Source organism: Acanthopagrus latus, chromosome 8 (assembly GCF_904848185.1).
Source record: "Acanthopagrus latus isolate v.2019 chromosome 8, fAcaLat1.1, whole genome shotgun sequence".
In the NCBI taxonomy this organism is placed as follows: domain Eukaryota; kingdom Metazoa; phylum Chordata; class Actinopteri; order Spariformes; family Sparidae; genus Acanthopagrus; species Acanthopagrus latus.
In genome coordinates, this window is record NC_051046.1 from 30,449,513 (window position 1) to 30,521,601 (window position 72,089).

At 42.8% G+C, this 72,089-nt stretch overlaps 2 protein-coding genes, 1 long non-coding RNA gene and 1 pseudogene across 3 annotated transcripts in view; 2 read left to right on the forward strand and 2 right to left on the reverse strand.

Annotated features, from left to right (window-relative positions):
* The first annotated feature begins 17,400 nt into the window (after positions 1-17,400).
* LOC119024217 lies at positions 17,401-24,262 on the forward strand (annotated as a pseudogene).
* An 11,929-nt stretch (positions 24,263-36,191) lies between these two features.
* LOC119024218 (formin-like protein 7) lies at positions 36,192-44,383 on the reverse strand. The gene is made up of 11 exons (XM_037106756.1): positions 44,248-44,383; positions 44,016-44,048; positions 43,858-43,894; positions 43,769-43,813; positions 43,596-43,677; positions 43,352-43,471; positions 43,174-43,251; positions 43,010-43,093; positions 42,894-42,902; positions 42,715-42,795; positions 36,192-36,912 (listed from the first exon to the last, which is right to left on the reverse strand). Exons 1-11 carry the CDS (start codon positions 44,381-44,383, stop codon positions 36,670-36,672), a joined length of 948 nt encoding a protein of 315 aa, XP_036962651.1. The 3' UTR covers positions 36,192-36,669.
* Positions 44,384-55,469: 11,086 nt separating this feature from the next.
* Positions 55,470-57,024, reverse strand: LOC119024943. Its single transcript, XR_005076652.1, has 2 exons — positions 55,980-57,024; positions 55,470-55,891 (listed from the first exon to the last, which is right to left on the reverse strand). It is a non-coding gene; the product is annotated as an uncharacterized LOC119024943 (long non-coding RNA).
* The window catches only part of ripor1 (RHO family interacting cell polarization regulator 1), a 134,432-nt gene continuing 118,153 nt past the window's right edge, over positions 55,811-72,089 (forward strand). Inside the window, exon 1 of the mRNA XM_037108187.1 lies at positions 55,811-55,929. The gene's annotated coding sequence lies outside the window, so the exon portion shown is untranslated. The remainder of the gene's footprint in view (positions 55,930-72,089) is intronic.

The following is a 72,089-nucleotide window of genomic DNA, read 5'->3' on the forward strand; positions in this document are numbered from 1 at the left end:
CACCTCAAACACTGGGCTGTTGTCCCCTTTCTGACTCTTGATGACATAGATGTTGTCCTCCCAATAGGAACGGATTTTCCCTGGTCCTCCCCTCTCAACCACATTTCTCACCAAAACACGACTGCCTACTTGCAGAGTAGGACCATATACTCTCTTGTCATACTGTCTTTTACCTCTGTCTGCAGATTTGGAAGCATTTCTGGAAGCGATTTCATAAGCCTCAGCCATCCTCTCCCCCCATTTCTCTACATAGTTCTCATAGGAGCCCGAGCAGTCCTGACTTTCAAGTCCAAACAGCAGATCTACTGGCAGTCTGGGCGGCCTACCAAAAAGGAGAAAGAATGGAGAATAGCCAGTGGCCTCATTAGCTGTGCAGTTATAGGCATGTATGACTTTGGGAAGGTGATTTTTCCAGTCACTTTTCTGTTCTTCAGTGAGTGTTCTCAACATGGAGAGCAGAGTCCTGTTAAACCTCTCTGTCTGTCCGTTACCTTGGGGGTGGTAGGGACTAGTGTGTGATCCCTGGACACCTGAGAGTGTTTTTAGACGTTGCAGCAGTTTGTTCTCGAATTCCCTCCCCAAGTCGTGGTGCAGTCTTTCTGGGAAACCAAACTTGAGACAAAAATCATTAAACAGTTTCTCTGCCACAGTTTTAGCTGATTTGTTTGTAGTCGCATATGCTTGTGCGAAACGAGTATAATGGTCCATAACAACAAGTATATATTCATACCCCCCTCTGCACTCCTCCAAATGCAGGAAGTCAACTGAGACAAGCTGGAATGGGTGGGTGGTTTCAATACCCATCATAGGTGCAAGTGTACGTCTGTTAGGTTTTCTTTTCTTCAGGCACTCACACACATTTGTCACAAAATGCTCAATGTCTCTGTGCATTTTTGGCCAAAAGAAACGATCTCTTATCAGATTCAGTGTTCTTTCTGGTCCTGGGTGTCCCATATCCTTATGCAGCTCCTTCAAAACAAGAGGACGGTACACATCTGGGAGCACCAGTTGGCTTCTTGTTGGAGACTCGCGGTGCATAGTTCCATCTGCTCTGATTTTGAGTTTGCCCCACTCTCTGACCAAAGCCTTAAATTCTGGACATTCATGATTTAGTTCTTGTGCCGTGGGTCTCTTATTTCTCACTTTGTGGTCGTATATTTTACTGATTACTGGATCTTGTTGCTGAGCTGTTTTTATCTCTTCTCGTGTGAATGGCTGCACTGTGTTGAGCAGGTTTTCCACTTCTAACTGTTCTGTCTGCAGAGTGTTAAAGGAGACTGAGTTTAGGAGTGGATTGCTTTCCTCCTGATGCACTAGAACGCCCTGCTTTGTCGCGTGGACTTCTTCCTGGCAAACTGATCGTGTGCAGTGATTCATGTAGTTTTCAAAATCAACTGGCATTCTCGACAGGCCGTCTGCATCTGCATTTGATTTTCCTGGTCTGTATTTTATTGTGAAATTGAAATCGGCCAATTCAGCGACCCATCTTTGTCCCACTGCATTTAGTTTTGCTGTTGTCAGTATGTATGTGAGCGGGTTGTTATCAGTGTATACCACAAAAGAGGGGGCATGAAAGAGATAGTCCCTGAAGCGCTCACAGGTGGCCCACTTGAGGGCAAGGAATTCCAGCTTACCCGAGTGCAGGTGGTAGTTTTTCTCAGGAGGCGTGAGCGTTCTGGACCCGTAAGCTATCACCTTCAGCGTGCCTTGACTGCGCTGGTACAACACCGCTCCAAGCCCTGCCTGTGAAGCATCAGTGTGCAGGATAAATGGCTCATTTAGGTCTGGGTATCCTAGGATAGGGGGAGTAGAGAGTTGGTCAACAAGGTGGCTCAGAACCTGATGATGAGTGTCAGTCCAGGAAACTGGTGATGAGGAGGGCAATTGTCCTTGTTTTGCTGTTTTCTCTTTTCTCTTCTTGGACATCTTATGTTTTTGTGACAGAACTGGAACAGGGGATGGGGCTGACAACAATTCATATAGGGGTTTTGCAATGACAGAAAAATCTTTAATGTATGACCTGTAATATGAGAGGAAGCCTAAGATTTGTCTGACTTCTCCCACTGTAGTAGGGCATCTTTCTTTCAGGGCCTGTACCGGTGCCACCTCTGCCGGGTCCATGCTGTGCCCCTCCTTTGACACTATCCTGCCCAAAAACCTGACACTGGATTTAAACAGTTCACATTTTTTTGGTGTGAGTTTCACTCCATGTTGCTGGTATCGGTGCAGAACTGTTCTTACATGCTCTACATGGTCTTTGAAGGACTTACTGTGAACCAAATTATCATCAAGGTAAGGCAGGCAAATGTCATCACGCAGGCCCCACAAACACTCCTCCATGCTTCTTTGGAATTCAGCGGGTGCTATCAGGCCAAACGGGATTCTCACCCACTGATACAGACCCCATGGCGTGATGAAGGCGGTGAGGGGCTGGCTGTCCTCATACACGAAGCCTTGGTGGTATGCCTTGCCTTGATCTAAAACCGAAAACCATGAGCTCCCACTGAGACTGTCCAGCATGTCTTGTATACGGGGAATGGGGTGTCTATCTGACACTGACTTTCGATTAAGCTCACGATAGTCTATACATAGTCTCAGATCACCTGATTTTTTTCCTCACACACACGATGGGTGATGAGTAGGGGGATTTGGATTTTGTGATCCAGCCCTTGTTGATCAAGTCCTGCAGGTATTGCTTAACCTCCTGATGTAATGGTTTGGGCACACTGATGTAAGTCTTTTGAACTGGTGTCTGGTCTTTCAGGGTGATATGCATGCGGAGTGAGGGTATACAGCCTACATCATTTTCATCATGGGCAAAAGCTTTACATTCCTCCCTCAGCATTTCTCTTACCAGGGTCTGCTGCTCACTTGACAAGTGGTTCAGTGTCACTGGCGGATCCCAGGCCTCATCACAGTCAGTGGTGGGGGGGTTTATACCTGAGCAGTCTGTGTTCTTCTCAGCGGCTTCCTCAGGTGCTCCTGATGTCGGCTCATGTGCCACTGGTTCTACAGCTGCTGGGTACACGGCCTTCACACTCTCGATGTATCCCAGGCAAACACGGGGGCCTAGGGTAATACTGTGGGCTGAAGTGTTAATCACAGAGACAGGGACAATGGCAGAGTTGCCCCTTTTCACAGTAACCAGTGCTTCTCGGATGTGTAACCCTTCTGGTAAACTTGTGTTCATTTTGGGACTAAACAGCATGACAGTGTCTTTCTCAGTCTGTGTGTGTGTGCGACATCGCACTGGGGTGACTTCATTTGGGTGTAACACAACTTTGTCCTTGCCTGTTTTCACTATGGTTCCATCAGTGTTATCTTGGTGAGTATGCATTAGCTGTATGAAGGTTTCTGCAGCATTAGAGTCAATGTCAAAAGCACCACTCACAACTTCAGTGACATAACCACTTGCTGTCGAGCCCCGCTGTTGTCTCAGCTGTTCATTTATCACTTCCTCGATCACATTGAAACCAATAATCGGGTCTTCAGCTACATTTGGGTCACTAGAAACCAGTACTGGCACTAGCAGGCTAGCACTAAGAGTCTCCACCCCACTTAGTTGGAACTCTACTGGTATCCATCCCATGAATGGAATTTCTGTTTGATTTGCAGCAAGTCCACTCAGAGGTTCTGGCCCCAAAAGTTCATCTATACCCCTGATAATGGTGTTAGGCAGATGCTCAGCTCGCCATCTGTTGTTTATTACTGTTGCCTGAGCGCCCGTATCCCACAATGCTGTCACAGGTACCTTATCAAAAGTACATTTCACCATTTTCCGTCTGCCTATCAGTTTTATTAGCCCCATACCCTGTTTTACTGGGAGATAATCAACTTGGCCTGTATCTGGAAATTGGTTTCTGTGTGTCTCTACTTCTGCTATGTGTCCCTCTACTAGTTTTATTGCTCTACACAGGGGTTTGTGTTCCTGCCAGTGGCTCTTCTGGCATGCTCTGGAGCAATATGCTGTGGATGAACAACCTGCACAGGTGTGGAGTTTCATGTTGTAGGCCTGTAGGCAGTAGCTGCAGTGGCGGGACTCTGGAGGTGTTGGTTGGGTCACTGCTGGTTCCTCTGCAGCAACCCTCTGGCGTTTCCCTGCAGCTGGCGCGGAGCCCTGCATCCTCTGGAGATGTGGCCTGGCTGACCACACTTGAAGCAGTGGCTACAGGTTGATTCCTCTCCTTTGTCCTGGCAGCTTTTGCATGATCCTTTGCGTGTGCCGTTGTTCCTCATCACATGGCTGGGGTTCGGTGGTTTGTTGGCACTCATGGAAGCAAGCACCATGCGTTTGATTTCAGCAACCTCTGTTTTCAGTTCTCTTACCAAAGTTTGCATTTCTGGTTCTGGTGGAGGTTGGACTGTATCTGCCTTTTCTTTTGGGATCTCTGTGTTCTTCCTCTGATGTGAGCTCTGTGCAGGGGGGTTGGGAGAGTTGTCCCACTTGTTGCTGGTTGTCTGCAACTCATTCAGTCTAGGTGCTTTGGTACTGTTTCGTTTGAGCTTGTTGAGCCTCTCTGTCTCAAGGTTGGCCGCTTCATTTACTCTTTCAATCAAAGTTTCATCTGTCACATCCATGTCATCGAGGTATGGCTTAATCTGATATTTTATATTGTCACTGAGCAGCCCTGTGGCAACTGACCTCAAAAATTTTCTTTTGACAAGGTCTGCACTGTAGTGTTCCTCGGCTTCTCTTCCTTTGGATGCAAACAGCAGTCTGTCCTTTAATTCAATAGCTCTGAACAGGAAATCTTGTGCTGACTCTTTTTGCTCCTGAGAAATGTTAATCAGCTTTTGGTACAAGTCTGATGTGTCATCCTCTTTGTAATGTCCCTTTAGAATAGTCTTTAGCTGGGGCAGGGTCAATTCACTCTTTATTTCCAGCACGTCTCGCAGCTTCAAACCTGGGCTAATGGCCCTTATCACAGCCTCAATTATTTCAGACTCACCATGACCTTTGCGGAGCCCACTCTCGATCTGGTGCATAAGGTTTGTGAACGACAGCTTGTCTCGCTGCCCGCCTTCACCGATTTGGCCACAGATCCGAAACTCTCTGCGGATGGTCACTTCTGGCACCTTAGCTGGGAGTGAACTCTGGCCGGTGCTGATCTTGACATCCTCAGACATATTCAGTTTCTCTCCAAGCACTTTCAATTCGTCATCCAGCGTCTTTCGGGACTGCTGCAGCTCCAAATATTTTTCCTTCATCTTTACATCGAGGCGGCGTTCCTGCTCCTCTTGGCGGGCTTCCGCTTCGCCCTCCATGAAAGCTAACAGTTCTTGGATGGTTTGAATGGCTTCATCTGTGTCTGCCTCTCGTTCAATCTCATCCAGCTTGCTTTCAGCCATTTTAATCAATGCCCGTCGGCTTTTAAGAGCGACTGCCTCGTCTTCTTTATTTTCAATGCACTCTAGATATTTACAGACGTCCACAATCCGGTCCCAGCTTAATTGGCACAGAGCAGTTGTGGCACGGTCTAGGAGAATCTCCAGGTCCATCTCTTTTACTCACGGAGTTGACGTTTTGTCTCTTTTCCAGGTTCGTCTCAGGAGAAAAGTCCTCTTTTTCGCGGCCCGCGGGATATCCGTGATGGCGGCGCCCTCTGGTTTGGACTTGTCTCCTGGCTAGCTCGCCAATATATGTTGCAGCTATGAAGACGGCGGACACCAGGGCTTGAGTCTTCAATGACGCTGACTTTATTCTTAACCAAAAACAATTACAGTCACCAAGCACATTAGCTTGTCCAGGTCCCCAAAGCGAGACTTCGCCGCTGCTTCTCCGGTCTTTTCGCGCCGACCCGCGTAACCATGGCAACCAGAGCAAAAACACCTCTTCTTCGTCGGTTCTCTCCGACCCGTGCTCTCTGGTGCAACCTGGTGGCTAAAACAGAGAACTGCACGCAACCATGTACAGCATTCAACACATCACATAAACATCTCACTTCACCTCTTCCCTGCAGAACATGAAATTAACAGTTGTAAACAAAGAAATTATGGGGTCCCCCTCTTAACCATAACAGTGAATCGTCACAATAGAGATGAATCTGCTCTAACTGCCTAAAACAAGCTCCCAGCGCCCTGAAACGCTTGATTTGGCAAGTAAAGACGTCTGACTGAAATGAGTGATGAAACAAGTGAAACCATGTTTCCACATCATGTTTAGGTCAAATTCATACATTTTGAGCGAAATCTAAGCTGAGAAAGCATTTTTGGCTTGAATACAGATGAATCTGCTCTAACTCCCTAAAACAAGCTCCCAGCGCTCTAAATCGCGTGAGTTGACAAGAAAACACGTCTTGATGAAAACAATGATGAAACAAGTAAAACCATGTTTCCACATCATGTTTAGGTCAAATTCATACATTTTGAGCAAAATCTAAGCTGAGAAAGCATTTTTGGCTTGAATACAGAGGAATATGCTCTATCTCCCTAAAACAAGCTCCCAGCGCCCTGAAAAGCTTGATTTGGCAAGTAAAGACGTCTGACTGAAATGAGTGATGAAACAAGTGAAACCATGTTTCCACACTTTGTTTAGGTCAAATTCATACATTTTGAGCAAAATCTAAGCTGAGAAAGCATTTTTGGCTTGAATACAGATGAATCTGCTCTAACTCCCTAAAACAAGCTCCCAGCGCCCTGAAACGCTTGATTTGGCAAGTAAAGACGTCTGACTGAAATGAAAGATGAAACAAGTGAAACCATGTTTCCACATCATGTTTAGGTCAAATTCATACATTTTGAGCAAAATCTAAGCTGAGAAAGCATTTTTGGCTTGAATACAGATGAATCTGCTCTAACTCCCTGAAACAAGCTCCCAGCGCTCTAAATCGCGTGATTTGACAAGAAAACACATCTTGATGAAAACAATGATGAAACAAGTAAAACCATGTTGCCACATCATGTTTAGGTCAAATTCATACATTTTGAGCAAAATCTAAGCTGAGAAAGCATTTTTGGCTTGAATACAGATGAATCTGCTCTAACTCCCTAAAACAAGCTCCCAGCGCTCTAAATCGCTTCATTTGGCAAGAAAACACGTCTTAATGAAAACAATAATAAAACAAATAAAACCATGTTTCCACATCATGTTTAAGTCAAATCCATACATTTTGAGCAAAATCTAAGCTGAGAAACCATTTTTGGCTTGAATACACATGAATCTGCTCTAACTCCTTAAAACAAGCTCCCAGCGCTCTAAATCGCTTGATTTTGCAAGAAAACACGTCTGACTGAAATGAATGATGAAACAAGTGAAACCATGTTTCCACACTATGTTGAGGTCAAATTCATACATTTTGAGCAAAATCTAAGCTGAGAAAGCATTTTTGGCTTGAATACACATGAATCTGCTCTAACTGCTTAAAACAAGCTCCCAGCGCTCTAAATCGCTTGATATTGCAAGAAAACACGTCTGACTGAAATGAACGATGATACAAGTGAAACCATGTTTCCACATCATGTTTAGGTCAAATTCATAAATTTTGACCAAAATCTAAGCTGAGAAGGCATTTTTGGCGTGAATACACATGAATCTGCTCTAACTCCCTAAAACAAGCTCCCAGCGCTCTAAAACGCTTGATTTCGCAGGAAAACACGTCTGACTGAAATGAACGATGATACAAGTGAAACCATATTTCCACACTATGTTGAGGTCAAATTCATACATCCATCCATCCATCCATCATCTGTACATATTCTACGTACGCCGCTTAATCCTCTGCAGGGTCGCGGGGGGGCTGGAGCCTATCCCAGCTGACTTAGGGCGAAGGCAGGGGACACCCTGGACAGGTCGCCAGTCCATCGCAGGGCCCAAATTCATACATTTTGAGCAAAATCTAAGCTGAGAAAGCATTTTTGGCTTGAATACACATGAATCTGCTCTAACTCCGTCAAACAAGGTCCCAGCGCTCTAAATCGCTTGATTTGGCAAGAAAAGACGTCTGACTGAAATGAATGATGAAACAAGTGAAACCTTCTTTCCACACTATGTTTAGGTCAAATTCATACATTTTGAGCAAAATCTAAGCTGAGAAAGCATTTTTGGCTTGAATACAGATGAATCTGCTCTAACTCCCTAAAACAAGCTCCCAGCGCCCTGAAACGCTTGATTTGGCAAGTAAAGAAGTCTGACTGAAATGAGTGATGAAACAAGTGAAACCATGATTCCACATCATGTTTAGGTCAAATTCATACATTTTGAGCAAAATCTAAGCTGAGAAAGCATTTTTGGCTTGAATACAGATGAATCTGCTCTAACTGCCTAAAACAAGCTCCCAGCGCTCTAAATTGCGTGATTTGGCAAGAAAACACGTCTTAATGAAAACAATGATGAAACAAGTGAAACCATGTTTCCAAATCATGTTTAGGTCAAATTCATACATTTTGAGCAAAATCTAAGCTGAGAAAGCATTTTTGGCTTGAATACAGATGAATCTGCTCTAACTCCCTAAAACAAGCTCCCAGCGCCCTAAATCGCTTGATTTGGCAAGAAAACACGTCTTAATGAAAACAATGTTGAAACAAGTGAAACCATGTTTCCACACTATGTTTAGGTCAAATTCATACATTTTGAGCAAAATCTAAGCTGAGAAAGCATTTTTGGCTTGAATACAGATGAATCTGCTCTAACTCCCTAAAACAAGCTCCCAGCGCTCTAAATCGCTTGATTTGGCAAGAAAACACGTCTTAATGAAAACAATGTTGAAACAAGTGAAACAATGTATCCACACTATGTTTAGGTCAAATTCATACATTTTGAGCAAAATCTAAGCTGAGAAAGCATTTTTGGCTTGAATACAGATGAATCTGCTCTAACTCCCTAAAACAAGCTCCCAGCGCTCTAAATCGCTTGATTTGGCAAGAAAACACGTCTTAATGAAAACAATGATGAAACAAGTGAAACCAAGTTTCCACAGTTTGTTTAGGTCAAATTCATACATTTTCAACAAAATCTAAGCTGAGAAAGCATTTTTCGCTTGAATTCAGATGAATCTGCTCTAACTCCCTAAAACAAGCTCCCAGTGCTCTAAATCGCTTGATTTGGCAAGAAAAGACGTCTGACTGAAATGAATGTTTAAACAAGTGAAACCATGTTTCCACGCTATGTTTAGGTCAACTTCATACATTTTGAGCAAAATCTAAGCTGAGAAAGCATTTCTGGCTTGAATACAGATGAATCTGCTCTATCTCCGTCAAGCAAGCTCCCAGCGCTCTAAATCGCTTGATTTGGCAAGAAAACACGTCTTAATGAAAACAATGTTGAAACAAGTGAAACAATGTATCCACACTATGTTTAGGTCAAATTCATACATTTTGAGCAAAATCTAAGCTGAGAAAGCATTTTTGGCTTGAATACAGATGAATCTGCTCTAACTCCCTAAAACAAGCTCCCAGCGCTCTAAATCGCTTGATTTAGCAAGAAAAGACGTCTGACTGAAATGAATGATGAAACAAGTGAAACCAAGTTTCTACACTTTGTTTAGGTCAAATTCATACATTTTCAGCAAAATCTAAGCTGAGAAAGCATTTTTGGCTTGAATACAGATGAATCTGCTCTAACTCCCTAAAACAAGCTCCCAGCGCTCTACATCGCTTGATTTGGCAAGAAAACACGTCTTCATGAAAACTATGATGAAACAGGTGAAACCATGTTTCCACACTATCTTTAGGTCAAATTCATACATTTTGAGCAAAATCTAAGCTGAGAAAGCATTTTTGGTTTGAATACAGATGAATCTGCTCTAACTCCCTAAAACAAGCTCCCAGAGCTCTAAATCGCTTGATTTGGCAAGAAAACACGTCTGACTGAAATGAATGATGAAACAAGTGAAACCATGTTTCCACACTATGTTGAGGTCAAATTCATACATTTTGAGCAAAATCTAAGCTGAGAAAGCATTTTTGGCTTGAATACAGATGAATCTGCTCTAACTCGCTAAAACAAGCTCCCAGCGCTCTAAATCACTTGATTTGGCAAGAAAACACGTCTTAATAAAAACAATGTTGAAACAAGTGAAACCATGTATCCAAACTACGTTAAGGTCAAATTCATACATTTTGAGCAAAATCTAAGCTGAGAAAGCATTTTTGGCTTGAATACAGATGAATCTGCTCTAACTCCCTAAAACAAGCTCCCAGCGCTCTAAATCGCTTGATTTGGCAAGAAAACACGTCTTAATGAAAACAATGATGAAACAAGTGAAACCAAGTTTCCACAGTTTGTTTAGGTCAAATTCATACATTTTCAACAAAATCTAAGCTGAGAAAGCATTTTTGGCTTGAATTCAGATGAATCTGCTCTAACTCCCTAAAACAAGCTCCCAGTGCTCTAAATCGCTTGATTTGGCAAGAAAAGACTTCTGACTGAAATGAATGTTTAAACAAGTGAAACCATGTTTCCACGCTATGTTTAGGTCAAATTCATACATTTTGAGCAAAATCTAAGCTGAGAAAGCATTTCTGGCTTGAATACAGATGAATCTGCTCTAACTCCGTCAAGCAAGCTCCCAGCGCTCTAAATCGCTTGATTTGGCAAGAAAACACGTCTTAATGAAAACAATGTTGAAACAAGTGAAACAATGTATCCACACTATGTTTAGGTCAAATTAATACATTTTGAGCAAAATCTAAGCTGAGAAAACATTTTTGGCTTGAATATAGATGAATCTGCTCTATCTCCCTAAAACAAGCTCCCAGCGCTCTAAATCGCTTGATTTAGCAAGAAAAGACGTCTGACTGAAATGAATGATGAAACAAGTGAAACCAAGTTTCTACACTTTGTTTAGGTCAAATTCATACATTTTCAGCAAAATCTAAGCTGAGAAAGCATTTTTGGCTTGAATACAGATGAATCTGCTCTAACTCCCTAAAACAAGCTCCCAGCGCTCTACATCGCTTGATTTGGCAAGAAAACACGTCTTCATGAAAACTATGATGAAACAGGTGAAACCATGTTTCCACACTATCTTTAGGTCAAATTCATACATTTTGAGCAAAATCTAAGCTGAGAAAGCATTTTTGGCTTGAATACAGATGAATCTGCTCTAACTCCCTAAAACAAGCTCCCAGAGCTCTAAATCGCTTGATTTGGCAAGAAAACACGTCTGACTGAAATGAATGATGAAACAAGTGAAACCATGTTTCCACACTATGTTGAGGTCAAATTCATACATTTTGAGCAAAATCTAAGCTGAGAAAGCATTTTTGGCTTGAATACAGATGAATCTGCTCTAACTCCCTAAAAGAAGCTCCCAGAGCTCTAAATCGCTTGATTTGGCAAGAAAACACGTCTGACTGAAATGAATGATGAAACAAGTGAAACCATGTTTCTACACTTTGTTTAGGTCAAATTCATACATTTTCAGCAAAATCTAAGCTGAGAAAGCATTTTTGGCTTGAATACAGATGAATCTGCTCTAACTCCCTAAAACAAGCTCCCAGCGCTCTAAATCGCTTGATTTGGCAAGAAAACACGTCTTAATGAAAACAATGATGAAACAAGTGAAACCAAGTTTCCACAGTTTGTTTAGGTCAAATTCATACATTTTCAACAAAATCTAAGCTGAGAAAGCATTTTTGGCTTGAATTCAGATGAATCTGCTCTAACTCCCTAAAACAAGCTCCCAGTGCTCTAAATCGCTTGATTTGGCAAGAAAAGACTTCTGACTGAAATGAATGTTTAAACAAGTGAAACCATGTTTCCACGCTATGTTTAGGTCAAATTCATACATTTTGAGCAAAATCTAAGCTGAGAAAGCATTTTTGGCTTGAATACAGATGAATCTGCTCTAACTCCCTAAAACAAGCTCCCAGCGCTCTAAATCGCTTGATTTGGCAAGAAAAGACGTCTGACTGAAATGAATGATGGAACAAGTGATGGGGTCAGAACTGTGTTTTAAACTTCTTAACATTGTTGACATTCTTAACTTCGAATTGAGTTGACCACGTTCAGTATCGTGCGTTTGGGTTCAATTCTCCGTTGCTACCTTAACAAATAGTGTCTGTACATGCATCTATATCCAACACGACCATGCTCAAATATGGCCATGGTTGGGCTGGAGCGTGTGGGGACGTATTGGCGGTAGCAGTAGGGTTGTCCATATGAGCAATGCCTTCCTTCGCACAAAGGACCACCCACTCGGTCAAGCATTTGAGTGCTGCCAGGGCAAGCCAATCAGAGGCAGCGTTGGCTTAGCATGATGTTTCATGTCTTTTTTTTTTTTTTTTCACAGAAAAATAAGATAAAATTAACATTATATAGGTCTGTTTTTAATTTAAAAAATGCCTAAATTTGTAGTTTGTAAATTGAGAAACTACAAAAAATAACCATACTTGATGCAGCACAAAATATGAATGTAGTTTAACTACCAGCAAGTTATAGCAAATTGTAGTTAAGCTATGTACAACTACATGTAGTTTAAGTCTCCCAACAATGATGACGCTCTTCTCATATTGGATGTGTTTCGTTCCCTTAGCATGACTTGTGAGGGCTGCCTCCCTCGTATTGCTAACATCAAAGCTCTTTTTGCAAAGCTTACATCTCGCACATTGGTCATTCTCTTGTTTGCTTTCTAACTAAAGTTTATAATTTTTTTGAGAGCCATGAAATATTAAATGCACATTTGCCCGGCACTATTCAAACATCATTTCAGCTAGCTGGCATACGTGGAGTTGACACATTGTCACACGTTGCCGCATATGAGAGTTAACATTACTATAAAGGCAAGAGTAGGATTGTAGGATGTACAGACCAAAAAAAATCCCCCTCTATCACTTATAGCTTATGTGTACTTTTTATGTTTTGGTGTAATTTTAATTATCATCTGCAGCCTCTCTGTGCTGTGACTCTCTATGTAGGGGCTGTCAGCCACGACCTCCTCCAACTCTTTACTGCAAATGCAATAAAACCTTCACAAGTAAAAAGCCAATACTTTATCATTGCACCTGTTGAACATACAGATACAGATACATCATCACTCATTTTCCTGCAGGTAGTTAGTCATTTGTCGCAATGCAATGCTGCCGGTGGTACACTGGGCTGTGTTCTGCTGCCTGACAACCGAGATCTCTGTTTACAAACTGCTAACAGCAAATCCTACCTTTCCTGTCGTTATGTTACATTACGTGGAAGGTTATCCAATTAATACAATAAATTTCATTTCACACAACAAAAATTCCATGACTTTTCCAAGTCATGGAAATTGTACTAATTCCATGACTTTTCCCGGACTGGAAAATTTGATTTTAAAATTCGATGACTTTTCCAGGTTTTCCATGACCATGGGAACCCTGTATAATTAGTAATGTTGTCTCTATTGATGATTGGCTTCTTGATAACAGACTGCACACTTGAGTCATTGTTATTCATTGTGTGGACTTTGTTCTTCAATAAATCTCTTATTTGGGTACCAGGTTTTGTGTGACTGAACCCTTCTTTGCTTAATCTGTTGTTTTATGTTGCACCCTGATACCCTGGTCCACCTGGGTGCGTAACATTATCCATTTTTCATGTAATTAACTTCAGAAAGTATAGCAGTATGTAACTCAAGTCTCAACTCTTGTTTAAGATATTGTTTATTTGCGAGAAAACATGCTTAATAAATTTGAAAGGGTAATGCTGAAAGTTCTGTTTTCTCCGATTTGAGGTACACTGGAGAACTTTGGTCATAGCAGGTGTAATCTTCAAGATAGAAAGGTCAGCTTGGACTTAAATTGAAGCCTACAAATGTGGGAAGTTTTTCACATCCATGTAAGGCAGAGATATGTATAATAAAATACTTGAAAATGATCATCTTTGATGACAATTTGTCAGGCGGACACACATTTTTTTTTGTCTTTTGGGATAAACTGAGGATATTTGAAGATAGAAAGGCAATAAGCCCCAGAATATTATTCTGATAGTTTTCCCCTATGTGTCAGGATACACCATGCAAAATTTCAGACTTATCTGCTCATTTTAGCAGTTGCAGTACTCTAATATGTGCAACTATATCATTTTGCCAGACACTTTTCCCCAAAAGTGGGGAGGCTGTAGCTCAATGGGTAGAGCCGGTCGTCTAGTGATCGGAAGGTCGCTGTTGTAAAAGCTGATCAGAACCTGGTTCAGGAATTTGGCTTTCCTACGTTTCTATAGGAATTATATCCTTTTCTGTGCTTTGAAACAAGGATGGTGATGTGTAATGGCCAAGATCGGTTTTCAGTGACGGTAATTTCAAGGAAACTATAACTGTTCACCTGCCCCACCACAGCCTAACGGAAGTAGACAGGGGTGTTTCTTTGCCTCCTTTTTTCTTAAATCAACAATCAGCTGCTTGGTTTTGCTGAAGTTGAGCCATAGATGTTTCTTCCTGCACCATTCTGCAATGCTGTTAATTTTGCTATGCCCTGAAATAAACCCTTTATGGTTGTTTATATTATGGCTGATGAGGGTGGTGTCACCATTGTGTTTATTTTTCAAATCGAGCTAAAGTCAACAAACTGCATCCTGATGTAGATGTTCTTATTCTCCATGAAGACTGAGTGGAGGGCTGTAGATATGGCATCCTCTGTGGATCTGTTGGTTCTGATGCTACTGATGAGGGCCCAGGCTGGAAGGGATGTTGTCTCTGATGTGCTGGACAACTAGTTTCTTGAAGCACTTCATCAGGATGGGGGTGAGAGCTGTAGGATGGTGGTCATTAAGACAAGAAAGAGACTTTTTAGGCACAGGAACTAGGATGACGCTGAAGGTGAGGTTCGCCCAGGCCATCATGCAAGCTAGGACTGCCACTGCCAGATGGTCCTGTTCTGTTACCTTCAGTGTTTTTCTTCCTCGTCTCTTCATTATATATTCATAAAGTAGCGTACATATCCCCTCTAATTTGCGGTGAAATAAAAAGTGATTTGTGTACTATGGATTTCAGCACCTTGCAGCTCATTACTACAGAGAGTCAAGAGTGAAGATAAATCCACTTTTTAATCCCAAAAGTTAAAGTTTTGAGTGTGGATGTTCATTCCTCCAGAGCTCACCTGCTTCAGCAGTTGTCTGCTAGTTAACAGGCTCGCTGTTACAAAGTAGCAATGTGAAACCAAACCCGGACACAGACTCATGCACTATGCAATAAGGTAGTCAGTGAGTAGAAGGTGGCAAAGTCTTGCTGAGTGCAGGGATTGCGAGCAGATAGGCAGACAGGTGAGGCAATCCTGATTCACATGGATTAAACTAATTTAACATCATTAATCCAAACATAAGTATGTAAGTATAAACTACTACAGGAGCAGCAATGATCCAGTGAAGTGTGGAAGTTTAAACAAGGGTTTGTATATCGGAAGTGGTAAGGTGAAGGGAGGCAGGCAACAGAGCGGAGCTGGAAGCCAGTGGAGCAGACTACGCCCACAGTACAGACACAAGAGGAAAGGACACAATAAAACATGGGAAAACACAGGAGCATGTCCATCGCCATGACAGTGACTCATTAATCCTCATTAATCTGTCCCTCTGATCTGGTCTGTCAGTACATGACCGCACAGCAAGCCATATTTGTCTGATTAGCATAAAAACTTTTCCAAAAGGAACAAACACCACAAACACAGCTGTAAGGTCAAGTTCAGTGACTGGAATTAACCAAGTTGAAGCCCAGCAGACAGCCCCTCAATAGCCATTAATCAAAGTGACCACAACCTTATTTATGCGTTACTTAAAGTTTTAACATAAATTATAAGGGTAAGTTATATAAAAATCCACCCTTCGTACAGTTCCTATAAACAGGAAATTAGCATTACAGAGCAAAATTGTGCTATGTACCAGGCTGTAAACATGTTTATCACTGATGTAAAGTTGGGTATTTAAACGTGGGCTTCTATGGGGATTGACTTTCTATTGGAGCCATCCTCAAATTCCCATTTGAGGAACTGATGTTTTTGGTACTTCCAGGTTGGATTATTTTTTCAGCCCTGTAGGTTACTGTTTAACAAACATTTATCTTGTGCCCACAAATAAATGAAAACACAACAATCAGTTTTATCTTGCACTTCATGTAGTGGCTAATACCAGGCCTCTACATTTTTTTTCTCTCCATCGCTGCAGGAAATAGCCTTCTAACATTTAAATGTATGAGTGGCTTTTGGTGCACATTGCCAGATGTTAAGTTGCTATTCAGTGAAGTGGTTTAGCCTGTAGTGTGCCAAAGTCATGCTTCGTCCGGCTTCACTAATGGGACCTTATTTTGGAAAAATAAAATGTTTATGATGGTGAATGAAGAGAGGTAAATCATTTACTGATACTGTTGAAATTTTCACTGGAAGGACACCTTGTTGGTCTGCTTCTAAGAGAATTCTGCAGTGTTCTTACAAGAACACACAAAAAGTATTTGTGAGTAGTATCAAGTATTGTGGACTATCCTTAAGGGCTAAGTTTCCAGTTCAAGGGTGCTGTTGTGTGTACAGTGCGTGCTGAATATACCAAACTGCACCACTATATAGTTTTATTAGACAGTTTGCCTTAAATTTGTCTCGTCATGGACTTTGCGCTAACATTGTCTGTCTGACTGGGATGGACTTTGGTGACTGGATCAGAAATGGGTCAGTTTTGTGCCTTGTTGTTTATAGGCGCGTGCTCCAGACAGTGTGTGTGGTAAAGGACAGTGTCCATGTTGTGAGCTATGCATGGCAGCCTGCCTGCATGTGTACAGTACATCTGAGTGTGGAGAAAAGGTAAGCTATTAAAAAGCAAAGGGTTGCACCTTTTGAATGTTGAAATGACAAATGGGGATATATTAAGAATATTTGTGTCATGAATCACACATATGTTTGTCAATGAAAAAGATAATTCACTGAGTAAAAAAAATGTCAGTTTTGTCAGGTAGGGGTTTTAAAGGGGAGAGACTCTGGAAAGGGAGGTGGACCCAAATGCAGTTAATGGAGGCAAGATAAGGAGAACAAAAGGCGAGCTTTATTTAAAGCTGTTACAAAAAAAACAAAAGCAGACAAAAGGTCAAAAGGCAAAGTAGCAAACAAAACATCAAGACAAAGTAGCAAAATAAAACAGTTCAACAAAGTGCAAAAGAAAAAGGCAAAGTACAAATCAAACATGGAAAACTCAAAACCAAAAACATACCAAACGGGACAGGAGCCTGGACAGGAGCATGGACAGGAGCATGAACAGGAGCATGAACAGGGGCGGACAGAAGACAGGAAACAGCAAACAATGACCAGACAAAGAGTGAGGGGAAACACAGAGACTAAATACACAGACACCAATGACATGACGAGGAAGAGGTGAGGAGAGAGGAGGAAGGAAGCCAGGTGTGATAATGAGGGGGAGGAGCACAGAGGAACAGACCAGGAGGGAACAAGACAACAGACAGAGGGAGCCAGAGGGAAGAACATAGGAGAAACTTAAAGGACACATGAGGGCATGGAAAATCAAACACATGACAGAAGACATGGAAAAACAAAAACACAACACAAGACATGATACAATGACGTAAATCAAATACAAGAAACCAAAAAAAACAGATACAAGAACAAACAAAAACCGGAGTCATGACAAGTTTGTTGTAATAAAGTAAAAACTCATGTAGTTTTGTCAGTAGCGTAACATCATGGTGAAAAAAGCGCACGGCCATGCATACTAAATGCACGCATGCGCCCACGCACACACATGCTTAGACACACGCACAGCCACTTGAGAGAACTGCTATTGCAGGGTGGACTGGCCATCGGGAGTATTGGGATTTTTCTCAGTTGGCCAATCAATAATGGGCCGATGGACGGCTGTTTTATTTATTTATTTATTTATTTATTTATTTGCTGTGCCTAGACGTTTCTCTGTTGACACAGTCAAGAACGTGAGAGATTGGTGATAAAACACAATAGAGCTTCAGCGACAGGGCCAGGCTGCCTGGTTGAGGGAGGAAGAAGGCTAGCGAGGAGCTTGAGATAAACATGCGGGGATGGGTGATTAGCAAACTGTTATATAACTAGGTTTGACCTGTTATAATAAAGAATATTCAGGAGGTTTAGTTCTTCTCCTTCCCTAAGTTATTTTATTCTGACACCATGTTATATAACTAGGTTTGACCTGTTATAATAAAGAATATTCAGGAGGCGGTTTGGCACATTGCATGCTTTACTCGGTCCACTCATAGACTGGTGTGTCACATACAAATGGGTCCGTGTGACCCCATGAACCTATTACGTAGTACCTAGTACCTGCTTACAGAACACCTCCCCCTCTTAGATGAAAAACTCATGAACATAAACACATAAACATCTCGTTAACTCATTAACATACCACTTTAGGGAGTACTCGGGATTTACAATAATCTCATCAGCAAACTGAACTGAAACTCATATTTATGTGAAGACTAACTTCATAAAATACGTCATTTACTCTTACTCCTGTTCTTTAAGACTCTCATAGAACATAAACACAATGTCTTTTACATTCTTTTCATTGAACAAACAATTTTCTCTTTACCCCCTCCCCCCCCCCTTTTTATCTTTTCTTTTTTCTTTTTTTTTTCTTTTCAGTCCCAGTCTTTTTTTTTCTCTATCCAGTCCCTGTCCTTTTTTTTTCTCCTTCTTCTTCACAGGTCCAAACGGCGGACAGGAGGACGGGAGACTCGGCCTGAAGATGTAATGTAGTGTGTGTTGTCTGAATGGGATGTGTTTTGATTTCGCGGCGTGTGAGTGGGTGTAGGTGTGTCAGCTTTACTTGGCTTTGTGTGTGTGTCAGGTGTTTGTGCCTGTGTTACCTGTGGTTGTGAGTGTGGTTGAAGTGCACGCAAGTGTGTGCGATTTCTCCTCATCAGTCCCTCATCAGTCCGTACAATGTAGGACCGAGGCGTTGAGGCTGGTTGCACGACTGTACCTTTCACCTCCTCTCTCTGGAGCTACACCTTTTGGCCAGGACGAAGTGTTGGTAAGGAATGGGCCTGGTGACGACGATTGTAGTTGCGGTGTTGGTTCTCCTTTGCCCGTCTCTCTGATGCTCTGACGCCCTTGATGTTTGGCCAACGTGGCTGCAGGTGCACTGGATGCTGGGGGATGGTAGTGCGTAGCTGTCACCCCATCAGGAGCTGCGCTGGGGTGTAACCATTTTCCAGTGGTGTAGCACGGTAAGTTAACAAAGCAGGCATGTCCCTTATGGCTTTTATTTTCCCAGGATCTGGTGCCACCCCATCTGCTGAGACGTGGTGGCCGACGAACATGATGCTGTCTCTGGAGAATTCACATTTGTCGTTCAGAGTCAAGCCCTCGGCTTCCAGTCTCTTTAGCACCTGATGGAGCCGTGTGTCACGTTCTTGGTTGTCTTTGCCATGGACGAGTATGTCATCTGCATGACACACTACCCCGTCACAGTCCTCCAGCATCTGTGACATGCGGCGTTGGAAGTGCTCAGGGGCTGAGGAGATACCGAATGGCAGCCGGTTGAATGCATAGCGGCCAAACAGTGTGATTAATGTTGTCAGGAGTCTTCTGACAATGGGATTTGCCAAAAGCCACTTGTTGCATCTAGCTTTGTAAACACCTTTGCCCCTGCCAAGCTAGCCAGTGTGTGGTCTACTGCTGGCAGGATGTGTCTTTCTCTCTGCACCCACTTGTTCAGGTGCCTCAGGTCAACACACAGCCTGATCTTGCCTGAAGCTTTGGGCACTATCACCATGCCCGCACACCACGGTGTAGCCTGGGTCACTTTTGAAATGACCGCTTGAGAAATGCGCTTGAGTTCTGCACGCACCTTGTCATGCATAGGCAGTGGCACGTGCCGTGGAGATGACAGCGCAAAGGGGACTGCCCCTGGCTCCACCTCAATTTTGTATGGCTCCTTTAATTTGCCTAAGCCGCTAAAAACTTTGGGGTACTGAGCCATAATGTCATTCTGCTCTGTTTTGACTGTGTGGAGGCACTGAATTAAGGTAAGTGTTTCAATTGCAGGCAGGCTAGCAGAGGTTTAGACAGTTTCTCAATTTCATAAATGTCCTGATCAGTCTCTCTGTTCTCAATGCTTAATTGGCCCCTTAAACAGCCTCTCACCTCCAGTCTGTGGTTTCCTGGTCCATACAGCACCTTTCTCGTCGCCTGCAGAGCTCCGTGTCTTTTGGGGGGGAACGCGCTGCTTGGGATAGCTGTCACCGCTGCGCCCGTGTCCAATTTAAACAGTCTTTTCGGCATTCAGCTGCAGCAGTTCGTTCCACTCGCTATTTCCCCCTGACACCATTTCTCCCAGGAAAAGGTAATCCTCTCCCTCCACGCTGTCCGTGTATTCCTCTGTGATGTCGTGAACTCCGCCTTTGGATTTGCATTTCTTGGCGAAGTGGCCCTTTTTGTGACACCGTCTGTACTCCGCATCAAGAGCAGGGCAATCCTTCCACAGGTGCCTCTGTGCATTTCCGCACCTCCCGCACGCCGTTGCCTGCCCCGTCGCTGTCTGGTCTTTCGCCGATCCTTTCTCTCTAGCTGGCCGTCTGTGAATGGCCTCGACGTTTCCCGCCATGGGCTCCGTCCCACGCATAGCAGGCTGCTGCCTTTTCACTGCTTCGCTTTGCCTAACTTTGGTCATTGCCGACTCCAGTGTTAATTTGGCATCTAGCTGCAAGTTTTCAGACAGCTTGGCATCTCTAATGCCCACTACAATTCGGTCCCTAATTAATTGTTCTCCTAAAGTCCCAAATTCACAGTATTCGGCCAAAGCATGCACAGCAGTTAAAAATGATTCCACGCTCTTGCCGGGCTCTTGGACTCGGCGGTTGAAACGTGCCCTCTCGTAGATCACATTTCTTTTGCTAACACAATGCTTCTCGATAGCCTCCGTTACATCTTTGTAGGAACGTTTCTGCACCTCGGTTAACGTTAGCATGTTCATTACATCCTCGGCGTCATCGCCGGCTGCATACATGAAAGCATTCACCTGAAGCCATCCTGTAGCGTTCGAAGCGTTTTATCCACTTCGGCCATTCGTTTACATTGGAGAAGTCGAACTTGCCTGGTGGAGCTAGCTGTGGCAATGCTAGCGGTGCAGGTGCCGCCACTCTCGCTGGTTGCTGCGCCGCTGCTGCTGGTTGCTGCTCCCATTGCATCTTTTTCTTTTCTTTCTTTTTCCTTCGACGACTCGCTCGTCCGCAGGTTTAGTTCTTCTCCTTCCCTAAGTTATTTTATTCTGACACCATGTTATATAACTAGGTTTGACCTGTTATAATAAAGAATATTCAGGAGGCAGTTTGGCACATTGCATGCTTTACTCGGTCCACTCATAGACTGGTGTGTCACATACAAATGGGTCCGTGTGACCCCATGAACCTATTACGTAGTACCTAGTACCTGCTTACAGAACACAAACGGACACGTTTGCCGCAAGTTTGCCGAGAGTGCTAGTTGGATAAACCTTTTCCTCAGCTGCAACAACTTCACTTGCAGAAGGATGCCAGAGAATTCACCGAGAAGCTGGCGAAGCTCGTGACATTTTCATCCCGGATTTTTGAGAAGAAGGAATTAAACGCTTGTCTCAAATTGCCACCTGGTCCCAAATAAACGCCCCAGCTATTCTGTGGTATGTTACAGTATGATAACTCACCCACGGGGTGTACTGCGAAGCCAGTTTAGTGGGTTAGCGAGGTATGTTGAGTCGAAAGCCAGGCCTCCCTGTACTACAAAGGTGGCTCTCTTTTAACCCGGCTAGATCACCATGGTAACTTATGCTTAGCTCTTATGCTCTTAACTTATGTTCAGAGTTTCAGCTTAAAATGGGCTATAAAAGCGCCGCTGTTTCACGGTGTAACTCATCCGGAGATGGCATCACCATTCATTGAGAACCCGGTGGACCTGGGAGCAAGAATAATTTGGGCAGCGCTATAACATGAGCGGCTTCTTTGAGATTGCACTGATCTGCTGGCATTTCCTGATGAAATTCTTTATGAGCGATATAGATTTTCAGCCGAGGGAATACGGTTCATTTGCTCACATACAAGTGTCGGGAATGCCACTTGAAGAAGCTGTGTGCTCACTGTCGGGCAAACTATTTGTGTAGCCCTTGTTTTTTTTGCCACGGGAACCTATTTACATTCAGTTGGTGATGCAGAAAATCTGAGCAAGAACACTGGGTGTTGCACCATCCGCACAGTGGTTCGTGCTCTTACTGAGAAGCTGAATATGTTTGTAGTGTTCTGAAGTCATTTGAGCACAATGCTTGTTAAGGAAGGATTCTATAATATATCTGGTAATGTACATTCATACCCCTCTACATCAACAGTATTACTTGCTTGCATAATGAAATCTAATATAGCCTATAATATACACTCACCGGCCACTTTATTAGGCACACCTTGCTAGTACCGGGTTGGACCCCCTTTTGCCTTCAGAACTGCCTTAATCCTTCGTGGCATAGATTCAACAAGGTACTGGAAACATTCCTCAGAGAGTTTGGTCCATATTGACATGATAGCATTACGCAGTTGCTGCAGATTTGTCGGCTGCACATCCATGATGCGAATCTCCCGTTCCACCACATCCCAAAGGTGCTCTATTGGATTGAGATCTGGTGACTGTGGAGGCCATTAGAGTACAGTGAACTCATTGTCATGTTCAAGAAACCAGTCTGAGATGATTGGAGATTTATGACATGGCACGTTATCCTGCTGGAAGTAGCCATCAGAAGATGGGTACACTGTGGTCATAAAGGGATGGACATGGTCAGCAACAATACTCAGGTAGGCTGTGGCGTTGCAACGATGCTCAATTGGTACTAAGGGGCCCAAAGAGTGCCAAGAAAATATCCCCCACACCATTACACCACCACCACCAACCTGAACCGTTGATACAAGGCAGGATGGATCCATGCTTTCATGTTGTTGATGCCAAATTCTGACACTACCATCCGAATGTCGCAGCAGAAATCGAGACTCATCAGACCAGGCAACATTTTTCCAATCTTCTATTGTCCAATTTCGGTGAGCCTGTGCGAATTGTAGCCTCAGTTTCTTGTTCTTAGCTGACAGGAGTGGCACCCGGTGTGGTCTTCTGCTGCTGTAGCCCATCTGCCTCAAGGTTCGATGTGTTGTGCGTTCAGAGATGCTCTTCTGCATACCTTGGTTGTAACGAGTGGTTATTTGAGTTACTGTTGCCTTTCTATCAGCTCGAACCAGTCTGGCCATTCTCCTCTGACCTCTGGCATCAACAAGGCATTTTCGCCCACAGAACTGCCGCTCACTGGATATTTTCTCTTTTTCGGACCATTCTCTGTAAATCCTAGAGATGGTTGTGCGTGAAAATCCCAGGAGATCAGCAGTTCCTGAAATACTCAGACCAGCCCGTCTGGCACCAACAACCATGCCACGTTCAAAGTCACTTAGATCACCTTCCTTCCCCATTCTGATGCTCGGTTTGAACTGCAGCAGATTGTCTTGACCATGTCTACATGCCAAAATGCATTGAGTTGCTGCCATGTGATTGGCTGATTAGGAATTTGCGTTTAACGAGCAGTTGGACAGGTGTGCCTAATAAAGTGGCCGGTGAGTGTATGTAACTAGGATTCCCCAGGATGATTGGTGCTGTGGACTGCACACATGTACCCATCTTGGGGCCCCTGGGGGAATATGAGGCTGACTATGTCAACTGCATATCCATCCACAGCATCAATGTGCAGGTGAAATCTCAAAAATAATTTCTGCAGGTGATCGATGGCACATGCACAGTGAATGTATAGGCTTTTATCAGTGGCACACAATATTGTCTAGACAGACTTTTCACATGAATGAAATATCCAGTGGCATTATAGGTCTTTTTAAAGGAATCTCTTTATGCTTTCCCCCATTGTGCAGTGCTCTCTTTAAATTTAACCAGAAATCCCATTAACAGATGACTTGTGACCATCAGTTGACGCGAGTCTGCACTGGGTCACCAGTTACAACAAGGTAAGCTATATGGTAAATAATCCTTTCTTCTTCTTTTTCACTCCTTTAATTGTTGAGAATGACAAAGTATTTATTTTTCTCTTCGTTAGGCCTCTTTGGTGGACTGCTTGCGGGGGACAGAGGGTACGCCTGTGCCCAGCACTTAATCCTGAGCATGCGTGTGGAATCATCACTGCATGTGTGGTGCTGCACAACATCGCAATGATAAGGAAAGAACAAACCCCTCATGTGCCATTGGTAGCAGCAGCTGATAGAATTGATCCAGTGACGGACATCACAACTTGTGCAGCCGTCCAGCAGGCAATTACTGCCGAATATTTTACCCGCCAGTGATGGTGTGAAAAATAAAGAGTCATTCACTGAATGTGTATTCATTTTTTTTTTTTTTTTGGCAATGTCTGCATTTGCTGGGAAGAAAAAGACAGAAAAGGGCATTAGTGCATAATGTCATGCTATCAAACCATTTTAAAAAGGTACCATTTACTAGAATACCTTTTTTTTAACTCCAAGATTTCAATCACCAGTTTCAGTTTTTTTAATCCCAGTTCCTTTTTCACATTGTCCAGCTCCAAGTTCCTTTTATATTCTGTACAGGGTGTATCTGTGGTCTGTATGAATTGTCTTGGTTGAAAGGACACTGGTATGTTTAATCAAGCAGTTTTACTTTTTACAACACCTTTATCTTAGTCATATATTGTTTAACTTTTCATACAACCCTTACAGTTCTTTCCCTCCCTAGGCCAGACGCAGAGGTAGAGGCTGTGGGCAGAGGGTGTAGATCATCTTCCTGTGAAAGATATCCACCAAGTTTAGTCACGTCATTATGTGTAGGCCTACTTAAGATGAGTACGTAAAAATGCACTCCTACTTCGCGCCTCTCAGACAGCACAGAGACCGTCTCCTGGTCATCAGTTTCAACCTGAAGAATGATTTCAGAGGTCAGCATGATATGGGCTGATCACAGCAAATGCAAATACCTGACACTTTGCTGCGACAGCTACCTTGGGGTGGTGCAGGGAAATTGCCCTGGCGGCAGCAGCACCATGGTGTCTCCTACACCTGAAATTACACAGTGGATTTCCTGCCTGATGCCGAAAGCAAATGTTAAGTACTTTACTCTTTACATACCATGGACAAAAAGGTTGTCCTGTGAGCCACCAGCACTCGGGTCTGACTTGAGCCCCCCTTCGATGCCCTCCATTATTGGATGACCCTCATTGTTGGAGAGGGCCAGCTCCTCAGGCACTGTGAATTCTGGTGGAGCTGGGCCCCCTCCAGTCTTCCTCTTTTCGTTCTTCTTCATGTTGGCTTAAGATAGTGATGATATTAAAATAAAATGGGATACAGTATATTATCCACACATTGACAAAATGATGGGGCAGCTTGGCTACATACCACTTTGAATGATGGTTTTGTATTTGGCTCTGACTTGCTGCCATGTCCGACTGCTGCGTCCACATCTTAGTAAAATGCAATTTGAAATATTAATTAGGCCAAGCTAGAATTTATTTGTCACAGATAATGAGTAAAGTTATCTAGACAAATTGCATTTCCTGCAAAAATACAGTGTGAATGCTGAAGGCCGAAGGGAAATCTGCTGAATGTTCTGCTGACAAGCTGAAAAAGCTGAAAAGCTAAAGGCAGAAAGAGCATAAAAAGCTGAACATGCTGATAGCTGAACAGTTTCTGTAGCTGAACATGAAGCTGAATGTATAAAGAAGCTCAAAATGCAGAGAGATGAATATTTCAAAAGATGGAAAGACAGAAAAGCTGAAGAGGGCTGAAAGAGTTTAAAAAGTTGAACATTTTCAAAGCTGAACATGAAGTGGAATGTTTAAAGGAGCTGAAAAATGAGACCATCATCTGAAAGCCAAGATTTCCTACATTTCTATGTATACATTGTCCATGTTGAGTGAAAGGTTTTGGATCTAAATCAAGCTGAAGATAATTTTTTTTCTCACTTTTGGAGCTGCTCTACACTATTAAAACGTTCAGCTTTTTAAGCTTTCAGCCTTCTGCTTTTCAGCTTTTCAACTTTTTCATAAATTCAGCTTTTTATGAAAAAAATTTAACATTGCCGCAAATGGGAAAAGCTTCAAATCCTCTTCAAAAATCCTTGCCTTTCAACCTCTTCTTCTCCCTCATGCTTTGAGCTAGAGACACCATTCCAACTTTAAAAGAGTCACAAAACCTTGACTGTTTTTAAAGATATTTTAAAGATATTGTACGATTTTGGACTAATCACAGTTTTAGTTTGAAGAACTTTTAGCCCTTCTTCTGACTTTATAATGGGTGTGTATTGCGTGAGCTACAGTGCGTGACATCATCAACTGCTGCACCCCAGAGTGTAGAGCAGCTCCAAAAGTGAGAAAAAAAATTCTCTTCAGCTTGATTTAGATCCAAAACCTTTCACTCAACATGGACAATGTATACACAGAAATGTAGGAAATATTGTTGGCTTTCAGATGATGGTCTCATTTCAGATGTACGACTTACAGTTTTGGATGTGGAAGCCCTGGAGCGACAAGAAGTCACTAAGCCGCCCCATAAGCCGCAATGTTAACTTTGAGCCTAAATTTCTGGAAGACAGCAGACGGTACCTGATTTGTCTCTCGCGTTTGTCTCCCCTCACTCACCATATAGATATTTTGGCCCTAACAGTTACGTTTTTTTACTTCTCCAGCATGTGTATCTGTAGAATGCACGTGTATTGTGTGAGCTAGAGTGAGTGACACAATCACTTGATTGGAGAGCAGCTGGAACACTGGAGAAAGAATTCTCTTCAACCGGATTTGGATCCCACATCTTTTACTTTACATAGACGATGCAGCCATTTTAAGCTCTTTCTGTCTTTTAAGTCTTTTCTCACCTATCTAAAGCTCTTTTTCCCCTCTTACTCTGCAACTTGTTAGCCTTTTCAGTCTTTTCTCACCTTTTTAAACTCTTTCAGATCTCTTATTCTACAGCTTTTTAGCTTTTTCTGATATTCATCTTTCTGCCTTTTCAACTCCTTCAACCATTCTGCTTCATGTTCAGATATGAAAATGTTCTTTCTGCCATCCTCAGCTTTTCTGCCTTTTCATCTTTTAAAAATATTCATCTTTGTGCCTTTGCAGCTTTTTTATACATTCTGCTTCATGTTCCGCTACAGAAACTGTTCAGCTATCAATTGGTTCAACTTTTTAAGCTCTTTCTGCCTTTAACTTTTCAACTTTTCCAGCTTTTCAGCTTTTTCATCTTTTCAGCAGTACATTCAGCAGATTTCCCTTCGGCCTTCAGCATTCACACTGTATTTTCGCAGGAAATACAAATTTTTCTAGTTTGGACTTGTATCTACATTTTAAACTTTGAATGGTGTGCCCAGGTTAAAGTATGCCAGAGATGTCGATGTTTGAAAAACAAAGTTTCATTTTCTTCACTCAGCCCCATTCACTGTCAATGGGAAATGAGGATTGTCAATGCTATGATACTACAATGCAATGCTACAATGTGTTCATTTCACCACCTACCATTCATTCTCAGCGTCTTCATCTTTTCCTTGTTACAAACTAAAACTAAACTTACAAATAATTAATAATTCAACAGGCATACACTGACATCTTGTAACAGAGATGATATTTATTTCTCTCCAAAAAACAAGCACAGGAGGCCTTCTTCCTGGAGGTCTTCATCCTGAGTCTGAGAGTTGTTGTCTCTTCAGTGGAGAGTGAGACACAAATTAGTTCAAAATCATCACGTAAACATTTGAAGAGAAAACAGTATTACTTCCCTTATTTTTGCTGCAGTCCTCTGGAGGTCTTCTTCCTGGATCACTTTTGTTAGATTTAAAGGACATTAATTAGTTACAGGTTCGAAAGACTGATGTAAACATTTTAAGTGAAAGTTGAGATTCAATGAAATATTACTTCCCTTATTGTTGCTGCAGTCCTCTGAGGTCTTCTTCCAGTAGTCTGTATAAATGTTGCCAGATTTGAAAGACATCAATTAGTTATATATTTCAAAGATTGATGGAAACATTTGAAGTGAAAGTTGAGAATTAAAGGAAACATTACTTCCCTTATTGTTGCTGCAGTCCTCTGGAGGTCTTCTTCCTGTAGTCTGTGTAAATTTTGCCAGATTTAAAAGACATAAATTAGTTACAGGTTCAAAAGATTGATGTAAACATCTGAAGTGAAAGCTGAGAATTTAATGAAATATTACTTCCCTTATTTTCTTCTGGGTTGTTGTCTTTGCTGGAGAGAGGGTCCTTCTGACTGGATCATCCTAGAAAGACAATGACATCATCATTGAGTTAAATCACTCAATGCAAGTGAATCACTTTAAAAAAAGAGACATACTTACTTTGTTATGCACCTGGTTTGACATGCAGCTTGGTCTGCATCTCAGCTGGATGTTCAGCTCCCTCCCTGACACTCCTGCGCATCATTAGCTTAGCTAATGTAGCGCAGGAGCGTAGCTAATGTAGTGACAACAACCCAGCAGAAAAAAACAAAAACAAACAAACAAAAAAAAAACACAATAAAAAAAACAAACAATTACATTACATGATACAAAATAATAAAAAAATACATGATTCATTAAATATACATCCTTAAATTACATAATTACTTGATAACTTATATAAGCTTAGCTTATGTAATTCTTACATGAGCTTAGCTATTACATTGCAGCTTACATTATATCTTACACATGCCATTCTCATCTAAATAGATGAGAACAACATGAGTTAAGATTTTACAAACAATGTCAATAAATACATGATAAATATATTTAAAAAATGTTTAAAGGCATTTACAAAATTATTAATTACAAAACATTTAACACACTGGCCGAGTCGTTCATCATCTCAAGAGATAATAAGAACATGAAAAAAGTTGCTGACCCCATTCTAAAATAAACTAATACATACATACACATTAACATTATAAGATTAAACTATTTCCAGCCAAGACATGCCACTGCAACAACATACATTTGAAAAACAATTACATAAGACTAAACACACTAAAAGACTAAACAAGACCAAATAGTGAAATAAATGACATCAATCACTAGTGAGCAAATCTCCGAGTGCAAATGATTATCCAAGCAAGCCCCCTGGTACCTGCCTAACTCCAAACTAAACCTAACTATCTTCTGAGATGTGCTGGGCTTGACGCTTCTTTAAAGCAAAACTTCAGTAAATCTCAGCCAAATGACCAAGGCCCTGAAATGCTCGCCCCCACCAGAGAAACATGTCTCCACCCAGGATTGCCTCGAAAATAAAAAAGGCAAAATAACAAATAGTACACCGATGGAAGGACAGATTTCACTGCCCAGCTGGCACACTCCCTAACTAACCAGGGAGACCAATTGGATAAGCAAGAGCCTGTCTTCATCTAACAAAGAATCTTCCTTTTGCTTCTCCCTGAGACAGTTCAAGAGTTCAGCAAAAGCTCGATCTTCTTTCCGTCGCATGATCTCTGTCAGGGTGACCATTTTGAAGTTATCCTTCCAGAGATCAAACTCAGTCTCCTCGTACACACACAGTGGCTTGCCTTTACCAAGGGGCGGCAGTTGATAAAAGTCACCTACAGCAAGGACAGACATGCCTCCAAATGGCTTCCGATTACCCCTGATCTGCTGAAATCGCCAATGCACGTGGGCATAGACTGTGGATATCTCATCGATGATGAGAATCTCAGCATTCACCAGTGTTGCTCTGACTTCGTCGAGTGCATTCCCAAGACCTTGATAAGGTGGCATCAAGGACCTTGGTAATTTGAGAATGGAGTGCAACGTGTTGCCTGATGTGTGTGGCCCCAGACTAGTTCAAAGCACCACTGTCGAACAGTGTAGAAAACGGAAGCCTGAGTTTCGTTCAGACTTTGGTACATTTTCCTAACAAAGTCTGGACTCAACTCTGGAGCATCTATTCTAGGCATAGAGCTCCCCTTATCCTTCTTAGTGCCGAATTCTGGGACATCTTCAACGTTTTGCTCCTGATCGCGAGGTTCACATTCAGCCAGGCACTCCAGCCGGTCAACTTCAACTTCGGGCGCAAAAGAGTTCCAAGCATTCGCGAGAGGACCGCACACCTGAAGCTGTTGAAACACAGCTTCCATGTTTTTTCCTTGGCCCTCATAACGTTTTTTGTTGTGCCTCACTATTTCCTCTACTCTCATACCCCACTTGTTGCTACACTTATAAAACTCTTCATAGGTGGGGTACGCTTTATCCCTCAGATCGGCGTCGGATCAATGTGGGAGATAAAGTTTCAGCAATCTTCTATAAATCTTTTTTCCTCAGAGAAGCCAGTAAATCTAATGATTGCTGGTTTTCCTATGGTTCTCTTTTGAATAAATCCTTCATTGTTCAACAATGGAATGGCATTCATAGTCTGACGTGAACTCGGCCAGGCACATACGTTCAAACTCTCGAGTGAGAGGTCTGCTGACTTTCAGGCAACCCCGACATCCATACATCCACTGATCCGGATTCCATTCTTTCCAGTCTACTCATAGGGTGACTCATTTTCAGACCTTCCTCGTCGGTCTGAATAAACACCACGGATCGGGAGCACTTCTTGAGGCGTAAGCTGCAGGTACGGGCTACAGCCTCTTGAGCGCTGACCTCTCTGTGTTTAGAGTAGGCCTGCATGATTTGTTTCATTTCGTCGCGCTTGTTAACATCAGATGTCTTAACATCTTCGATGACGTTCTTAAGGAATTCCGTCATCTCGTGCTCCGGTTTCGCTACATATGACATCATGTACATGATACGGCTGTAGTCATCCATGACGTACTGGATGTCCATGTCTAAGCAAATCAGGATTGTAGGCATTAACCCAACAATCATTAGGATGGCGCCTCAGCATCACGACATGGGTGTTTGCCAGGCGCTGCGCGGCGGCAAAGTATTGCTCGCAAGTTAAGCTGCACTGGCAAAGTCTGTCAAACTGCTGAACGAAGTGCCTGGATCCATAAGGCCCTTTTCTGCTCCTCTATTTGCATCATCTTGATCCTCTTTTTGGTGGCAATTAATAGTGGGGGGCCTGTTGATGAATAATCTTGTAAAATGTGCTAAAGGCAGCATTTGTGGCAAATTTGGTTCCTCTCCGCTAGTTACAACGTTGCTTAAAGCGACTAAATTCCGGATCGCCGTGATATGTGAGATTGAAATCTTGCTTTTCCTTTTGGCTGTAGCTTTGATCCGTGTTGTATCTCTGAGACATGACAAATTTCTGCTCTGAAACACTGTATCTGACTGGCATCTATCTCGAATGTGTTTCTATTGCAGAACTGTTCCTTGTATCTATCTCGAATGTGTTTCTATTGTCTGGTGCGGAACGTGGCATCCTTCCTTGTATCTATCTCGAATGTGTTTCCATTGTCTGGTGTGGAACGTGGCATCCCTCCTTGTATCTATCTCGAATGTGTTTCTATTGTCTGGTGCGGAACGTGGCATCTTCCTTATATCTATCTCGAATGTGTTTCTATTGCGGAACTATTCCTTGTATCTATCTCGAATGTGTTTCTTTTGAGTGGTGCAGAACGTGGCATCCCTCCTTGTATCTATCTCGAATGTGTTTCTATTGTCTGGTGCGGAACGTGGCATCCTTCCTTATATCTATCGCAAATGTGTTTCTATTGCGGAACTATTCCTTGTATCTATCTCGAATGTGTTTCTATTGCGGAACTATTCCTTGTATCTATCTCGAATGTGTTTCTATTGCGGAACTATTCCTTGTATCTATCTCGAATGTGTTTCTATTGCGGAACTATTCCTTGTATCTATCTCAAATGTGTTTCTATTGCGGAACTATTCCTTGTATCTATCTCAAATGTGTTTCTTTTGAGTGGTGCGGAATGTGGCATCCGTCCTTGTATCTATCTCGAATGTGTCTATTGTCTGGTGCGGAACGTGGCATCTTCCTTTTATCTATCTCGAATGTGTTTCTATTGTCTGTTGCGGAACGTGGCATCTTCACTGTATCTATCTCGAATATGTTTCTATTGTCTAGTGCGGAACGTGGCATCCTTCCTTGTATCTATCTCGAATGTGTTTCTATTGTCTGGTGCGGAACAAAAGAGAACATAGTTTCCTGTCAAGCATACCGCTGCGACTTTTGCGTGTTTACAGTATTTTTGTCTTTTGAATTCTTTGACCTGATTAGGAAACATGGTTCTGTTACAAACGGTACAAATATATGTGGGTCCATGTGTAATGGACTCACGAAAGACAGCTACGGCTGCTTCCATCACCGGATCAATCAGGGGCTGGGGGCGGTGGGGCACAATTTGTCTGTATTTTCTCCTGATTCTAAGCGCTCTCTCCATCTTGTAAAATGTGCTAAAGGCAGCATTTGTGGCAAATTTGGTTCCTCTCCGCTAGTTACAACGTTGCTTAAAGCAACTAAATTCCGGATCGCCGTGATATGTGAGATTGAAATCTTGCTTTTCCTTTTGGCTGTAGCTTTGATCCGTGTTGTATCTCTGAGACATGACAAATCTCTGCTCTGAAACACTGTATCTGACTGGCATCTATCTCGAAATGTGTTTCTATTGCGGAACTATTCCTTGTATCTATCTCGAATGTGTTTCTTTTGAGTGGTGCGGAACGTGGCATCCTTCCTTGTATCTATCTCGAATGTGTTTCCATTGTCTGGTGTGGAACGTGGCATCCTTCCTTGTATCTATCTCGAATGTGTTTCTATTGTGGAACTATTCCTTGTATCTATCTCGAATGTGTTTCTATTGCGGAACTATTCCTTGTATCTATCTCGAATGTGTTTCTATTGCGGAACTATTCCTTGTATCTATCTCGAATGTGTTTCTATTGCGGAACTATTCCTTGTATCTATCTCGAATGTGTTTCTATTGCGGAACTATTCCTTGTATCTATCTCGAATGTGTTTCTTTTGAGTGGTGCGGAACGTGGCATCCGTCCTTGTATCTATCTCGAATGTGTCTATTGTCTGGTGCGGAACGTGGCATCTTCCTTTTATCTATCTCGAATGTGTTTCTATTGTCTGTTGCAGAACGTGGCATCTTCACTGTATCTATCTCGAATATGTTTCTATTGTCTAGTGCGGAACGTGGCATCCTTCCTTGTATCTATCTCGAATGTGTTTCTATTGTCTGGTGCGGAACAAAAGAGAACATAGTTTCCTGTCAAGCATACCGCTGCGACTTTTGCGTGTTTACAGTATTTTTGTCTTTTGAATTCTTTGACCTGATTAGGAAACATGGTTCTGTTACAAACGGTACAAATATATGTGGGTCCATGTGTAATGGACCCACGAAAGACAGCTACGGCTGCTTCCATCACCGGATCAATCAGGGGCTGGGGGCAGTGGGGCGCAATTTGTCTGTATTTTCTCCTGATTCTAAGCGCTCTCTCCATCTTGTAAAATGTGCTAAAGGCAGCATTTGTGGCAAATTTGGTTCCTCTCCGCTAGTTACAACGTTGCTTAAAGCGACTAAATTCCGGATCGCCGTGATATGTGAGATTGAAATCTTGCTTTTCCTTTTGGCTGTAGCTTTGATCCGTGTTGTATCTCTGAGACATGACAAATTTCTGCTCTGAAACACTGTATCTGACTGGCATCTATCTCCAATGTGTTTCTATTGCGGAACTGTTCCTTGTATCTATCTCGAATGTGTTTCTATTGCGGAACTATTCCTTGTATCTATCTCGAATGTGTTTCTATTGCGGAACTATTCCTTGTATCTATCTCGAATGTGTTTCTATTGCGGAACTATTCCTTGTATCTATCTCGAATGTGTTTCTATTGCGGAACTATTCCTTGTATCTATCTCAAATGTGTTTCTATTGCGGAACTATTCCTTGTATCTATCTCAAATGTGTTTCTATTGCGGAACTATTCCTTGTATCTATCTCAAATGTGTTTCTATTATGGAACTATTCCTTGTATCTATCTCAAATGTGTTTCTATTATGGAACTATTCCTTGTATCTATCTCAAATGTGTTTCTATTGCGGAACTATTCCTTGTATCGATCTCGAATGTGTTTCTATTGCGGAACTATTCCTTGTATCGATCTCGAATGTGTTTCTATTGCGGAACTATTCCTTGTATCTATCTCGAATGTGTTTCTATTATGAACTATTCCTTGTATCTATCTCGAATGTGTTTCTATTGCGGAACTATTCCTTGTATCGATCTCGAATGTGTTTCTATTGCGGAACTATTCCTTGTATCGATCTCGAATGTGTTTCTATTGCGGAACTATTCCTTGTATCTATCTCGAATGTGTTTCTATTATGAACTATTCCTTGTATCTATCTCGAATGTGTTTCTATTGCGGAACTATTCCTTGTATCGATCTCGAATGTGTTTCTATTGCGGAACTATTCCTTGTATCGATCTCGAATGTGTTTCTTTTGAGTGGTGCGGAACGTGGCATCCGTCCTTGTATCTATCTCGAATGTGTCTATTGTCTGGTGCGGAACGTGTCATCTTCCTTTTATCTATCTCAAATGTGTTTCTATTGTCTGTTGCGGAACGTGGCATCTTCACTGTATCTACCTCGAATATGTTTCTATTGTCTGGTGCAGAACGTGGCATCCTTCCTTGTATCTACCTCAAATGTGTTTCTATTGTCTGGTGCGTAACGTGGCATCTTTCTTGTATCTACCTCAAATGTGTTTCTATTGTCTGTTGCGGAAGATCTAGGAATCATGTGCATGATGTCATATGTAGCGAAACCGGAGCACGAGATGACGGAATTCCTTAAGAACGTCGTCAAAGATGTTAAGACATCTGGTGTTAACAAGCGCGATGAAATGAAACAAATTATGCAGGCCTACTCTAAACACAGAGAGGTCAGCGCTCAAGAGGCTATAGCCCGTACCTGCAGCTTACGCCTCAAGAAGTGCTCCCGATCTGTGGTGTTTATTCGTCGCTTCCACCTCTGATGAAATGCACACGACAGCTCCGTGGACTGCTCTCTGTCTCTCTCAATTTTTGCAAATGGCAAAATTTTTGCAATCAGCTGCCTCTCAAGCACATTAAGTGCAGCCAATTCTGGGGGGATGGGCGCCAATTCCAAATTGTTTACGACTGCCATGGGTGGTATGCATCCTCTGCTAAGGTGGCTGTCGCAGGTGTAGCATATCCACTCATGCAGTCTTTCTTGTGGCACAGAGCAAGGGGTAGAGCAGTCACTGTCACAAAAGTGAACATAGTTTCCTGTCAAGTGAACATAGTTTCCTGCTGCGACTTTTGCGTGTTTACAATATTTTTGTCTTTTGCATTCTTTGACCTGATTAGGAAACATGGTTCTGTTACAAATGTAACTGGTCCATGTCTAATGGACTCATGAAAGGCAGCTATGGCTGCTTCCATCACCGGATCAATAAGGGGCTGGGGGCGGTGGGGCACAATTTGTCTGTATTTTCTCCTGATTCTAAGCGCTCTCTGCATCTTGTAAAATATGCTAAAGGCAGCATTTGTGGCCAATTTGGTTCCTCTCTGCTGGTTACAACGTTGATTAAAACGACGTCTAAATTCTGGATCACTGTGATATCTAAGATTGAAATCTTGCTTTTTCTTTTGGCTTTTTCTTTGACATGCCAAATTTTTGTCTGCTCCGAAACGCTGCATCTGACTGGTATCTATCTGTAATGTGTTTCTTTTGTCTGGTGCGGAACGTGGCATCTTCCTTGTATTTCTTTGTAATGCAAGTCTTCCGTTGTTGCCTGAAAGCAGCATCTTCCCTGTATCTTCGGACGACTTCTTCTTTCTTCTTATCTTGAACGTTGTCATAGTAACGTTTGAAGGACAGTAATCGCCGTTTCTGATGGAGACTGTCTTGGGCATATCTTCTCCTTTGTGCTTGGAGCTTTTTTCTCCTAAATTCTGGACAGCTGCTGTATTTTTTCCTTTCATATTGGGTGTTTTTCCTTTTCTCTTCTTCACCAGAGAGTAATGCGTTTTGGTTTTTGCTGGCTTTCCGCATCGCTCTTCGTCGCTGTTGCTTTGGCAATTTTGTGAAATGTTCTTTTGCTGGTGGTGCAGGAGCCGTCTTATGGACACGCTCTACTGCTGGTGGTGCAGGAGCCGTCTTATGGACACGCCCTGCTGCTGGTGGTGCAGGAGCCGTCTTATGGACACGCCCTGCTGCTGGTGGTGCAGGAGCCGTCTTATGGACACGCCCTGCTGCTGGTGGTGCAGGAGCCGTCTTATGGACACGCCCTGCTGCTGGTGGTGCAGGAGCCGTCTTACGGACACGCCCTGCTGCTGGTGGTGCAGGAGCCGTCTTACGGACACGCCCTGCTGCTGGTGGTGCAGGAGCCGTCTTATGGACACGCCCTGCTGCTGGTGGTGCAGGAGCCGTCTTATGGACATGCTCTGCTGCTGGTGGGAGAGCTGTTCTGGATACACTGTGTGCCAGAGATGCCTGAGGGCGTTCTCTAGAACCAATGGCTTCAAATGACACCGGAACAAACTCATAACTGGCAGAAGGTCCACGATTTGCAAAGAGTTTGTGCAGGTGGTCACTGATTTCCGAGAAGGTCTTCATAATTGCAGTTCCATGGGGGTGAGGTAAGCCCATCACATTTCGTGAGTGTGAATCAAACCCACCATACCTGCCTGATTGGTCACGGAAAACTGCAATACACTCTGGACTTACTATGATTAAAGCCAGATTAACTTCACCTGACAGACACTCTAACTGTTTTGCAAGGGGCAGATACCAAGCCTGGCTTCCACACCTGATTTCAGGCATGTGGACGTTGCACACATCTGTGTCAGTCAGGACTTGTTTGGGCAGTTCTTACACAGCAAGATGGTCACTGCGGAATCTTTTTTCCCAGATAAGCTGTTGTTTTACACCTACATAAAGTGAATCTCCCTTTGCCAGCACTCTATCGAGGGCAGCAGTGTTGAACTGACAGCCCTCGTTCTGATAGGCCAGAAAAGTCAGGGACATGCAGGTACACTGGTGGTTCCTGGAGAACTTCCTGTACCTCATGTCACTCTGACTATGACTAGCCCTAATACTAGCACTAACTGGCACCTGAAATATAAGATAAATTATAATCATTATCATAAAGGACTACTTATTAGCATAACCGTAAGCATAGTAAGGCTGATAATCTTACACATTACTTGACTTGAACACATTAACACTAGGGATGTAACGATACACTCAACTCACGATTCGATACGGTTCACGATTTTTTGTTCACGATACGATTTTCTCACGATTTTATTTTATTTTTAATCAAAATGAGCTACAGACAAATTATGACCAAATAAAATGATCTTTTATTCCTAGGAGAAAAAATATCTTAGAGGTGCTTTCTTTGTAGGAACTCTGTAAAACAATTTGTGTCCTCTTTAAAAAGTGCAACTTAAATGGTCACCTTAAACAACGAAATATGAAAAATATATCCTTTCTTCTCACAAGTAAACTGGTGTAATTCAGTACCTCCAAAAACAAAAGAATATAAAATCTTGACCAAAAAAAAAGAGGTCCTTTCTTTACAGAATTATTACACACTATATTTCTCTTATAGAAAAGTGCAACTGAAGTAGTTATTAACTTAAATAACAAAGAAAAACTGGATTTTTAAAAACAAATTCATATCAAAATTAAAGCTGCGAGCAGCGTTGGTCGGGCCCTCGCAGTCCACGCACCTCGGTGCATGCTGCCGTCAGGGCTTCCGCACGCAACGCCTTGAAGAAGGTGTTTCTGTATAATTTGGTGGCCTGCTCCCGCTGGTATGAAGTAATGTACGCTGAAGTCAAAAATAGTGCGTGTACTGCTGCATGATTCCCCAGACAAAGACTGAGTTGATGGTCCGCTTCTGGAGCTGGCTGACGAAAATGTCCACATGAGGCATAATGCAATGAAATAGTTTTGGGAAGAAGCTGAAAGTATCAGCGTCCAGTAGCAGAAGAGAATTTTTTCTCCAGTTCTTCCAGCTGCTCTACACGCAATACACACCCATTATAAAATCACAAGATAGCCTAAAAAATCCTTGAAACTAAAACTGTGATGATTTGAAAACCGTTAAAGATTGTTAGAGACTGAATACATGCCCAATAGTTCAAGGTCTTCTGACTCTTTAAAATGTGGAATAGTATCTGTAGCTCAAAGCAAGAAGCACAACAAGAGGTTGAAAGGCGATGAGTTTTGAAGAGGATTTTAAGATTTTCCCATTTACTTTCCATTCAAACTAATTAGACTGTGACCAAATCGTCACCTATTGGCCGATCTGCACCAAATTTTACACAAAGCCTCATCAGTCCATTGCACACAATTTTCAACATTTACATGATAATCAGAAAGTATTTTGTTAAGATGTACATGATTGTCTGCTTTCTAGACAATTTGCAGGAATTTGTTGTTTTATATTTTGGCTGTTTTATGGACTGTCAAAATTCTTTTAATAACTTTTTGTCGGGAGGGTCCATAGATGCTTCACGCAAAATTTAGTGCAAAATGGTCAAATTGCCTAGGAGAAGTTTGAAAAAGTAGGTTTTGCATTTGTCCCAATTTTGCGAACAAAAAGTTAGCTCAAAAGTGGGCGTGGCCTACAACAAATAATTCAGCTGAATGCAGGGAATAAGTAGATATAAGGTTTAACAATGTGTGACACATTATGTGTGAGTTATGGGCCAAAAATGCGTTCACATAAAAAATAGCGCCACCTGCTGGTCATTTTTGGTGTGTAAGTTGCAGGGGCTAGTCTATACCAAGCCTATGAATTTCATTTCCACAAGTGTTATGGTGTGGGCACAGGGCCAAATATAAAATTAAACTGGCACCAGAGCGCCGCCTAGTGGCCGATTGATAAGCATTTTGTGAGATATGCTCAAGAGGCCAGTGGCAATAAGTATACCAAGTTTGGTGTCAATCCGCCAAACCGATGTGGAGATATACACTATTTGAATTTAAAGAGCGCCACCTTGTGGTCATCGCTTAACCTTTTGGACACATCCTCAGGAACTCATGTCAAAGTATTCTCTTAAGTTTCATGTCATTTGGACACACCATTGTGGAGATATCCAACACTTCCTGTTTGGGAGGAAATCTGTAGGAATTTGTAATTTAATATATTGAGTATTGTTTGGCCTATCAAAATTCTTTTAATAACTTCTGGTCAGGAGGGTCCACAGATGATGTATGCCAAGTTTCGTGCAAATCGGTTAAATTGCCTGGGACGAGTTCGAAAAAGCAGGTTTTGCATTTGTCGCAATTTTGCGAACTGAAAGTTAGCTCGAAAGTGGGCGTGGCCTACATCAAATTATTCAGCTGAATAGAGCGATTATGTAGATATAAGTTTTACCAATGTGTGACACAATATGTGTGAGTTATGGCACAAAAACGCCTTCAAGTGGAAAATAGCGCCACCTGCTGGTCATTTGTGTGTAAGTTGCAGGGGCTAGTCTATACCACCCCTATGAATTTCATTCCCATAAGTGTTATGGTGTGGTCACAAGGCCAAAAATAAAATTAAACTGGCACCACAGCGCCACCTAGTGGCCGATTGATAAGTCCTTTGTCAGCTCCACTCAAGAGGGCAGTGGCAATGACTATACCAAGTTTGGTGTCAATCCGCCAAACCGATGTGGAGATATAAACTATTTGAATTTAAAGGGCGCCACCTTGTGGTCATCGCCTAGACTTCTGGACACATGCTCATTAAGTCATGTCAAAGTATAATCTTAAGTTTCATGTCATTTCGACACACCGTTGTGAAGATATCCAACACTTCCTGTTTGGTAGGAAATCTGCAGGAAGTTGTTTTTAATAACTTGAGTATTGTTTGGCCTATCAAAATTCTTTTAATAACTTTTTGCCAGGAGGGTCCACAGATGCTGTGTGCCAAGTTTCGTGCAAATCGGTGAAATCGCCTGGGAGGAGTTCGAAAAAGTAGGTTGTCGACATTTTGCGACGTAGCGAAAAAAACGGAAGGCGGAAATGGGCGTGGCCTGCTCCCGCTGGCATTAAGTAATGCACGCTGAAGACAGAAAAAAGAGCGTGTACTGCTGCACGATTCCCCAAAGACTGAGATGATGGTCCGCTTCTGGAGCTGGCTGACGAAAATGTCCACACGAGGCATAATGCAATGAAAGTTTCAGGAAGAGGCTGAAAGTATCATCGTCCAGTAGCTGAAGAGAATTTTTTCTCCAGTTCTTCCAGCTGCTCTACACTGTAGCGATGATGTCACACACTCTAACTCACGCAATACACACCCATTACAAAATCAGAAGAAGGCCTAAAAATCCTTAAAACCAAAACTGTGATGGTTTGGAAACCGTAAAAGATTTTTAAAAACTGAATACATGCCCAACAGTTCAAGTTCTTCTGACTCTTTAAAAGGTGGAATGGTATCCGTAGCTCAAAGCATGAAGCACAACAAGAGGTTGAAAGTCAATGAGTTTTGTGGAGATATAAACTATTTGAATTTAAAGAGCGCCACCTTGTGGTCATCGCCTACACTTTTGCAAACATCCTCAGGAACTCATGTCAAAGTATTATCTTAGGTCTCATGTCATTTGGACACACCATTGTGGAGATATTTAACACTTCCTGTTTGGGAGGAAATCTGCAGGAAGTTGTTATTTAATATCTTGAGTATTGTTTGGCCTATCAAAATTCTTTTAATAACTTTTTGTCAGGAGGGTCCACAGATGCTGTATGCCAAGTTTCGTGCAAATCGGTTAAATTGCCTGGGACGAGTTCGAAAAAGTAGGTTTTGCATTTGTCGCAATTTTGCGAACTGAAAGTTAGCTCGAAAGTGGGCGTGGCCTACACCAAATAATTCAGCTGGATGCAGGGAACATGGAGATATAAGGTTTATCAATGTGTGACACATTATGTGTGAGTTATGGGCCAAAAACTCTTCAAGTGAAAAATAGCGCCACCTGCTGGTCATTTTTGGTGTGCAAGTTGCAGGGGCCAGTCTATACCACCTCTATGAATTTCATTCCCATAAGTGTTATGGTGTGAGCACAGGGCCAAATCTAAAATTAAACCGGCACCAGAGCGCCACCTAGTGGCCGATTGATAAGTCCTTTGTCAGATATCCTCAAGGGGGCAGTGGCAATGACTATACCAAGTTTGGTGTCAATCCGCCCAAGCGATGTGGAGATATAAACTATATGATTTTAAAGAGCGCCACCTTGTGGTCATCGCCTAGACTTTTGGACACATGCTCATTAAGTCATGTCAAAGTATAATCTTAAGTTTCATGTCATTTGGACACACCGTTGTGGAGATATCCAACACTTCCTGTTTGGCAGGAAATCTGCAGGAAGTTGTTATTTAATAACGTGAGTATTGTTTGGCCTATCAAAATTCTTTTAATAACTTTTTGTCAGGAGGGTCCATAGATGCTGTGTGCCAAGTTTCGTGCAAATCGGTGAAATCGCCTGGGAGGAGTTCGAAAAAGTAGGTTTTCGACATTTTGCGACGTAGCGAAAAAAAACGGTAGGCGGAAATGGGCGGCGCCTATACCACGAGACTCAGCCCACTTCACTGAACGCGTGGATATAAGGTTTTTGAATGTGCGACAAAGTATATGGGAGTTATTAGCCAAAACGCGCTGTGCTTAATAACAGCGCCACCTAGTGGTGGAAATTCAGGACGAGAATAAATTATAAAATTTTTCGCCGGGTGGGACATATATTCCAAGTTTGGTGAGTTTTGGGGTATGTTCAGGTAGTCAAAAATGCAATCATTTCGTCCGAAGAAAAAAAAAAAAAAAAAAAAAAAGAAGAAGAATTCCTTCAAATACAATAGGGTCCTCGCAGGTTCCCAAAGCCTAAAATCTCATCAAATAAAGTAAGACTGGCTTGTGTAGCTTGAAACTTTCAGGTTTCTCTTGAGGAAAATCAACATGTCAACATTCTAAATGTATGAATAAAATTATATATACTATATATATATATATATATATATATATATATATATATATATATATATATATATATATATATATATATATATATATATATATATATATATATATATATATATATATATATATATATATATATATATATATATATATATATAAATATATACATACATATACATACACACACATATATACTTGCGCTCTTGCGTTGTTATGGGGGAGAGGGGATGCAAAGCCTCTCATCAGGGTGGTTGGCCCCTTCGGCAATTTTCGCTCAGGAGGTGGCGTAACGTTACTTTGTTTCTCACTGTGGTGGCGGCTTATATGCTGCTGCATGTTGCTCATGTTGCCGGTATATGTTAGCAGTCTCTTGCAATATTTACATCCTGTTTTGGTTTTGTCTGTCCGTTTCTCACTGGTTGTATTTGTCTATATGGGGAATCCAAAATACCGCCACAGGTGATTTAAAACCGCATCCTCAATTTCAAAGTTGTTGCCTACCGTCGCCATGTCTTCCCTCATTCTGTGCCCTGTACCTAAGCAGCAACGTGTGTCACGTGACTTGATTCGCGATTCATTTTTTCTGTCAACCGGCGCAAATTTACCGATTTTTTACCGATTCTTAATCACGTCAAGATGCATCGTTACATCCCTAATTAACACAGATTATTCCATTTTTCAAATTTAAATGTTTTGAGACCATCGTCAACCTTTGTCATCTTGACCAAACTCTGACGGAGGCTTTAAAGGACCTTTAAATCTCACACATCCCCAGTACTTGTGTCACACCTTTTACACATGAAAACATTAATAAATATTTAAATTTATACTACAATGGCAGTGTATTAATACACATTGCTTACACTTTCATCACTTACATCACCACACTTTCCCTTGAACAAACACTGGTTCATGCCCACAATAAACCTGAATGTAAATGTCTTTACCTCTTTGGAAGGGGAATGAGAGGTGGAGAGTCCATCATCGATGATCCAGGGCCAGCAGGTCGATGAAGGTGTCCAGGCAGTCTGTGATAAGTCATAACACCAGTTAATATTTGGACATGAGGCAACACAATCGGCAAGTTGATACAAGTTTTCCAAATGTATTTCAATTACTCACTGACATTTGTGAACTGCAGAGAAAGATATGGGTATCAGAGATGTTAAATGAACCAGTTTAATGTAGTTTCAGCTGATTTTACAATAAGCGTTCTGTGTGTGTCAGTTGTGGAGGCAATACCTTAGCTGGGCGAGGAGAGTGATAGGCTGCAGCTTTAATGGTCTGGGACAGTCCAGCCGGTGAAGGGGTCTTCAGCCTGGCCATCTGAAAACAAATACCAACAATTCAGTAAAATGAAGACTTTGATGACATTATGAACTTTATTCAATAGAAATAATCTTTACCTTCGCAACCGGTGAACAGCAGGGGGTCGCCGGAACACCCAAACTACAGGACAGCCTGACTGGAGGGGATCCAACCAGCTGCTGACACATGAGAACAAATATGTTAAACTTCACGCGTCTCAGTGAACACACTGTGTGTTCTGAGTGAGATTGTGTCTTGTGTCAGAGAGTAACATACGTTGGTCACTGAAGTTTGGGTGCGGGGGGGTGTTCCATCCGTGGTCCTGGACAGAGGAACCGGGCTGGAGGGGCCGTCGTCCTCCAGTCTCCGTGACAGCGTGGCTGGAGGGGATCCAACCTGCTGTTGACAGATGAGAACAAATATGTTAAAATTCAGACAGAGTGGACAATGTAGTTATGTCTCCATGAAGACACTGTTTCAACTGTAAACATTGACTATGTGCGTCAGTTGTGTAACATACGTTGTTCACAGGAGACTGGTGGCGGGGGGGGGGGGCGTCTCTCCGTGGTCCTATGATGCCTGGCTGCCGCTGGGGAGGCCGCCTGCACCGTCAAATAAAACATAGAACCAGTAACTGTAGGGAACAAGGGGAATTTTTATAATACAGCTGAGAAGCGATGTCACACAATTTACCTTCTTGCGCGCTGGAGGAGATGGGACGTCCACCACGTCAGACAGCTGAGAAGGAGACACTTCCTCCATAGCACAAAGGGTCGTGCTACTAAACCACCGTGGGTTCAGTGGAAGGAAGGACTCCTCCTGTGGAAGACAAAACACCACAAAGACAAATGAATATTTGTCGGGTCAAATACACAAAGTTTAAATACTAACCAGTTAACTTGTTATGAAAAAAAAAAAAGAAAAAAGAAAAATAACTCACCTGCTGCTGAGCCACGCTGGCCGGACCAGGAACCTGCGGCTGGGAAAGCACATCACATATTTGATTAAATAGGTGCTTTTTTAGTTATGACTGTGAACCCGTGAACCAAAATGTACACAAACACATGTAAAGACACATAATATAATAAATAAAAAAGAAAAACCCTACTAACCTTGCTGCTCTGACCAACGACCTTCCACTGGAAGGGGTCAGGAGACAGAAGAGGACGTACCTCTCCCTTCACAACCAGGAGAAACCTTCCTAAGCGGCTGTGAAGGAGTAGGAGACACCGGGGGAGGGGGAGGTGGTGGTGGTGTCTCGAGGAACTGCTCCGTGGAGGCCCACAGCAGCTGGGTGAGGATCCCCATCCCCTCACGGTCGCTCAGGTGAACCTGCAAACATGCCTACCTCCCTCCCTGGACCCGTACCAGTTTGCATATCGGACCAACCGGTCCACTGACGATGCAATTTCCACCGCCCTCCACTCAGCTCTCACCCACCTGGACTCTAAAGACTCATATGTGAGGATGCTGTTCCTGGATTTCAGTTCAGCGTTCAACACGATCATCCCCCAGCAGCTGATACAGAAACTGGACTGTCTAGGACTGAACACCTCACTCTGCAACTGGTTGCTGGACTTCCTAACAGGAAGACCACAGGCAGTCCGGGTCGGCAGCAGCGTGTCCAGCACCATCACACTGAACACAGGGGCTCCCCAAGATGCGTGCTCAGCCCCTTACTGTTCACCCTGCTGACCCATGACTGCACACCAACACACGACAGCAACCTCTTCGTCAAGTTTGCGGACGACACGACTGTGGTGGGGCTCATCAGCAACAACGATGAGTGAAACTACAGGGACGAGGTGAGCCAACTGGCCAAGTGGTGCAGAGACAACAACCTCTCTCTGAACGTGATGAAGACGAAGGAGATTGTTGTCGATTTCCGGAGAGCCCCCACCCAGCACCTTCCACTGACCATCAATGGTGCTGCTGTGGAGAGAGTGAGCAGCACCAAGTTCCTGGGTGTGCACCTCTCTGAGGACCTCTCTTGGAGCAGCAACACCGCATCACTGGCCAGGAAAGCTCAGCAGCGCCTCTACTTCCTCCGCAGACTGAGAAGAGCCAGAGCACCAGTCCCCATCATGCGCACCTTCTACCGCGGCACCACCGAGAGCATCCTGACCAGCTGCATCACTGTGTGGTACGGCAGCTGCACTGCATCCTGCAAGAAGACCCTGCAGCGCATAGTGAGAGCAGCTGAGAGGATCATCGGTACCCCCCTCCCCTCCCTCCAGGACATTTACAAAACACGCCTAGCCCGCAAAGCACTCAGCATTGCGGGCGACCCCACCCACCCCAACCACCATCTCTTCAGTCTCCTGCCATCCGGGAGGAGGGTGAGGAGCCTCCGGGCGAGAACCAGCAGACTGAGAGACAGCTTCATGCACCAGGCCACCAGGATGCTGAACTCTCTCCCAGAACTGCCCCCACTTCCCTCTCCGCCCGCGGCCCCCACAAACTCTGGACCTTGCTGACCCCCCCCCTCCCCCCACGGACATTACTTGGCCACGTATCCACCGGATGGTGGTAACCGGTACCACGGCCTGTTTGGTAAAGTATAAAACAGATAAAAGGTTAAATTGATGAAGGAAAGGCTACTAGGAAATATCAACAATCACTTGTTTATACCAGTAAAAAAGTACAGGAAAACCTGTTTAAAAAGTTCAATATTGATGATGAATTAATTTATTGATCATTTAGGGATAAAACAAGTAGATACTTACATGCACGAACTTGCACATCCTCCGGGCTCCAGAAAGGCTTGGCTGGGGGTGAAGATCCAACTGCCTGATGACAGATTAAAAGACAAAAAAAAATAAAAAAATTAACGATAATCATAGCAACAAGCATAAGATGAAGACGTACACGTTAAAGCAAAATATAATAAAACATGTCTCATTGTGTGTGTGTGAGGTAGGAACATACGTTGCTGACTGGAGCTCGGGAGCAGGGGGGGTGGGTCTCCCTGGTCCTCTTGGTCCTTGACCCTCTGGAAGGCTCCTCTCCAGCCAGGGGGGACACCGCCTGATGAAACATTAACATCAAAAGACATGGCAGACATTCAGAACTCAGCAGTTCAGGAGAAAGCAATAGATGTAACATTTCTACAGCCATTTTCATGCAGACAGTTGTCACTGCGACACAGAGGCTTATCTACTGTGTAAGTATTGCCGGGGGGGTGGGGGAAGACCTCAGCTCCTCCAGGTTGAGCTTCCTCCAGCGCTGCTTCAACACCACAGACCGCCTCGACTTCCTTGGCATCCTGTTGGTAGAAGTTAAAAACAAGAGAAAAACAAGAGAAATGCTTGTCAAACTGACCTAAACCTAAACCACCTAATGTAAACTAAACTAATCTAAGACAACCTAATATAATCTTATATGTAGAATGAAATTTGAGAAAATGATGAAGATGTGGTGATTGTGTGTGTGTAGGTGATGTGGTGATACTGCTCTGTGAAGGTTGAGGGCAATGGATGAAGGATGATGGTCACTCTCAGCTGTCAGCGGTCACTCTCAGTACAGGAACCCTTTAATCTTATCAAATACAATAGGCAATAAAAAGATAAATATCTCTCAAATGTTACGAGTCAGTGTTAGCAACAAGTTAATATAACAGACACAAGTTAAACATCTGTACTTGTCATAATTTGTGTGTTTTTGGGCACATTATTTCTTCAAATAATTCTATATTATAATAATTACTATAAATGATCATTAAAATACTATATCAATTGTATACTACACAGTATCAAATCGTTTATTCCTAAGAACAAAGAATTACTATGACATGATGAATATAACACACAAGATAACAATAACTTCAACAAATGTATGGGATTTTATCACCATCTGAATGCACATTTATTACCAAAAGCAAAAATAGTCTTGTATGAAAATGCTTCCTTTTCTATTTAATCAAGGTAGATTGTAAAAGTGTATGGTACATCTTAAGTATGATATTTATCTAACTACACAGAAAGGCATTTACTCACATCTTATCACAAACAGGAGAAATGTGTTTTTCAGTAGACAGAAGGGAGTATTAAATACTAGTCACAATCTACACAATTAGATATGAAATACAGCTTTTAGCTTGTGTTAATATTCTTGTATGAAAACAGAAAAAACAAAACAAAAATCCCAAAATAATGTGTTATATCTCCAACTACAAATCTGACCCGTGTTAAGGATCTAAACATGACAGTAGAGTTCGCACCCGGAGAGAAAAATGGCTACCGTTCGCGTCGTGAGAAAACAAAGGCCAAAGTTCGCGCAGTTAGCATCGAGCTAATGGCTACCGTTCGCGCTGCGAGAGAACAAAAGGCGAAGGTTCGCGCAGTTAGCATCTAGCTAATGGCTATCCTTCGCGCTGCGAGAGAACAAAGACAAGGTTCGCGCAGTTAGCATCTGGCGCGGCCTAACGTTTTAGCTCAGTGATCTTATATATAAACAGATCGCCCTTATATAGAAACACATCGACCATAAACAATTAATCTTCCCACAATCACGAGATAGTAATGTTTAGATTCAATTACCTCACTTTTGTTAAAGGTGTACGGATGTTAGCACAGTTAGCTTTTCGCTCCGGTTAATGTTTCTTTATAGAAAAAGCAAAGTCACCGCTGTTGGCTTAGATCGCGGCCTAAAGTTTTTACATACCAGAACTGAGTAACGCCATTAACTCGTCTTAATATTGTTGTATTGAAACAGACTGACGGAGCCCCGTTACTGTTACCGAGACAGACATATTATATACTTATGGACCCCTATAGCTTTGCTAACCGCTGTTGGCCTGGAGCTACGGGGCTCCGGGTAGCGGAGCTAACAGCTAATGGAGGTCCGTTAGCTGTTAGCTATCTGTGCACTTGACACTCCGCTGTTGGCCCGGAGCTACTGGGCTCCGGGTAGCGGAGCTAACAGCTAACGTTAGCTATCTGTGCACTTGACACTCCACTAACGGAGCTCCGACAGTCTGTTTCAATACAACAATATTAGGACGAGCTAATGGCGCTACTCGGCTCCGGTATATAAAACATTAGGCCGCGCTCGAAGCCAACAGCGGTGACTTTGAGCCAAGTACCTCCGGATTAATATTGCTGAAACAGACCGATCATTAACAATTACATTCATTTTTTTCCCGAAATCATGAGTTATCGTGATCATGAGAGAGATAGTAATGTCTAGCTTCAATAAAATCCATTTGTATTAACGATTTCAGTATGCTAATATCAGACATAACGGGTACTTACCTACGACGAGGTCAAAGGGTATCGAGCAGAGCCGGATCAGTGGTTTTATATCAAGGCCAAAAATAATGCACACACAACTGTCCAATCAGAGTTCTCCTGTGTTGTCTGTCATCTGTATCCGAGGTGATTTGTCCAATGAGATGGCTGATAATCTGTGCACTTGACACAGACTCCGGACGACCATACTTTGCTGCATCCATTATTTATATATATTTCTATGAATGTATAAGAATATAATACAGTAACAAAACATCAATGTTAATTAGAGCACTTAATTGATAATTATATTAATTGACTGATGTTGAATTATTATGTTATATATTATTAAATAACATAAAACAATATATGTTTTATTTATTTTATTTGCGTATCATGATAAAATACATTAATGAAAATGTTAGTATGAATTAATTAATATTATTGATAATATTAATACCTTAAAAGTGCTTTTCAACACAAATTTAAGACAGCATTCCGGTTTATTTTTTTCAGCTGATGGATTATGAAGGCTTGAATGAGTGAAAAGATAATCGTTAAATATAGTTTAAATGTTGGGATATATACTGTATATGTGTGTGTTTGTGTGCATGTGTGTCTGTGTCTGTGTTTGTGTGTGTGTGTGTGTGTGTGTGTGTGTGTGTGTCTGTCTGTCTGTCTGTCTGTGTGTGTGTATTAAACTGACTCATTACTTAATCTGTCACTCTTTCTTCTTATTAGTGGTGCTGTGCTGCGCACAGCCCTCTATAGGCCCCTATTGCTTTGCTTTAGAGGGGTCCCATTTCCTCGTCCCATTCATTCCTTGTGGGAAACTTTGGACTTGTGTGTACAGTTTGAATGGTGTGTCTAGGTCTATGTATGCCAGAGCAGGAGATGTCTGAAAAATGTTGAAGATTTGCGACTTTTTTTTTGCCTCGTCCCATTGATTTCTTATGGGAAATGTTTGGCAGTTTTTCGCGTCTTACGACGCGAAAAATTGATATTCTGGAAAACTGAATGATAGCATACCAAGTCAGATCGAGCTGCACATTGTGATGTATTGTTTGTTTGTGCGCACAGGCAGATGGAGCTGTGCTGGCCCAGCTGATCTCGGTTGCCACGGTGATCGTGCAAACCCACGTAAATCCGACCGAAAAAGTGGACACGTTGTTAGAGAGAAGACAAGTGTGGCTACAACTCTGGAAAATATCACTGTTATTGAGTGTAATTTGTGGCCGGGATCGTCACGGAAAGAGAAAATTTCTGAGATTTTTTTTAGCCTCTCTCACTCTGTCAGTTGGTCTCCTGCACTCTGCTGCGCGAACATTCCGCCATACACACTCATTAAAAACCCTGAATTTTCCCGAAATCACTCATCATCGTTAAGGGGTCTGAGTTCAAAAACTATACATCGTAGAAAAAAAGTTCAAATACAACTTAAATAGACGACACCTGTGCCTACATTTTAAAGTTCGAATGGTGTTTCTAGGCGAACGTATGCCAGAGCAGGAGATGTTTGAAAAATGTTGCAGATTTGCGACGTTTTTGACCCCGTCGAATTCATTCCTTATGGGAAATTTTTCGCAGTTTTCAAAATTTTCAAAATCAAAATTTCAAAAATCTGAATGATAGCATACCGAGTCAGATCGAGACACACGTTTTGATATATTTTTTGTCTGGGTGCGACAAACGGTGCGAGACAAGTTAACTGCCAAAAAATCACGGGAGGATGAAAAATAACTAGACAATTCCCCGCCGGGGAATTGCGAGAGTGGGCTGTGCGCTTTGCCCCGGTCGAAAAAACTATGAAAGCTAAGGCAAAAGTATGCTATCATGTTGATAATTTTGACTTGTATGTACATTTTACAGTTTGAATGGTGTGTCTAGCTCAACGTATGCCAGAGCAGGAGGTGTTTGAAAAATGTTGAAGATTTGCCACTTTTTTTTACCTCGTCCCATTCATTCCTTATGGGAAATTTTTGGCAGTTTTTCCCGTCTTACGACGCGAAAAATTTATATTCTGAAGACTGAATGATAGCATAACGAGTCAGATCGAACCGCACGTTTTGATGTATTGTTTGTTTGTGTGCGCTCAACGGTGTGGGACGAGTTAGCGACAGAAAAACTGGCTCTCAATGTACAGTGGATTGTAAAATAAACAGAGAGATAGAGGGAGAGACAGACAGACAGACAGACAGACAGACAGACAGACAGATAGAGAGAGAGAGAGAGAGAGAGAGAGAGGCAGACAGACAGATAGACAGAGACAGACAGACAGATAGAGAGAGAGAGAAAGACAGAGAGAGAGACAGACAGACAGATAGAGACAGACAGATAGAGAGAGATATATGTATGGGCAGACAGATAGAGAAAGAGAGAGAGACAGGTAGAGAGAGAGAGAGAGATAAACAGGCAGAGAGAGAGAGAGAGAGAGACAGACAGGTAGAGAGAGAGAGATAGACAGATAGAGAGAGAGAGACAGACAAATAAAGAGAGAGACAGAGACAGAGACAGACAGAGAGACAGACAGAGTGAGAGTGAGAGAGAGACAGACAGACAGACAGATGTATATATATAGAGAGAGAGAGAGAGACAGACAGACAGACAGACAGACAGACAGAGAGAGAGATAGAGACAGACAGACAGATAGAGAGAGATATATGCATAGACAGACAGATAGAGAGAGAGAGAGACAGACAGACAGGTAGAGAGAGAGAGACAGACAGGTAGAGAGAGAGAGACAGACAGGTAGAGACAGAGAGAGAGACAGACAGGTAGAGAGAGAGAGATAGACAGAGAGAGAGAGAGAGAGAGACAGACAAATAAAGAGAGAGAGAGAGAGAAACAGACAGACAGAGAGACAGACAGAGTGAGAGAGAGAGAGAGAGAGAGAGAGACAGACAGACAGATAGAGAGATATATGTATGGACAGACAGATAGAGAGAGAGAGAGATAGACAGGTAGAGAGAGAGATAGACAGGTAGAGAGAGAGAGAGAGAGACAGGTAGAGAGACATAGACAGGTAGAGAGAGAGAGAGAGACAGGTAGAGAGAGAGACAGACAGAGAGGTAGAGAGAGAGAGAGAGATGGACAGATAGATAGAGAGAGAGAGACAGAGACAGACAGAGAGACAGACAGAGTGAGAGAGAGAGACGGTGACAGACAGATATATATATATATATATATATATATATATATATATATATATATATATATATATATATATATATATATATATATATATATATATATCTGTCTGTCACCGTCTCTCTCTCTCACTCTGTCTGTATATATATATATATATATATATATATATATATATATATATATATATATATATAGAGAGAGAGAGAGAGAGAGAGAGAGAGAGAGAGAGAGAGAGAGACAGAGACAGACAGACAGACAGACAGAGAGAGAGACAGAGAGATAGAGACAGACAGACAGATAGAGAGAGATGTATGCATAGACAGACAGATAGAGAGAGAGACAGACAGACTGTGCTTGCCCAGCTGATCTCGGTTGCCATGGTGATCGTGCTGACGCCCCCCCCCCCAGCTAACAGACTGGGGACAGCTGATTTCTCAGCCCTTTCAGCCTCACATGCAGGACGTTAAACTGGTGCTATATATTCAAAACCATAAATGATAGCACCAAAATTTTTTCACGATCAAGCCAGAAAGGCCATAAAGAACAAGCTCACCAAGTTTCGTGGTCCTCATGTCCGAAATGTGGTAACACGAGCGAGTTGAAAAAGGGTGGAGTTTCGAAAATCCTCTTCACGATTAACATTGGAGTGAATGAAGGAAGTGAGAGCTACTCTGGTCGGTCAGAGGCAGATAATTCAAAAACCGTAAATCCGACCGAAAAAGCGGACACATTGTGAGAGAGAAGACAAGTGTGGCTACAACTCTGGAAAATATCACTGTTTTTGAGCGTAATTTGTGGCCGGGATCGTCACGGAATGAGAAAATTTCTGAGCTAATTTTTGAGCCTCTCTCACTCTGTCAGTTGGTCTCCTGCACTCTGCTGCGCGAACATTCCGCCATACACACTCATTGAAAACCCTGAATTTTCCCCAAATCACTCATCATGGTTAAGGGGTCACAGTTCAAAAACTATACATCGTAGGAAAAAAGTTCAAATACAACTTAAATAGACGACACCTGTGCCTACGTTTTAAAGTTTGAATGGTGTTTCTAGGCGAATGTATGCCAGAGCAGGAGATGTTTGAAAAACATTGCGTTTTTGATCCTGTCCCATTCATTCCTTATGGGAAATTTTTCGCAAATTTTAAAAATCTGATTGATAGCATACCAAGTCAGATCGAGACGCACGTTTTGATATATTTTTTGTTTGGGTGCGACAAACGGTGCGAGACGAGTTAAGTGCCAAAATCGGAAGGAGGATGAATAATAACTAGACAATTCCCCGCCGGGGAATCGCGAGAGTGGGCTGTGTGCTTTGCCCCGTGACGAAAAAATTTTGTAAGCTAAGGCAAAAGTATGATATCACGGTGATAATATGGACTTTTATCTACATTTTAAAGTTCGAATGGTGTTTCTAGGTGAATGTATACCAGAGCAGGAGATGTTTGAAAAACGTTGCAGATTTGCAACTTTTTTACCTCGTCCCATTCATTCCTTATGGGAAATGTTTGGCAGTTGATATTTTGAAAAACTGAATGATAGCATACCAAGTCAGATCGAACTGTACGTTTTGATGTATTGTTTGTTTGTGTGCACTCAACGGTGTGGGACGAGTTAGCGAAAGAAAAAATGGCTCTCAATGTACAGTGGGTTGTAAAATAAACAGAGATAGAGAAAGAGACAGACAGAGAGACAGATAGAGACAGACAGATAGAGAGAGCGAGACAGACAGACAGAGAGAGAGAGACAGACAGACAGAGAGAGACAGACAGAGAGAGAGAGACAGACAGACAGATAGAGAAAGACAGATAGAGAGAGAGAGAGACAGAGACAGACAGACAGATAGAGAGAGCGACAGACAGACAGACAGAACGAGAAAGACAGACAGATAGAGAGAGAGAGACGGACAGAGACAGACAGAGAGAGAGACAGACAGACAGATAGAAAGACAGAGAAAGACTGATAGAGAGAGAGACAGACAGACAGACCGAGAAAGACAGACAGACAGATAGAGAGAGATATATGTATGGACAGACAGATATAGAGAGAGAGAGATAGACAGGTAGAGAGAGAGAGAGATAGGCAGATAGAGAGAGATAGACAGATAGAGAGAGAGAGAGAGACAGACAGATAAAGAGAGAGAGAGACAGAGACAGACAGACAGAGAGACAGACAGAGTGAGAGACAGAGACAGAGACAGACAGACAGATAGATAGAGATATATGTATATATATATAGAGAGAGAGAGACAGACAGACAGATAGAGAGAGAGAGAGACAGACTCTCTGTGCTGGCCCAGCTGATCTCGGTTGCCACGGTGATCGTGCAAACCCCCCCCCCCCCCGCTAACGGACTGGGACAGCTGATTTCTCAGCCCTTTCAGCCTTACATGATAGCAGCAAAATTTTTTCACGATCAAGCCAGAAATGCCTTAAAGAACACGCTCATCAAGTTTCGTGGTCCTCGTGTCAGAAATGTGGTAACAGGAGCGAGTTGAAAAAGGGTGCAGTTTCGAAAATCCTCTTCGCGATTAACATTGGAGTGAATGGAGGAAGTGAGAGCTACTATAGAGCTGAGCTACTATAGAGGTGTCCAGTGTCCATAGTGGGCTGGTGAGCACAGCCCACTAACTAGACAATTCCCCACCAGGGAATCGCGAGAGTGGGCTGTGCGCTTTGGCCCTGTGACGAAAAAGCAAACATGGCATTAGCAAAATTTCTTCACCATCAAGCGGGACAGGCCTTAAGGAACACACTCATCAATTGTTGTGGTCCCACTTCGAGAAATGTGGCAATAGGAGCGAGTTAGAGGAGGGTGCAGTTTCGCAAATCCTCTTCCTGATTTACAGTGGAGTTAATGGGCCAGTTGAGACCTACTCTTGTTGGTTAGAGGCGATAATTGAAAAACCATGAATCCCACGAAGATAATAGACACGTTGGGAGAAAGAAGACAAGTGTGGCTACAACTGTGGAAAATTTCACTGTTTTTGAGTGAAATTTGTGGCTGGGAGCATCATGTAAAGAGAAAATTTCACTCACCATCATTCAAGGGCCGGCGTTCAAAAACTATACATCATAGGAAAAAAGTTCAAATACAACTTAAATAGATGAGACTTGTGCCTACATTTTAAAGTTTGAATGGTGTTTCTAGGTGAATGTATGCCAGAGCAGGAGATGTCTGAAAAGCATTGAAGATTTGCGACTTTTTTTACCTTGTCCCATTCATTCCTTATGGGAAATGTTTGCACAGCACAGCCCACTATGGACACCCTATAGCTCTGCTATAGAGGTGTCCATAGTGGGCTATAGCTCTGCTATAGAGGTGTCCATAGTGGGCTGGCGAGTACAGCCCACTAAATAGATGCGAGGAATAATAATAGGACACCCTATAGCAGGACCCTATAGCAGAGCTATAGAGGTGTCCATAGTGGGCTGGCGAGCACAGCCCACTAAAAAGAAAAATAGAAGCAGTAATGTCCTTAAAAAGCTGCACATTTTGATACTTGAATAAATTCGTGTGAATGCCTTCAGCATTCACACTAATAAATTCCAGAATTATTAGTGTGAATGCTGAAGGCATTCACACTAATAATTCTGGAATTTTCTGAAGGCATTCACACTAATAAGAAGAAGAGGCGCGAGCAATAGTAAAATGGACGCCCTATAGCTCTGCTATAGAGGTGTCCATAGTGGGCTGGCGAGCACAGCCCACTAATAAGAAGAGGCGCGAGGAATAATAACCGTGAGCTCTGCTATAGCTCTGGGCCCCTGATGGCGTCTGGGCCCCGGTGCAGCTGCACTGGTTGCACCGCCGATACTTACACCACTGAGTTTTGTATTAAAGTGCTCAGTGAACTACATCGTCTCATCAACACGTGTCACCAACACCAACATGGAGCCAACTGGGCTCAGGTAGGACAGTTAGTCAGTTCTGTGAGCTGCTAATATACAGGAGCAGCTCTACCATGTTCAAGTTATGGGTTTTGGTGAGCGTTCAAGGGGATAACATCACTAATGAGACTGTTAGTTCTGTTGTCTTTATTATGATGTAGTCTGATATTTCATTAGTTTGATGACAAATTGACACATTACACAATTCAAACAGAATTTGTCTCTCCATTCACTTACAGAGTTTTATCTCACATTAGGTCCAACTGGGTCCACCGGAACATTGACTCTCTGTTGACCAAACTGTATTTTAACTTGAAAGTGTCAACAGGAAGTTTACACATGCAATGCCGGCTGCTTGATGTTGTTTGAGTGAACGCTACACTGCTGGCTGAATGGAGGCGAGCTGGCCAGTGGACGAACGTACAGGATAGTCTTTATCGTTACCGACACTGTTGGACTGAGAGAGGAACTGTGCTCGAAACTATCCTCTCTTGTTTGTTCCACTCCGGATTCTTCGCTCCTCTAACTGGGACAAGAGCAGATTTGTGTCCGCTGTGTGGGGAGAGGAGTGAGAACACCGCGGCAGTCATGTATGTTGCTTCAAATGTTTTGCTTGTGAATCTGTCCTCATCTCTCATACCTGCTTGTTTATCCGCTGTCTTCTCTGGGTTAGTCATCGTTCTCCTGCTATTTCTGTGTGAGGACTTGGCTATCACGTTAGCCCAACGCATCTTCTCTGTCTAGTTGAGCAGCTTTTCTCTTACCGCTTCTGTCTGCGGCAGTCTTGCCCGATCAACCCGGCATGTCCCGTCTTCCGTGTGCTGTATGGAGATGAGAAAGCACCGTGCCAAACTTACAAATCTTTGAATTCTGCAGTAGTTCAAGCTCGAGCTGTGGTCGAGCGGTTTCACTGGAAGGACACCTTGTTGGTCTGCTTCTAAGAGCATTCTGCAGTGTTCTTACAAGAACACACATCAAGTATTTGTGAGTGGTATCAAGTATTGTGGACTATCCATAAGGGCTGAGTTTCCAGTTCAAGGGTGCTGTTGTGTGTACAGTGCGTGCTGAATATACCAACTGCACCACTATATAGTTCTAAGTTTTTTAGACTGTTTGCCTTAAATTTGTCTCGTCGTGGACTTCGTTCTAACATTGTCTGTCTGACTGGGATGGACTTTGGTGACTGGATCAGAAATGGGTCAGTTTTGTGCCTTGTTGTTTATAGGCGCATGCTCCAGACAGTGTGTGTGGTAAAGGACAGTGTCCATGTTGTGAGCTGTGCATGGCAGCCTGCCTGCATGTGTGCAGTACATCTGAGTGTGGAGAAAAGGTAAGCTATTAAAAAGCAAAGGGTTGCACCTTTTGAATGTTGAAATGACAGATATATTAAGAATACTATTGCTTTAAGTGTGCTGTGTCCTGTGTGTATGTGTGTGTGTGTGTGTGTGTGTGTGTGTGTGTGTGAGGACCATTTTGGCAGAAATATCGCAAACACTGTCACTTTTAGTTGTTTCTATGTCACATATTATGCTATATTACGCGTCACTTCTAAGTTACTAAATGATATTCCATTCAAATGGAGGATGGTAAATGGACTGCAAGTTTACAACTTTTCTGTCTGGTTAGAGTCTCATCCACTCACACAAAGCATTGCATTTCAATATGTAAACTTAATAAGGTTGAATAAAACCATTAACAATGACACAACCAATCAAACATTTATTTTTTTTAATAGTCAAAATGAAAACACATTTGGGTGGGTCACATCTAAAAAGGATTATATGATGACACTCGACTTCAATCCAATATGTCCCAGGCTTTGGAAGGCAGACCTTCCAAATAACTAGACTTCTCAAAAATCATTCAGGGAGCACTTTAATCACACATCTGAGTTTGATGAACCTGACCTGCCAATTCAGGCGTTCTCTTTCAAATGCCAGTTGAGCTGTGTGGTGCTGGGCTGTGTGGTGCTGGGCTATGTGGTGCTGGGCTGTGTGGTGCCGGGCTGAGTGGTGCCGGGCTGCGTGGTGCTGGGCTGTGTGGTGCCGGGCTGTGTGGTGCTGGGCTGAGTGGTGCTGGGCTGTGAGCACAGGTCCCTGTAGAGCAGGGGTATTCAACTAGGGCCAGTTAGAGAACATTTCTTGAAGCAAAGGTCCAGAACATCATAATATCTAACTTGTGTTATGAATAAGTGTGACTGTCAATTCAAATAAAAAAAGAACAACTCCCATTTTTTTCACAGTATTTATTGTCATTTAACATTAATTAACTGTAGATCTATTATTGTATTCCCCCTTTAAGGAAAAGAAGGGCTGCATTCAAAAATAAAGTACTGAAAGTAAATAAAATAGCTTTTTAAAAATTGTGCTTCTTAAAGTAGGCCACCTAATTTTTAAAAAATAGAATAAAATGTAGCAGCAGCTTGAGTTTCCCTTTTTCTTTGTTAATATTTCACATCTTAACAGTCTCAACCAGTTTCACAATCGATTGATCTCAGCCCATCTTTACAACTGAACAGTTTATAGTTTCCTTCTTTCCCTCTTATATCCCACTAATTTCTGTTGTTCATATTGGGCTCTGAGACTTCTTATTTACTGTGACCTCACTTCAGACTTGAGTGGGTATGTTGGGTCAAAAACTTTGTGCTTTGTCTCATAGTGTCGTTTCACATTGACACTTTTTATGATTGCCACGGTCTGAGCATATGAGACAGACTGGTTTTGTGCTTCCAGTGTGAAGAATGAACATGAATGAGTCTGTCCATTCTTGGTTGAAATCTCTGTTTTTGTTGTCCACTTTTCTCTCCTTAGAGAGAACCATTTTGACTGTTCCTCTGTTGTCTCCGGCTCACTCATCTCTCTAGCCCCATTCACACTGCTGTTTGATGTGGGGATGCTGCTCCAATTCTCCGCCTCCACCTCTGTTTGAATCTCTTGGAGGCAGCGAGGGGTGAAATTTCGCCTCTGGAGGTAGTATCAGAGGCGCAGTATTTGTGAGCCGAACCAGTGTAAATGGATAAGCTGGCTGCACATATGGAGGGTGTGTCGGTCTGACAGTCTGATAATTATGGAGGTTCCTCACTCAGCTAAATAAAGAGAAATTTCCCACCAAGCAACATTACGGTACCAAACAAAAGTAACATAGTAACTGTAACTGTCTTTGGGAACTTATATGAGCAAAAAATACTGCAGCTTTAAGCAGAGAAGTGTCTGTCCTCCCATCTGTTCTACCAACTCTACATCACATTTCTGCCGAAGAACAGCGTCTGTCACTAGCAAAAAACTTTAACTCACCAAGTGTTTGTGTTGAAAAAAAATCACAGTGATGGTCAGCCCTCCGGACCGAGACTTCAGTGAACTTTCCCCCAGAAAACAGCCTCCCTCCACGCGAGTGAGTCAGACAGCATCCAGTTTAATGATGGTGATTATGTAATTATGTAATTTAGAGTGAAAAACGTAACTTTGACACTTTTGAAGATGTGTGGTGAGTCAGGATTTCAATCCCTACACATTATAACAGCATCCATATGATTAAAAACTATCCACGGATTAGATTAGATTACATTGACAGGGGGACACCTGGGAAACACCGTGAAAACACACAGACGTCATCATTATGACATAGACTGTCATGCCGCTTTAGGAGCCGCAGCACCAGTTTCCTGTGTGAATTACTCAGCGGCTGGCCCTCATGCCGGTGCTGCTTGGCTCAATGTGAATGACCATTGGTGGATAATTGGTGAACCATCGTTGCTGCGATAATGCGGCTTCTGTCTTCTCTTCCTGTATCGCTCACTCATCTTTCCATCTGTCACTATTTTCACTTACTTTTCTTACTTGTAAATTTAATATTTTATACTGTTGGACAGATAAAATGAGCGATTAGAATACATCACTTTGGGTTCTTGTATCTTGTGACACACTTCTGTCATGAACGTCGACATTTTTAGACTAAATAAGTTGTTAATTTATTAATCACATTTTCCCACCCTATATTATGACATTCAACAAGCTATCTGTCTTCAGCTGGAGTGACAACACTCTTGGCATAACTTCATAATACACTGTAGTAGTACTCTGCCACAGAGTCCTGTTTGACTGTGTCCCAAGGGGGTAGGTCATGGAATCCAAATGTGGCTGTCATAGGTGACAAAAACAAACTCGTTCAGCCTGACTGTGGGAATCCTCCTTCCAAACCACAATCACACTCTCTTTGTGTTTCTCTCTCAGAGCAAACTGAACAGTAAGTCCATTGTGCCACTGCAGCACTGTGACTGTTAGAAGACCTAATTCAGCCAATAATCAGGCTGGAGCTAACAGGCTGCATGAAACCGATACAGAGCAGAGGGCAAACACTGAATTGAACTCACTCATCTGACTCATTTCATTCAACATGTATTAATCCATAAAGCAAGGTGCAACGTAAAGCATGCTGTTACAGATTTTGAACCATGTCCATGTACTTGTAGTAGAAATTTGACATGTTTTGTTAGTCTATAGCATATTGGTACATAGGGCTGGATACACCGTGGACAAGACGCCAGTTAATCACAGGGCTGAGGAATTTATGATCGTCCTTCTCAATTTTGAACCATTGCATTTAAGATTATTTTGTGGCGAATGCTCTTCATGTGCCACACTATGTATTTTTTCAATATGGCAACCAATGACAAGCTACATAAAGTAATATGCACAATCAGCAGAGAAGAACATTCTTATTTATGTCACATATCACATATGATAAATGGCAAAACTGGTACTTTGCATATAACTGTGACATTATATTTTTATGCACATTGAGTATGGATCTGTCATATTAAATGTGCTATATAAATACATTTGACTTGGCTTAATCCATCCCAAGTGAGCAGTGGGCAGCGTCAGTGCCTGGAAACCAACTCTAGATCTTATCCATTGCTGTGGACAAGTGCACTGACAAGACAATTAACCTAATGTATGTGTTTGATGAAACCGGAGTACCCAGAGCAAACCAAGGCAGCCACAAACCACCGCTAACTAATCGTGCTAACCACTAGTACTGTTCTGCTCAGAGCCATCTAGTTGGCGAAATCACTTCATCAGTATGTTCATAAAGCATGGATTTGGTAGTCAATGAGGTTCTGTGAACTTTGGAAAAAGTTGGACATTAAATACTGTGATCTCTGCGACTCACCAAAATAGCAGATCGTTGATACCTTCAAGATAAAAAACTGACAGATTGCCTGTCCTTTATAGTCTTAAGGCCCCCACACACTGCCCAGACTGAAACCAACAGCCAACTGCCTTTATACGACCACTCTGTTGACCACTCTGCCTCTTGTCTGACCTGTTCAGCAGAAAAGTTGCATTGAACACACCGCTTCGACGTGCTGCCAGCTGCACAGCAGCGTGTACGTTCTGTGCCTGCGTGAGATGCAATAAGCTGGTGACTCTAGTGTTAAAGACGCTGGATGAGAGGTTTATGCACTCAACTCTCTTTATTTTCAATCAAAACAAAACTTAACTATTTCAGACTAAAACAGCTGCATACTAAACATGCAGCGAGGCATTACCAAATGAACACAGATCAATTCACTCCGAATGGACAGAACAGCTAGTCTTGTGCCAGTACTCCAAAATATGAAAACAGTAAATGACGGAATGGAGTGCATTCAAAAACAAAGCGCACACAGTATTCCGCCCCTCCCACACACCACGCTGATTCGCTAGCACAACGCCAATCAGAAAAGCCAACCTCCTCAGACTTCGCATGTTGAATCGGAGCAGACAACGTCCGAGCAGCTCTGAAAGCTTCCAACATAGCTGAACACACCCAACATATTTGTTCGCGACCTCGTCCGAGTCTCTCCAAACGTTTCAGATGTCCAACGGGTGGGCCGGTGTGTTCTTGCCTTAAGATGACTCACTTATTAAGAATGAATGATGTTGTTGTCAAAAGACATGACTTGAAGGGGAGTGAATTACTAGGTCACATACTGAGTTCCTTAATTGGTAAGTAGTAGTGGTGGAAGAATTTACCTATATGAATCAGAAATAGTTTTTACAGATGAAAATAGACCTGCACTTATTCACGGACCTGTGAATCGATTTAAGCGCACTGTGGACTTGTTGATGGACGATTTTAAAGTTATGAATCTTTGAGTGAAGCTTAAACAGTGTTTAAGTTAGGGCTAGACAATATTGTTATCACAATGTTTTCTTATTGATGTCGATAATTATCTCCATACAGTATATTTTAACAATAATGGTAATTGACAGTTGAATTGACAGTTTTAAGAGTATTCTCCTTAGGACGGAACCCAAAACAAACTAGAAGGTTGAGTATGGTTTATAAAATACAAGACTCAGTGTCACATAATAGATTACAACATTTAACAGAACTGACCAACCAAATGACTTTTTTAAACACTGAATGAATAAAATGATATGTACAACAAATTTCTTGTTTCAAATGTGTCTCTAACATTTTACAGTCCCTCCAGGATTTTTTAGCTTTTTAGTAAAGTTGCGGGGAAAGTTGCAGTGTTTTGAGGCTTTAATTTTTTCAATACATTGCAGGAGCAAGTGAATTTGAAAAACTAGTTGCAACTGTTTATAGTGTTCTATGTAACGTTACCCAAAAAAGCTCAGGATTTCAACAATTCTAACGAAATATGCTTTATTTGCATAATATGATTAAGGTTTAAAGTGCACAGAACATTGATATCACCTTACTGTCAGTGCCAATAACAAATCTGTTGAAGTACCTGCAAAAAATAACAATCTTAAAATAAATAAAATTATTATACAGAAATGTTTAAAAATTCCATCAATTAAAAAATGCAAAACGAAAGGTGGGCCTACATATCCTTGAAGTTCATAACTTCACATTATATACAGCATAAGCCAAGTACCACTGAACTTCTCACAGCATTGTTTTTACTACACACCATATGAAGTGTAAATCAAAATTAGTTATATCAGAGCTGGTCTACATCTGCTCATAAAACCCAAAATATTCATTAATACCGACAGATATCCATAACAAATAAAGCTGAGGGCTGTATTTTTCTGAGAACTCGTAGCTTAACTCATGACACCCTAATTCATGAACATCAGAAATGATGAGGGCCAGTCAGCAACAGTAAAAAAAAAATGAAAATATGAAATAAATAAAAAGTCCTGGAAGTTGCCTACATGTCCTCCATGTCTCCCTCCGAGTCTTCCCCACAAGCTCTCGTCATCGCATGCATTTCAAAAGCCCCGCTGGTAAGTCATTGGTTGTGGTACAAGAAGGGTGGGGGTTGTTTGATCTCCTTCAGGTGGACAACACCAGCTTGTAAATGCTGTTGCTTCTGTTGACATCTGCTGAGTTTATGATGACGTCTTTGTATCTTTTGGCCGAGACGCTGAGCACAGGAAGTCTCTCCTGCAGCCCATCCCAAAACACATCTAGATCAACCACTCCACACACTGAAGCTCTGAGTGCTGCTGGACCCAGGTGGTAAAAGTAGGTGTCAAACTCATCATTAGGGACAGCACAGATGCCTGTCATTCATAAATGAAGTGTAACAAGGGTCAAACACCCTGACTTTTTGTAGAAAGTTGATGGCAGGTTTTCCTCTGCATTGTTGTATGCTTGTTCCACTATGTTGAGGATGTGTGTTTTGATGGCAAAGGAGATGTCAAGCCCTTTAAATTACTCGGCACAGGCTTCATACTGCAGCTGTTTGTCTGCAGATCCTCAAGGTAGTCAAAGACCTTGGTGGTTATAGGGCGTCTGCTCTGGCAGATGTCCAGAAGCTGAACAATAACTTTACACTTGTCTCCCATGATGCTGATCTGGACCTGCAGACTCTGAGCCATGTCTGGACTTTGTAGCATTTCATGGAGTCTCTCCAGTCTGTGGTGCACTTTTGCCACAAATCTGTGGATAGAATAACAAGTTTGTCAAGTGTTTTCAATGCAGTTAACTAAATCGCATGGCAATGTACATGGCATCTGTAAGAAATAAATTGTTTTGTGTGTATTTGAGTGCAAATTAGTGTGAGTAGAGGTCAAGCAGAATGTTAGATTTATATGTGTAGGGCAGGTGTGGTGAAAATGATTTGAGGTACAGAATAAGGTTATCTACTGTCAATCTGAGGTGAAATTGTTGAGTGGAAACAGGGAGTTTTCTTTTAATAGCAGACGGAATTCAGGGGGAATACAACTCAGGTCTGTCATTTTTGAGTGATTTAAAGCTGATATATGAGATTTTAGAGGGCTGAATTAATAATTTGAGGTACATTATAGGTTACCTACTGCTTCAACAGCTAAACATATGTGAATATAAAAACCAACAGGAACAGAAATTAAATTGGATTAAAACACTAAGATACACTGAGATGGATAAAATTAAAATTGGCTTGAACATTAATTAATGGTCATGATATTTATGCTATTGCAATTACGTTAAAAAGGTCATAAAAATTAGGTTGTGAGCTGCTTACCTTTTAAAAAAAATTTGTATGGCCCCTGAGGGATCGTATGAAAATTGAAATGGCCCTCGAAAGGAAAAAGGTTCCCCACCCCCGATGTAGAGTAATTAAGATACTTTGTAAAGATGAGTGGGAACGGTCTTACCTGTATTTCCATCTCTATGAACTCCTTGTAGAGTACAAAGTGCTCCCAGATTCATCATTTTCCAGGGGTGCAATGAGAATGTTCAGTACCCATCTCCTGGTAAACTGCAAGTATTTGTCTTGAAGCTGGTGAAATCCAGGAATGCCTCCACTGATTACATTTTCCCTGATGAATCTTCGCATTACAGGGTGGTCACTTTTAGAGACTGGAATATTGACTGCAGTGCAACCCAACCCAATCTTCACAAATCTTTAGGGAAAAATGCATATATATTTGTTTGTAAAGATGTAATGCAATTAAACTGGTTAAGATAAGTTACCCAGTAGCCCATACTAATAGGATTTTTTGTGAACTTATTTTGTGTATGCTCTGTCCTCTGAATCACACACACACACTCTCTCACACACACATAAATGCACACATACACCTCGCGCGTTCAAACCCATTGTTCGAACACACGCTGACACTGAGACGGAGACAGACAAGCACACCTCTATAACTTTGTAGATCATGCCTTGTTATACCTTGTTTCTGTCAGCACTTGCAGCAGATCTGGATGCAACAGCCTCTGTCATGGTCACTTGTTGTATCTGTAGTCCTCGCGTAGCCATGTTTGGCAGTAGAAAAGTGCTGGTCAAGCGATGACGTGGGTTTGTGTTCCACCACAATATTGCACGTGGTACAAAACAGTTTACCACCACTTTCATGTAATACATAGGGAAACTGACTTGCAAATTTGATGGCAATTTGTTGGCAAATTTTGTTGGCAAATTTGTTGGCAAATGCGATCATCTGGTGTCACACATCTCTTCATGTTTCGCACTGTTTACAAGGAAGTGAGTCTGGGTCTATTATGATGACATGCGGAGGGGGGCTAAACTGATTGGTCAAATTTGCATAAAAGTTGCAGTGATTGTATAAAATTGCAAGGCCGCACAAAATTTGTGGGGATTGGTTGAATTTGCGATAATAGTTGCAATTGCGACAACGCGACTTACTGGACGGACTGATTTTACAGGGAGTATATTGAACTGAACATTGATTAAAGAAAATAATAAAAAGGTAAATGTTGAGAACCTATTCACCCTTGAATTGCTTCGTTTCCTTCTCATATTGGGTAATCAGTGATGTTGATGTAGTGAGTTCCTGGGACCCACAGGTGGTGAGTTGAGTGGGTCCCTGGGATTCAGACTGGGTTAAAAAAAAATATTTCTTTCTTATATTATTCTATTTCTTAAATTTTATTGAGTGTTAAACTCCTTTGATGGTGGTATGATATGGTTTTAATAAACGGAAGGTTGAGGCACTTCTTTTGCAGTGGGCTCATCGGGCTCAGTAGAGGAGGAGGCAGAAGTAGGTACAGGCAGTGAAGTACTCTCTCTAGGCTGATCAGAGTCAGACAGGAGTGCAGAGGTAGTGGGAGCAGAAAATACAGCTGCAATAGTCTGCTGGCCTGCAATAGGTTTGATCTTTTTCTTTGGTGGCATTTTCGCGGTCTCCTTTTCCTGCTTACTAGTGAAAAAACAAGATCTCGTTAGAAGTGCGATGTATGCGCAGACGCTGTTTGGGCATAACAAAATGGCGGCTGCCATTCAGTAGCGTAACATCATGGTGATAGAGCGCGCACACACACACGCACACACAGCCACTTGAGAGAACTGCTATTGCAGGGTGGACTGGCCATCGGGAGTACCGGGATTTTCCCCGGTGGGCCGATCAATAATGGGCCGATGGACGTTTATTTATTTATTTATTTGCTGCTCATAGACGTTTCTCTGTCGACGTAGTCAAGAACGTGAAAGACTGGCAATAAAACACAACAGAGCTTCATCGTCTGTCTGAGGAGGACAGCGACAGAGCCAGGCTGCCTGGTGGAGGGAGGAAGAAGACTAGCGAGGAGCTTGAGATAAACATGCGGGATGGGTGATCAGCAAACGGGCACGCCACGAGAGCGTGTCCCGCAAAATGATCAGGGCGATGGAGAAACAAATATACGCCACCGTGAGTGTCAGCAGAGATGAGGGGTTTGCCACGAGTGTTGGTTGACTAAATCTTCAACAACTTCAATTGTAGAAGGATGCCAGAGAATTCACCGAGAAGCTGGCGAAGTTTGTGACATTTTCATCCTGGATTTTTCTGAGGAAGGAATTAAAGGCCTGTCCCAAAGTGCCACCTGATCCCAAATAAATGTCTGGTCTGTTAATTGATTGGAACAATTTAAGTTCCCAGCTGTTATTTGGTATGTTACGGTATGATAACTCTCCCAGCCCGGGTAGAGAGACATGCACTGGCTCGGCCCACAGTGCTCAGCTGCAGACACAGCAGAGAAGTGACGAGACGAGACTCATCATGACTGACAGGTATCAGGCCACTCAGCGTTACCTTACCGACCCGCCCCCAGCTATTTCATTCACAAAAACAGGGCCTGTAGCAATTCTGGACAGCTGTTTTTTTTTTTTTTTTTCTTCCTTCCTTCATGGGCCCCTGACGGTGTCTGGGCCCCGGTGCAGCTGCACGGGTTGCACCGCTGATACTTACGCCACTGCTGCCATTCAATGTAGTTTTCATCACCACCACCGGATTATGTATTATTTATTTCATTACAGCATGTCCCCTAAACATTAAAACGTAATAGACACGAATGAACACAGCATCGAGTAGTACAAACATAGGTTTATTTATTTTTATTTAGTTCGTATTTTTAATTGTTGAAATTAAATCAGGCTAGTTGTTATTGTAGCGGCTAAATTAGCATGTCGCAATACTTTGTACAGGCGATCACCTCTGCACCAAGTAGATGCGCAGAGGGATGAAACAGCGCTTGTCCGGTCTGCTAGCAACAAGGTTTCTTTTGCCAGTTACTGTGATTAAACACGAGTTGTTTAATGTTCACAGTGTATCGTTTTTCGTGGGAAAAAATGAGGTGCGTCCCCAGGACGCATGGATAGTGAGTTTAGTGCATCCTTTCAGATTTTGATGCGTCTGGGACGCAGGACGCGTACCTAGCAACATCACTGGGTAATGGATGAAAAAGCAGCAGCAATTGTTGGTTGTCAGACTGAAGTCTGACTTGTAGAAACAGTAGGGCTGATCTGTTGGCTGCTTGTGGGGAGGCTGATGATAGCATGACAGCACAAACTCATGCTTTCAGAGTACTGCAGCTGCCCCAGGTTCGAGTCCCGGCCTGGGGCCCTTTGCTGAGTGTCACTCCACCTCTCTCTCAACCTGTTTCCTGTCATATCAATGAAGCCAAAGGGCCAAAAAATATACTTTGAAAAAAAAAATGATCGAGATCGTTTTATCGCCCAAGAACAAGCAAGACAATGATGCAGAGATTAATGCTTTTCCCAGCCACAACTTAGCCACAACTCAGTGAAGTCTAAAGTAATCACAGCATCAATAGCTATCTGTAGCTGTCTGTAGCTGTTATATATCAGCTCAGTGAGTAATAGGGAATTTTTCTCATTTTGTGTGGCCACCCTGAGCACCTTAAAGGGCTAGTTTGTGTTTTTTGAAGTGGGAGTAGTATATACTATGTCCCTTTGCGCGTGCGTGTGTGCATTTCAGAAAGGGGGAAAAACTTAAGACAATGTTTGTGGGGGTCGATGACAGTCAAGTGGTTGATAAGGACAAATGGCTGATCGCTCATACGCATCAGACTGTTCTGTGATCACACATTGTTATGTGGCGGGTGTCGGTGAGTCTCAGTGTATTTTAAACATATACATCAGACCCAGCCCAAAACGATCCCATTTACATGGTGGTGAAAAAAAGAAACTTTCCTGAGCTACATGACCCCTAAGTATGCTTTATTACATTTGCTTCTGTAGACACTCTGTCTGTGATATGTGTGTGTGTGTGTGTGTGTGTGTGCGTGTGTGAGGTGATTGTCGCCCTTGTGTCAGGCAGGAAAACAGACAATGTCTGTGATGTTCAAAGACAACCAACTGCTGGATAAGACCAAATAAATGATAGTGTTGATAGTGAAAACCTGGCTAAAACACAGTATCTTTGTTCACTGTTCTTGGAGGGGGGTTGTTTGTGTGTGTGTGTGTTAGTGTGAGTGGGTTTTTTTTCAGGGGGTGATTCTTGGTTGTTTGTTACCCTTGTGTCAAACAGGAAAACAAACAATGTCTGCGAGGTTCAAAGACAGATAGTTGATAGAAAGCTCCAAAAGGTAGATCGTTCACACTGTCCACGCTGGCCTCTGATTGGGGCCTTGTCAGGAGCCGATTGTCAGGCTGGGGCAGAAAGAAGGACTCAGATGCAGAATAGGCAGCAGTATGGTCAAGTTTTATTAATCTGATTCTGTAACTCTCCAGAAAGAATGACAACGAAATCGCTATGAAATACTGTGAGACAAACAAGACATACAACATGAAACACAGATAAACAGAAAGCGCTCCAACAGGAGGAAAACCTACCCTGTTCTTGAATATAATCATGGATATCAAAATTTATCAAAAACAAAAGGTCTCCGAAGAGAAAGCGCAAAGGCTATGAAACTCTACTCTGTCGTAAGAAAATTATTCAACAAAAATTCACTCGCAATGAGGAGAAAAGAAAGGCTATCAAAATTCAAACTTCAACTCAAATACTAACCAGAAATTACAAACCAAAAATCACTCTTCTCGAGAGGACAAAAAACAGATAAATAAAACATGAACAATACTTATCAATTCATGGGACAGGGCTGTGGATAATGGCTTCGGTAGACGACATAAAGACGAAATACTTTGGCAACGAAGACAGGGGAAGACAGAGACTTTATACACACGAGGGAGGGGAGCACAGAGGTACCATCTTGCTTTCTTTCACAGGCTTTATCTGACTGACGTGGAAAGTGGGATGTACTCGCAAGGACCGAGGCAGGCGTAGCCGAACCGCTGCTGGACCAATGGTTCTGATGATGGGGAAGGGGCCTACAAATCGCGGAGCCAGTTTCTTGGAAGACACCCTGAGATTTACGTCTTTAGCTGAAAGCCACACTCTTTGTCCTGGACGGTATTCTGGAGCCGGACGTCTCTTCCGGTCGGCGTTCCTCTTCACCCGATCTCCCTGTCGGATGAGAACTTGTCTGGCGGCTGCCCAGACCCGTCGACAGCGCTGGACCATGGCGTAGGCCGAGGGTCCCGACGCTTCCCTTTCATTGTCTGGAAACCGGGGTGGTTGGTAACCTAAAGCACAGTGAAAAGGGGAGAGACCAGTAGCGGATGTAGGTAATGAATTATGTGCATACTCTACCCAAACCAGGTGTTTGCTCCATGTCGAGGGATTCTGGTGTACCACGCATCGGAGGCCAGTTTCCAACTGTTGATTTAGGCGTTTGGTCTGGCCGTTGGCTTCGGGATGATATCCTGACGTCAGACTGGCTGTGGCTCCAATTAATCGGCAGAATTCTTTCCAGAACTTGGATATGAACTGAGGCCCCCGGTCCGATGCAATGTCTTTAGGGAATCCGTGGATTCGGAAAACTTGAGTCATCATGACTTCTGCTGTCTCTTTAGCTGATGGTAGTTTCGGTAATGCAATAAAACGTACCATTTTCGAGGAACGATCCACCACTGTGAGGACCGTCGTGTTTCCCTGGGAGACCGGGAGCCCGGTGACAAAGTCCACCGAAATGTCCGACCACGGTCTGGATGGGATGGGAAGCGGCTGTAGAAGTCCAGTGCGAGCCTGGGAAGACGTCTTGTTGCGAGCACAGACCGAACAAGTCTCTATGTATTCCCGGACCTCCGATTCCATAGCCGGCCACCAGAATCTCCGGGAGATGACATACATGGTTCGTTTGACCCCCGGATGGCATGAAAGCAGCGAGGTGTGAGCCCAATGAATCACCTGTGGTCGTAGCTCAGTGGGTACATACAGACGATTGTCGGGACAACCACGAGTTGACGGGGCTCCACCGTTAGCTTGCTTTACCTAATTTTCTATTGACCAATTCACCGCTCCTACCACACAGTTCAGTGGTAGGATAGTTTCGGCTTGCTTGGTCTTAGGCTCGGGATCAAAGAGTCTGGACAGCACGTCGGGTTTGACATTTCGGGATCCCGGCCTGTAAGACAAGGTAAAAGAGAAACGGTTAAAGAAAAGCGCCCACCTGGCCTGGCGAGAGTTTAGTCTTTTGGCTTCGCGAATGAATTCTAGATTCTTGTGATCTGTCCAGACAATGAAAGGTTGCTTGGCACCCTCCAACCAATGGCGCCATTCCTCCAATGCTACCTTGACTGCTAGCAGTTCTCGGTTTCCTACGTCGTAGTTTCGTTCTGCTGCAGACAACCGTCGAGGTAGGAAGGCGCACGGATGCATCTTACCATCCTTTTCTGACCTCTGAGAGAGTACTGCTCCTACTCCATCGTTCGACGCATCCACCTCCACCACGAACTGTCTCTGGGGATCCGGTAAGGTGAGGATGGGGGCGGTGGTGAACCGGTGCTTGAGTTCCTGAAAGGCTTTCTCGGCCTCGGGATTCCAGTTGAAGGGAACCTGGGTGGAGGTAAGAGCATGGAGAGGAGCAGCTGTCGCGCTGAAATCTCGGACAAACCGCCTGTAAAAGTTAGCAAAACCAAGGAATTGCTGAACCTTTTTGCGACTTTCGGGAGTAGGCCATTCGGCTACAGTTCTAAATTTAGCCGGATCCATCTGAACTCTTCCAGGGGCTACAATAAAGCCCAGGAATGAGACAGTCTCGGCATGAAAGACACTCTTTTCAGCTTTTACATACAGTTTATGTTCCAGCAGACGGTTGAGGACATGGGTTACGTGTTCTCGATGTGTGGCAATGTCAGGGGAATAAATCAGGAGGTCGTCCAAGTAGACATATACGAACTGGTCCAGGAAGTCCCTGAGGACGTCATTGATCATGGCCTGAAACACAGCAGGTGCATTAGTAAGACCAAATGGCATTACGCAATACTCATAATGTCCACTGGGGGTGTTGAAGCCGGTCTTCCATTCGTCTCCCTCTCGGATCCTAACCAGGTGATAGGCGTTGCGTAGGTCGAGCTTGGTAAACACCTTCGCCTGTTGCAGCTGGTCGAAGACCGAAGTCATCAGGGGCAGAGGGTATCGGTTCTTAATGGTTATATCGTTCAGTGGACTATAGTCAATACATGGGCGTAGGGAACCATCTTTCTTACCCACGAAGAAAAAACCGGCCCCCGCTGGTGATGATGACGGCCGAATGAGTCCGGCTTTCAGGGAGGCGGAGATGTAATCGTTCATGGCTTTCTTTTCGAGTCCGGAGATGGAATAGAGTCGTCCCTTTGGAATCGTGGAGCTGGGAATCAGGTCTATGGGACAGTCGTAGGGACGATGAGGAGGGAGAGACGAGGCTTTAGCTTTGTTAAAAACTTCTTTAAGTCGGTGGTAACAGCTCGGGACTGAGGTCAGGTCCGGGTATTCAGGGTCTGTGACAGGGTCAGTGGAAAATAAATTTATCTCGGTCACAGGTTCAATCAAGCAGCGTTTAGTGCATTCCTCCCCCCACTTTCTGATCTGACCACTCTTCCAATCAATGTGAGGGTTATGCAGGAAGAGCCAGGGTTGCCCCAGAATCAAAGAGTGAGAGGTGGAGTTGAACAGATGAAATTGTATTATTTCATGATGATGGCCAATTGACATTTTTATCAGGTTGCTTATGTGGGTAATCATGAAAATGTCTGCTCCGTTAAGGGAGCGTGCCCGAATGGGCCTGGCTAAAGGCTCACAGTCAATATGCAGTTTTTCAGCCAAGTTCCAATCCATAAGGCTTTCGTCAGCTCCTGAATCTACTAATACATCCATGTCCCACTTAGAGTCTAACTGGACTCGGGTAAGCATACGTACAGCAGACTTAGCAATCTGATTAGAACTCACCCCCGGGGTATTTTTGGCTGGACAGGAGCTGACGAGGTGACCGGTCTCTCCACAATAGAAGCACCTTCCCTCTTGGCGTCTCTTCTGGCGCTCATCTTGAGATAATCAAGCCCGTCCTAGTTGCATGGGTTCTTCGTCGACGCGAGTTTGGAGGTTCTCTGGAGGCGTTCAGTGTGACGTCGGCCATTTTGTTTCCTGCGGAGTCGTCTGTCGATCTCGGTCGCTTCGTTTCCCTTCACGGTGTTTTCTGAGTTGGGTCCGTCGATTATCTGTACGGATAGCGAGTG

Bases quoted from the DNA above. Each gene is read 5' to 3' on its own strand.
- LOC119024218 (XM_037106756.1), bottom strand. From the start codon at position 44,383: ATGGGGATCCTCACCCAGCTGCTGTGGGCCTCCACGGAGCAGTTCCTC. The intron at 43,895-44,015 runs GTGAGTTATTTT...TGTCTTCCACAG, and splicing joins CCAGCGTGGCTCAGCAGCAG to GAGGAGTCCTTCCTTCCACT. The intron at 43,472-43,595 runs GTATGTTACACA...TGTCAACAGCAG, and splicing joins ACCAGTCTCCTGTGAACAAC to GTTGGATCCCCTCCAGCCAC.